The sequence below is a fragment of the Lipophrys pholis genome (genome assembly GCF_963383615.2).
Source record: "Lipophrys pholis genome assembly, chromosome: 3".
NCBI classification, from domain to species: domain Eukaryota; kingdom Metazoa; phylum Chordata; class Actinopteri; order Blenniiformes; family Blenniidae; genus Lipophrys; species Lipophrys pholis.
Genome location: NC_137627.1, coordinates 35,209,907 through 35,280,111, shown reverse-complemented (window position 1 = coordinate 35,280,111; position 70,205 = coordinate 35,209,907). Strand labels below are relative to the sequence as shown.

At 43.0% G+C, this 70,205-nt stretch overlaps 4 protein-coding genes across 4 annotated transcripts in view; 2 read left to right on the top strand and 2 right to left on the bottom strand.

Annotated features, from left to right (window-relative positions):
• Positions 1–13,236: 13,236 nt before the first annotated feature.
• Positions 13,237–15,515, bottom strand: LOC308107873 (uncharacterized protein). The gene is made up of 3 exons (XM_080460445.1): positions 15,428–15,515; positions 14,810–14,969; positions 13,237–14,684 (listed from the first exon to the last, which is right to left on the bottom strand). The coding sequence occupies exons 1-3, from the start codon at positions 15,467–15,469 to the stop codon at positions 13,471–13,473; spliced, it is 1,416 nt and encodes a 471-aa protein (XP_080316571.1). The 5' UTR covers positions 15,470–15,515; the 3' UTR covers positions 13,237–13,470.
• A 223-nt stretch (positions 15,516–15,738) lies between these two features.
• c2cd3 (C2 domain containing 3 centriole elongation regulator) lies at positions 15,739–34,138 on the top strand. The gene is made up of 33 exons (XM_080460235.1): positions 15,739–15,904; positions 16,576–16,845; positions 16,958–17,115; positions 17,558–17,730; positions 17,851–17,996; positions 18,091–18,223; positions 18,298–18,450; positions 18,554–18,701; positions 18,785–18,885; positions 18,982–19,176; positions 19,265–19,368; positions 19,479–19,597; positions 20,225–20,341; positions 20,416–20,871; positions 21,241–21,392; positions 22,215–22,458; positions 22,695–22,878; positions 22,967–23,150; positions 23,345–23,517; positions 23,586–23,721; positions 24,147–24,415; positions 24,708–24,788; positions 24,868–25,491; positions 26,601–26,945; positions 27,026–27,161; positions 27,247–27,311; positions 27,397–27,602; positions 27,857–27,975; positions 28,247–28,369; positions 28,456–28,649; positions 29,882–30,539; positions 30,923–31,031; positions 33,649–34,138. Exons 1-33 carry the CDS (start codon positions 15,853–15,855, stop codon positions 33,790–33,792), a joined length of 6,471 nt encoding a protein of 2,156 aa, XP_080316361.1. The 5' UTR covers positions 15,739–15,852; the 3' UTR covers positions 33,793–34,138.
• A 918-nt stretch (positions 34,139–35,056) lies between these two features.
• LOC308106953 (dicarboxylate carrier UCP2-like) lies at positions 35,057–44,839 on the top strand. The gene is made up of 6 exons (XM_080458997.1): positions 35,057–35,523; positions 38,830–39,037; positions 41,687–41,887; positions 43,019–43,120; positions 43,180–43,360; positions 44,203–44,839. The coding sequence occupies exons 1-6, from the start codon at positions 35,398–35,400 to the stop codon at positions 44,324–44,326; spliced, it is 942 nt and encodes a 313-aa protein (XP_080315123.1). The 5' UTR covers positions 35,057–35,397; the 3' UTR covers positions 44,327–44,839.
• A 15,715-nt stretch (positions 44,840–60,554) lies between these two features.
• Positions 60,555–70,205, bottom strand: part of LOC308107502 (uncharacterized protein) — a 12,288-nt gene continuing 2,637 nt past the window's right edge. Inside the window, exons 2-11 of the mRNA XM_080459854.1 lie at positions 69,917–70,205; positions 68,754–68,847; positions 68,532–68,636; positions 68,006–68,106; positions 67,774–67,875; positions 67,065–67,170; positions 66,867–66,971; positions 66,644–66,796; positions 63,817–63,950; positions 60,555–63,107 (exon numbers count right to left, since the gene is read on the bottom strand). The exon at positions 69,917–70,205 is cut by the window's right edge and continues 153 nt beyond it. Of these exons, the coding sequence (XP_080315980.1) occupies positions 62,963–63,107; positions 63,817–63,950; positions 66,644–66,796; positions 66,867–66,971; positions 67,065–67,170; positions 67,774–67,875; positions 68,006–68,106; positions 68,532–68,636; positions 68,754–68,847; positions 69,917–70,205 (1,334 nt within the window). The 3' untranslated portion in view covers positions 60,555–62,962. The remainder of the gene's footprint in view (positions 63,108–63,816; positions 63,951–66,643; positions 66,797–66,866; positions 66,972–67,064; positions 67,171–67,773; positions 67,876–68,005; positions 68,107–68,531; positions 68,637–68,753; positions 68,848–69,916) is intronic.

Below are 70,205 nucleotides of genomic sequence, written 5' to 3'. Positions count from 1 at the left end.
AAAGAAGTGACATCAGTCCTTCTTAAAGAATTGACAGTCCTTCTTAAAGAAGTGACATTAGTCCTCTCTAAAGAAGTGACATCAATCCTACAAAAGTGACATCACTCCTCTCTAAAGAAGTGACATCAGTCTTTCTTAAAGAACTTACATCAGTCCTAAAGAAGTGACATCAGTCCTCTCTAAAGAAGTGACATTAGTCCTCTCTAAAGAAGTGACATTAGTCCTCTCTAAAGAAGTGACATCAGTCCTAAAGAAGTGACATCAGTCCTCTCTAAAGAAATGACATCAGTCCTAAAGAAGTGACATTAGTCCTCTCTAAAGAATTGACATCAGTCCTTCTTAAAGAAGTGACATTAGTCTTATCTAAACAAGTGACATCAGTCCTTCTTAAAGAATTGACATTAGTCCTCTCTAAAGAATTGACATCAGTCCTTCTTAAAGAAGTGACATTAGTCTTATCTAAAGAAGTGACATCAGTCCTTCTTAAAGAATTGACATTAGTCCTCTCTAAAGAATTGACATCAGTCCTTCCTAAAGAAGTGACATTAGTCTTCTCTAAAGAAGTGACATCAGTTCTCCTTAAAGAAGCGACATTAGTCCTCTCTAAAGAAGTGACATCAGTCCTCTCTATAGAAGTGACATCAGTCCTAAAGAAGTGACATCAATCCTACAGAAGTGACATCAGTCCTCTCTAAAGCAGTATCATCAGTTCTCCTTAAAAAATTGACATTAGTCTTCTCTAAAGAAGCGACATTAGTCCTTCTTAAAGAAGTGATATTAGTCCTCTCTAAAGAATTGACATTAGTCCTCTCTCAAGAAGTGACATCAGTTGGCCTTAAAGAAGTGACGTTAGTCTTTCTTAAAGAAGTAACATTGGTCTTCTCTAAAGAAGTGACATCAGTTCTTCTTAAAGAAGCGACATTAGTCCTCTCTAAAGAAGTGACATCAGTCCTCTCTATAGAAGTGACATCAGTCCTAAAGAAGTGACATCAGTCCTTCTTAAAGAAGTGATATTAGTCCTCTCTAAAGAATTGACATCAGTCCTTCTTAAAGAATTGACATTAGTCCTCTCTAAAGAATTGACATCAGTCCTTCTTAAAGAAGTGACATTAGTCTTATCTAAAGAAGTGACATCAGTCCTTCTTAAAGAATTGACATTAGTCCTCTCTAAAGAATTGACATCAGTCCTTCCTAAAGAAGTGACATTAGTCTTCTCTAAAGAAGTGACATTGCTCTTCTCTAAAGAAGTGACATCAGTCCTCTCTATAGAAGTGAAATCAGTCCTAAAGAAGTGACATCAATCCTACAGAAGTGACATCAGTCCTCTCTAAAGCAGTATCATCAGTTCTCCTTAAAAAATTGACATTAGTCTTCTCTAAAGAAGCGACATTAGTCCTTCTTAAAGAAGTGATATTAGTCCTCTCTAAAGAATTGACATTAGTCCTCTCTCAAGAAGTGACATCAGTTGGCCTTAAAGAAGTGACGTTAGTCTTTCTTAAAGAAGTAACATTGGTCTTCTCTAAAGAAGTGACATCAGTTCTTCTTAAAGAAGTGACATCAGTCCTCTCTATAGAAGTGGCATCAGTCCTAAAGAAGTGACATCAGTCCTTCTTAAAGAAGTGATATTAGTCCTAAAGAAGTGACATCGGTCCTTCTTAAAGAAGTTACATCAGTCCTCTCTAAAGAAGTGACATCAGTCCTAAAGAAGTGACATCAGTCCTTCTTAAAGAAGTGACATCAGTCCTAAAGAAGTGACATCGGTCCTTCTTAAAGAAGTGAAATTAGTCTTATCTAAAGAAGTGACATCAGTCCTTCTTAAAGAAGTTACATCAGTCCTCTCTAAAGAAGTGACATCAGTCCTAAAGAAGTGACATCAGTCCTTTCCTAAATAATTGACATTAGTCCTTCTTAAAGAAGTGACATTAGTCTTATCTAAAGAAGTGACATCAGTCCTTCTCAAAGAAGTGACATTAGTCCTCTCTAAAGAAGTGACATTAGTCCTCTCTAAAGAAGTGACATCAATCCTACAAAAGTGACATCACTCCTCTCTAAAGAAGTAACATCAGTTCTCCTTAAAAAATTGATATTAGTCTTTCTTAAAGAAGTGACATCAGTCCTCTCTAAAGAATTGACATCAGTTCTCCTTAAAAAAATGTACATTAGTCCTCTCTAAAGAAGTGACATCAGTCTTTCTTAAAGAAGTGACATTAGTCCTCTCTAAAGAAGTGACATCAGTCCTAAAGAAGTGACATCAGTCCTCTCTAAAGAAGTGACATTAGTCCTCTCTAAAGAAGTGACATCAGTCCTAAAGAAGTGACATCAGTCCTCTCTAAAGAAGTGACATTAGTCCTCTCTAAAGAAGTGACATTAGTCCTCTCTAAAGAATTGACATCAGTCCTAAAGAAGTGACATCAGTCCTCTCTAAAGAAGTGACATTAGTCCTAAAGAAGTGACATCAGTCCTCTCTAAAGAAGTGACATTAGTCCTCTCTAAAGAAGCGACATTAGTCCTCTCTAAAGAAGTGACATTAGTCCTCTCTAAAGAAGTGACATCAGTCCTAAAGAAGTGACATCAGTCCTCTCTAAAGAAGTGAAATTAGTCCTCTCTAAAGAAGCGACATTAGTCCTCTCTAAAGAAGTGACATCAGTTCTCCTTCAAGAAGTGACATCGGGCCTCTCTAAAGAAGTGACATCAGTCCTAAAGAAGTGACATCAGTCCTCTCTAAAGAAGTGACATCAGTCCTAAAGAAGTGACATCAGTCCTCTCTAAAGAAGTGACATTAGTCCTCTCTAAAGAAGTGACATCAGTCCTCTCTAAAGAAGTGACATTAGTCCTAAAGAAGTGACATCAGTCCTCTCTAAAGAAGTGACATCATTCCTTCTTAAAGAAGTGACATCAGTCCTCTCAAAAGAAGTGACATCAGTCTTTCTTAAAGAAGTGACATTAGTCCTCTCTAAAGAAGTGACATCAGTCCTAAAGAAGTGACATCAGTCCTCTCTAAAGAAGTGACATTAGTCCTCTCTAAAGAAGTGACATCAGTCCTAAAGAAGTGACATCAGTCCTCTCTAAAGAAGTGACATTAGTCCTAAAGAAGTGACATCAGTCCTCTCTAAAGAAGTGACATTAGTCCTCTCTAAAGAAGCGACATTAGTCCTCTCTAAAGAAGTGACATTAGTCCTCTCTAAAGAAGTGACATTAGTCCTCTCTAAAGAAGTGACATCAGTTCTCCTTGAAGAAGTGACATCGGGCCTCTCTAAAGAAGTGACATCAGTCCTAAAGAAGTGACATCAGTCCTCTCTAAAGAAGTGACATTAGTCCTCTCTAAAGAAGTGACATCAGTCCTCTCTAAAGAAGTGACATTAGTCCTAAAGAAGTGACATCAGTCCTCTCTAAAGAATTGACATCAGTTCTCCTTAAAAAAATGTACATTAGTCCTCTCTAAAGAAGTGACATCATTCCTTCTTAAAGAAGTGACATCAGTCCTCTCAAAAGAAGTGACATCAGTCTTTCTTAAAGAAGTGACATTAGTCCTCTCTAAAGAAGTGACATCAGTCCTAAAGAAGTGACATCAGTCCTCTCTAAAGAAGTGACATTAGTCCTCTCTAAAGAAGTGACATCAGTCCTAAAGAAGTGACATCAGTCCTCTCTAAAGAAGTGACATTAGTCCTAAAGAAGTGACATCAGTCCTCTCTAAAGAAGTGACATTAGTCCTCTCTAAAGAAGCGACATTAGTCCTCTCTAAAGAAGTGACATTAGTCCTCTCTAAAGAAGTGACATCAGTCCTCTCTAAAGAAGTGACATTAGTCCTCTCTAAAGAAGTGACATCAGTCTAAAGAAGTGACATCAGTCCTCTCTAAAGAAGTGACATCAGTCCTCTCTAAAGAAGTGACATTAGTCCTCTCTAAAGAAGTGACATCAGTCTAAAGAAGTGACATCAGTCCTCTCTAAAGAAGTGACATCAGTCCTCTCTAAAGAAGTGACATTAGTCCTCTCTAAAGAAGTGACATCAGTCCTAAAGAAGTGACATCAGTCCTCTCTAAAGAAGTGACATTAGTCCTCTCTAAAGAAGTGACATTAGTCCTCTCTAAAGAATTGACATCAGTCCTAAAGAAGTGACATCAGTCCTCTCTAAAGAAGTGACATTAGTCCTAAAGAAGTGACATCAGTCCTCTCTAAAGAAGTGACATTAGTCCTCTCTAAAGAAGCGACATTAGTCCTCTCTAAAGAAGTGACATTAGTCCTCTCTAAAGAAGTGACATCAGTCCTAAAGAAGTGACATCAGTCCTCTCTAAAGAAGTGAAATTAGTCCTCTCTAAAGAAGCGACATTAGTCCTCTCTAAAGAAGTGACATCAGTTCTCCTTGAAGAAGTGACATCGGGCCTCTCTAAAGAAGTGACATCAGTCCTAAAGAAGTGACATCAGTCCTCTCTAAAGAAGTGACATCAGTCCTAAAGAAGTGACATCAGTCCTCTCTAAAGAAGTGACATTAGTCCTCTCTAAAGAAGTGACATCAGTCCTCTCTAAAGAAGTGACATTAGTCCTAAAGAAGTGACATCGGTCCTTCTTAAAGAAGTGAAATTAGTCTTATCTAAAGAAGTGACATCAGTCCTTCTTAAAGAAGTTACATCAGTCCTCTCTAAAGAAGTGACATCAGTCCTAAAGAAGTGACATCAGTCCTTTCCTAAATAATTGACATTAGTCCTTCTTAAAGAAGTGACATTAGTCTTATCTAAAGAAGTGACATCAGTCCTTCTCAAAGAAGTGACATTAGTCCTCTCTAAAGAAGTGACATTAGTCCTCTCTAAAGAAGTGACATCAATCCTACAAAAGTGACATCACTCCTCTCTAAAGAAGTAACATCAGTTCTCCTTAAAAAATTGATATTAGTCTTTCTTAAAGAAGTGACATCAGTCCTCTCTAAAGAATTGACATCAGTTCTCCTTAAAAAAATGTACATTAGTCCTCTCTAAAGAAGTGACATCAGTCTTTCTTAAAGAAGTGACATTAGTCCTCTCTAAAGAAGTGACATCAGTCCTAAAGAAGTGACATCAGTCCTCTCTAAAGAAGTGACATTAGTCCTCTCTAAAGAAGTGACATCAGTCCTAAAGAAGTGACATCAGTCCTCTCTAAAGAAGTGACATTAGTCCTCTCTAAAGAAGTGACATTAGTCCTCTCTAAAGAATTGACATCAGTCCTAAAGAAGTGACATCAGTCCTCTCTAAAGAAGTGACATTAGTCCTCTCTAAAGAAGCGACATTAGTCCTCTCTAAAGAAGTGACATTAGTCCTCTCTAAAGAAGTGACATCAGTCCTAAAGAAGTGACATCAGTCCTCTCTAAAGAAGTGAAATTAGTCCTCTCTAAAGAAGCGACATTAGTCCTCTCTAAAGAAGTGACATCAGTTCTCCTTGAAGAAGTGACATCGGGCCTCTCTAAAGAAGTGACATCAGTCCTAAAGAAGTGACATCAGTCCTCTCTAAAGAAGTGACATCAGTCCTAAAGAAGTGACATCAGTCCTCTCTAAAGAAGTGACATTAGTCCTCTCTAAAGAAGTGACATCAGTCCTCTCTAAAGAAGTGACATTAGTCCTAAAGAAGTGACATCAGTCCTCTCTAAAGAAGTGACATCATTCCTTCTTAAAGAAGTGACATCAGTCCTCTCAAAAGAAGTGACATCAGTCTTTCTTAAAGAAGTGACATTAGTCCTCTCTAAAGAAGTGACATCAGTCCTGAAGAAGTGACATCAGTCCTCTCTAAAGAAGTGACATTAGTCCTCTCTAAAGAAGTGACATCAGTCCTAAATAAGTGACATCAGTCCTCTCTAAAGAAGTGACATTAGTCCTAAAGAAGTGACATCAGTCCTCTCTAAAGAAGTGACATTAGTCCTCTCTAAAGAAGCGACATTAGTCCTCTCTAAAGAAGTGACATTAGTCCTCTCTAAAGAAGTGACATTAGTCCTCTCTAAAGAAGTGACATCAGTTCTCCTTGAAGAAGTGACATCGGGCCTCTCTAAAGAAGTGACATCAGTCCTAAAGAAGTGACATCAGTCCTCTCTAAAGAAGTGACATCAGTCCTCTCTAAAGAAGTGACATTAGTCCTCTCTAAAGAAGTGACATCAGTCCTCTCTAAAGAAGTGACATTAGTCCTAAAGAAGTGACATCAGTCCTCTCTAAAGAATTGACATCAGTTCTCCTTAAAAAAATGTACATTAGTCCTCTCTAAAGAAGTGACATCATTCCTTCTTAAAGAAGTGACATCAGTCCTCTCTAAAGAAGTGACATCAGTCCTCTCTAAAGAAGTGACATTAGTCCTCTCTAAAGAAGTGACATCAGTCCTAAAGAAGTGACATCAGTCCTCTCTAAAGAAGTGACATTAGTCCTCTCTAAAGAAGTGACATCAGTCCTCTCTAAAGAAGTGACATTAGTCCTAAAGAAGTGACATCAGTCCTCTCTAAAGAATTGACATCAGTTCTCCTTAAAAAAATGTACATTAGTCCTCTCTAAAGAAGTGACATCATTCCTTCTTAAAGAAGTGACATCAGTCCTCTCAAAAGAAGTGACATCAGTCTTTCTTAAAGAAGTGACATTAGTCCTCTCTAAAGAAGTGACATCAGTCCTAAAGAAGTGACATCAGTCCTCTCTAAAGAAGTGACATCAGTCCTAAAGAAGTGACATCAGTCCTCTCTAAAGAAGTGACATTAGTCCTAAAGAAGTGACATCAGTCCTCTCTAAAGAAGTGACATTAGTCCTCTCTAAAGAAGCGACATTAGTCCTCTCTAAAGAAGTGACATTAGTCCTCTCTAAAGAAGTGACATCAGTCCTAAAGAAGTGACATCAGTCCTCTCTAAAGAAGTGACATCAGTCCTCTCTAAAGAAGTGACATCAGTCCTCTCTAAAGAAGTGACATTAGTCCTCTCTAAAGAAGTGACATCAGTCTAAAGAAGTGACATCAGTCCTCTCTAAAGAAGTGACATCAGTCCTCTCTAAAGAAGTGACATTAGTCCTCTCTAAAGAAGTGACATCAGTCCTAAAGAAGTGACATCAGTCCTCTCTAAAGAAGTGACATCAGTCCTCTCTAAAGAAGTGACATTAGTCCCCTCTAAAGAAGTGACATCAGTCCTAAAGAAGTGACATCAGTCCTTCCTAAAGAAGTGACATCAGTCCTCTCTAAAGAAGTGACATTAGTCCCCTCTAAAGAAGTGACATCAGTCCTAAAGAAGTGACATCAGTCCTTCCTAAAGAAGTGACATCAGTCCTCTCTAAAGAAGTGACATCAGTCCTCTCTAAAGAAGTGACATTAGTCCCCTCTAAAGAAGTGACATCAGTCCTAAAGAAGTGACATCAGTCCTTCCTAAAGAAGTGACATCAGTCCTCTCTAAAGAAGTGACATCAGTCCTTCCTAAAGAAGTGACATCAGTCCTCTCTAAAGAAGTGACATCAGTCCTCTCTAAAGAAGTGACATTAGTCCCCTCTAAAGAAGTGACATCAGTCCTAAAGAAGTGACATCAGTCCTCTCTAAAGAAGTGACATCAGTCCTCTCTAAAGAAGTGACATTAGTCCTCTCTAAAGAAGTGACATCAGTCCTAAAGAAGTGACATCAGTCCTCTCTAAAGAAGCGACATCAGTTCGCCTTTAAGAAGTTACATTAGTCTTCTCTAAAGAAGTGACATCAGTCCTTCTTAAAGAAGTGACATCAGTCCTCTCTAAAGAAGTGACATCAGTCCTCTCTAAAGAAGTGACATCAGTCCTTCTTAAAGAAGTGACATCAGTCCTTCTTAAAGAAGTGACATCAGTCCTTTTTAAAGAAGTGACATCAGTCCTTCTTAAAGAAGTGACATCAGTCCTCTCTAAAGCAGTATCATCAGTTCTCCTTAAAAAATTGACATTAGTCTTCTCTAAAGAAGCGACATTAGTCCTTCTTAAAGAAGTGACATCAGTTGGCCTTAAAGAAGTGACGTTAGTCTTTCTTAAAGAAGTAACATTGGTCTTCTCTAAAGAAGTGACATCAGTTCTTCTTAAAGAAGTGACATCAGTCCTCTCTATAGAAGTGGCATCAGTCCTAAAGAAGTGACATCAGTCCTCTCTAAAGAAGTGACATTAGTCCTCTCTAAAGAAGTGACATCAGTCCTAAAGAAGTGACATCAGTCCTCTCTAAAGAAGTGACATCAGTCCTCTCTAAAGAAGTGACATTAGTCCTCTCTAAAGAAGTGACATCAGTCCTAAAGAAGTGACATCAGTCTTCTCTAAAGAAGCGACATTAGTCCTCTCTAAAGAAGTGACATTAGTCCTCTCTAAAGAAGTGACATCAGTCCTAAAGAAGTGACATCAGTCCTTCCTAAAGAAGTGACATCAGTCCTAAAGAAGTGACATCAGTCCTTCTTAAAGAAGTGACATCAGGCCTCTCTAAAGAAGTGACATCAGTCCTAAAGAAGTGACATCAGTCCTTCTTAAAGAAGTGACATTAGTCTTATCTAAAGAAGTGACATCAGTCCTTCTTAAAGAAGTGACATTAGTCCTCTCTAAAGAAGTGACATCAATCCTACAAAAGAGACATCACTCCTCTCTAAAGAAGTGACATCAGTTCTCCTTAAAAAATTGACATTAGTCTTTCTTAAAGAAGTGACATCAGTCTTCTCTAAAGAAGTGACATCAGTCCTTCTTAAAGAAGTGACATCAGTCCTCTCTAAAGAAGTGACATCAGTCCTCTCTAAAGAAGTGACATCAGTCCTTCTTAAAGAAGTGACAGCAGTCCTTCTTAAAGAAGTGACATCAGTCCTTTTTAAAGAAGTGACATCAGTCCTTCTTAAAGAAGTGACATCAGTCCTTTTTAAAGAAGTGACATCAGTCCTTCTTAAAGAAGTGACATCAGTCCTCTCTAAAGAAGTAACATCAGTTCTCCTAAAAAAATTGACATCAGTCCTAAAGAAGTGACATCAGTCCATTCACCACTCAGTCATACACCTTCGCTCCGCAAACACAAAAACACACAACGCTCCCTACACCCACACACACACGCACACACACACACACACACACACACACTGAAAACCCGCTCACACTTCAATGTTAAGATAAAAGTTGGACAAACACTCGCCAGATTCTTCTTCTAGTCGACTGTCAGTCAGAGTCTGAACTCAGTCAGTGACTCGACACTTCATGGTTTCCTGGTTGGACTGGAACCTGGATCACCTGGACACAGCTGCTCCTCGTCCTTGGAGTTTACTGGAATCAAACCCTCACATTCCATCAAGATGTGATGCAGATCAGCTCCTTCAGTACCAGACTCATCCCACCAAAGTTCTCTAGAGTCACAGGAGCTCCTTCCCTCCTGTGGACATCAGACTCTGACTTTTCTTTTTTAATTAGTGTTGTTCATCCTGTCAAGCCCTTCTCTATATTTACTCTGTCTCACCTCGTGTTTTGCATTTGAACCCAAATAATGCAGAGAACAGTTGATAGTTGTTTTTGGTGGTTTATTGTCTAAAGAAACAAAAGTCATGTGGCGACTGCAGAGCAGTGACAGGAAGTTCAGCCCTTTTCAGGGAGTCGCTTCTTCTAGTTCAGCTCAAGAAGAAGAGGAAGCTCTTTCAGCTCCCATACGGCTCCGAGTTTAGTTTTATTTGTCGCCTCCTATTTCAGCTTAACCTGTCAAATATGAACGATTTGTGTTCTGATAAACTTTTACATTCTGTGTTTTTATGAGAAACGTCATTGTGTGACAACAGCAAAAGAAACAAATGAACAAAACGCTGCAAACAAACCCACAGAACAGAATCAGTTGAGTTCTAATGTGTCAGTGCAGAGTTCTGGTGGAACCTGTTCTGACTGTTGTTTATTTTTAATTCACAGTGAAGGAACCAGCTCTGCTATTCCCAGTGTTTCCAAACTGGAGCCAGATGAACTTCCTTTGTGGGCATCACTCATGTTTACATGTTGTTGTGAAGCGACTTCCTCTCCTCCTCACCTCTGTCAGCTCTCACTCACTGAGTGGGTGGAGCCAAGACGCCATACCTGACTGAGGGTCCCTCTCTGCTGTCTCATAATGGTATGATCTCATATCAGGGCTCTGAAACCTATACCAGAACTGATGTTTTTATCACTTTCCAACAAATCAAATTTAAGTGGAGCTGCAAAACATGTTTACCTTCAAAATGAGGCTAAAGAGCCACATGTGTGCACAGAAAACAGAGGAAGAGGAGCAGAAGAAAACATAAACATCCCCATGAAACAGTTTAGATAATGACCAACAACTCAGTGTCTCTCGGTCCTAATTTGAACTCTTTAATACTGATATTAGATTGTGAAATCTGCCTCATATTGTTTGTGCATCATTTTGAAATGTCGTCCTGAGTTAGCAGTTTTTAGTAAAGCCACGTTTTACTGAAAATCATACAAGATAAAAAATATTCCCCCTGTCATTCTGGATGAAAATAAAAGGTTGGCATTATTTTAACATCTTCCTGAAGCAGTGAAAACATTCTGAGCTGACTGAACGGTTGACAACATCACAACAAGACCAAACCTGTTGTACCTGTGCTGCTCGACCACGAGGCAAGAGTTTGAGTAGAAGACAAAACAAACATTCTGGTCTCTAGTGATATGTTTCAGAGTTTCTCACCTTGCGAGGACAAAGATTGCCAAATGTTTAACGATGAGGCTAAAAAATATAATTTGTCAATTTGCTAATTAAAGAAATCTATTAATAACCATCTGCCATCAACTGGTTTAAGCTCCAATTGCAATAGTCTGAACTGATCACGCATGCACGATAAAAATGAATCCATATGAATAAATAAATATATTGTTTGTCATGTGCATACACATAAAATTAAAAAAAATCTATACCCACCCACGCTTACATACATACATACATACATACATACATACATACATACATACATACATACATACATACATACATACATACATACATACATACATACTGTACATACATACAAATAGTGAGCACTCAACAGCAGGACGATTAATTTCCCAGCAAATTAATCCATAGACAAACTGCTCTTACCAATGTGTTTCTCAACAGCGTTTATCATTAGTTATACTATTAATATAATTGTTTGATCTTTTTAATGGATGCAGAGACGGGAGTTTAAAAATACACTGCTCAAAAAACGAAAGGGAACACCTAAACAACACAATGTAACTACAAATATATCACACTGGTGTGAAATGAACCTGTCCAGTTAGGAATTGTTATGGAAAAATGTTATATATTAAATTATATGCCACTGAAGAATTCAGCGGACATGTTTTCCTTTTGCTTCAGCTGAGCTGCGCCAGGACGGTGAGAACGAGAAAGGTTTCTCACCCACAAGTGTGGAAACCGAAGGATGGTTATCACCCCTGTGTTGTTGAACTCTCCATCCTGACACGCTCACCCCCTCCCCTCCCATCCCTTAAAAGGTTAGCTTGAAGATTGCACGTGGCACATGCCCTGAGCAGATTGACTGTGGTGTCTGCCTTGTGTATGTGTCTGTTGAAGCTTCAATAAATATTCCTGACGGAAGAACTCTGTTTCACGACTTTATTCCAAGAGCAGCAATAGAAGAAATCCACAACAGAAGCAACACTAATTGTGAATCAATTTCACCTGTTGTGCAAATGAAACAGACAACATGTGGAAAAGAGAGGCGAATATCAAGACAACTGCTATAAAGGAGTGGTTCTGCAGGTGGTGACCACAAACCATGACGCTGTTCTCCTGGTTTCTGGATGATGTTCTGGTCACTTTTGAATGTTGTTAGTGTTCTCAGTCCTCGAGGCAGCATGAAGCGAGTCTACAACCAACACAAGTTGCTCAGGTTGAGCAGCTCAAGATGGCACATCAATGCGAGCTGTGGCAAGAAGCTCTGCTGTGTCTCCCAGCACAGTGTCCAGAGCATGGCTGAGGCACCAGGAGTCAGGCCAGGACACCAGGAGACATGGAGGGGGGCATAGGAGGGCAACAAGCCAGCAGCAGGACCACTACCTCCTCCTTTGAGCAAGAAGGAACAGGAGGAGCCCTGCAAGAGCCCTGCAACATGACCTCCAGCAGGCCACTAATGTGATGTTTCTGCTCAAACTGTCAGAAACAGACTTCCCCAGGGTGCTATGAGGGCCCACGTCCACAAGGCGGTACTGTTCTTACAGCCCAACACCGTGCAGGGCCATTGCATTTAGCCAGAGAACAGCAATATTTATTTAAGAGAGCTGAGTGTCGTCTGGTAATTATGATAAGACATGTTGTAATGTTCCATGATCTGAGCCAATCTGAGCATGGAGATGTTCCATAAAAGGGCCCAAGGATGGAGCCCTGAGGAACCCCACAAGTGATTTGCTCACGTTCACAATCAGCTACAGAGACAGAATAGCGGCCATCTTGCCAGTAGGATTTAAAGCCAGAGTGCAGAGTCAGAAGTTCCAACCATTGTTCCAGTGGGTCCAGCAGGATGTTGTGGTCAACTATGTCCAAAGCAGCACTAAGATCCAGTCAGAGTCAAAGTGAGACAGTGGACGTGTCCCTGCTCATGGAGACGTCATTCAGCACTTTAATCAGAGTGTCTCAGTGCTCTGACCTCAATCCAGACCGGAAAACATTCAGCTCCTTGTTTTGAGCCAGAAAAGCATGAAGTTGTGTAAAAACTACCTTTTAAATAATCTGACTGAAGAAAGGTTTGATTTGGGCCTGTAATTACTAGTTACTGAAGCATCCAGATTACTCTTTTTTAAAAGAGCTTTGATAACGGCTGTCTTTAGAGTTTTAGGAAAAACAGCGTCTGAAGAGAGCTGTGTACTCTGTGTAGTACCTCTGGAGCTGGACAGTTCAAAACATGTGTAAAAACTTTGTGTGCAGAGGGTGGAGGCTGCATGTTGTGGGTTTGAGCTGGTGAACAATGTGGGTTAGTGCTGCTCAGTCTAACAGGAGAACATCTGCCAGATTAGACAGAACATCTTTGTGTGGAGGCTCAGGGGTTCTAGTTGTAACACACCTGCATAGACAATAATTTAATTGGAAGTCCAAAGTTTTGTTTGGCTGTTTTTTTAATTACAACTTGAATTTACGTTTTAATGAAACAGCTCAAACATTGTTCCGTAAATAAAATAAATATTATGTGCAAAAATAAAGTTAACGTGTCATTACTTTACTTAGTGAATAAATGTTTTATTAAGATTGATTAAAATATCTTTTGTTTTGAGATTATGAACTGTTTCAGATTAAATGAAAAAAAAAAAACACTGTAAAGGAAAGAGTGGTCGACTTTATTCTATACTCTTATCATCAATGATTTGTTTTCAATTGTAGCAATTTAACAAATCAACCCATTGTCATTGATATATCGATAACGTAAAAGACAAAAATGGAGAAAAGGCAAATAAATACTATCATTGGTGAATGTAAATTCACTTTAATAGATGATGCTGTGTGTGTGTGTGTGTGTGTGTCCAGGTCAGTGTACACAGCTTGCATGTAGTTTCAGCTGGAATACACTGGAGGTAAATGGTAGTAATCTGTCAGGGCTGTTGGAGCGGTGACGTCTTCAGGAAGAGTGGCTGCTGTTGTTCTCTCCGTCTCTGCAGTCAGGGGATGACTGACAGAGTGAGTGTCCACTGGAGACGTTGTTGTGGTCGGTGGTGCGCTCAGTAAAAGTTCTCTGTGAGTTTGGAAAAGGTGCCACATAGAGATGTACTTGTGAGGACAAGATATTTGTGTCTTGGCACAGTGGCAATGCAGCGCGTTGCTTTTTATGTTGTACGACACCATCACTCTGCCCAGAGAGATGAAGCGAGATAATTCGGGCTCGTTAATCGAGAGGCAAATATAAGTTTGAGAGCCAAGTTCCACCAACACAGACAACGGCACATGAGCTTCCTCTGCTTCTTGTTGCCTTTTCTTGCAAACGGCCACATCGGACTCGTCAAAAAACTTGTTTTCCAACATTTCCTCCAGGACGTTGTGTTGAAGCGGCTCCTCTGTAGCAGTGACTTCACAGTAATCAAGGGAGCGAATATGCTGACACAGACGGTGGGAGGGGCCAGTCTGGACAGCGAGCAAGTGATATTGCTGACATTTCTGCATTTCACACTTTGTTACATGTTGAGGGCCCCATGTTTTACGCTGCACATGTACCGGGACACTGAAACCACATGTGGACTTCTGGACAGCATACAGACCACGACTAGGGTGAACACACACACTTTTAAGGTGATATACTGCTGTGATATCTTTTGGGCCCCCATGTTTTCTTTGGATGTGTAAAACCAGATTCTTTTTGAAAATATCAATGAAGCAGTGAGGGCACTTCACACGTGGAGGTGGCAGTCTGGTAGCTCTTGTCGTCGGAGCTTCAGCAGTGACTGCCTGCTCAGGTGAAGAAGAAGAATGGGACTGGAGAGGCTCTGAGGTCGGAACTGGAAGTGTGTATGAATGTTCAACACTCACTAATCCTGCAAGAGAGTCTTCTGGGGCTGATGAGGTGGGAGGGCTCACTGACTGAGTCTGTTGTGGTGATGATGACTCAGGTTTGACCGGGGGTGGCACCAATGTGGGTTGCACCAAGTCACAACTCCTTGGACATCCAATCACGTGGAATATCATGCGGTTCTTATGCCTTACTGTTTTTGAACAGATGGGACAGTGAAAATGGCTTTTATCTCTGCATGAATGGTTGCATCTGCAGATTATTTTATCTGAAAAAGGCGGGGAAACATATTTAAAAACATGACATTATAACTGAGAAACAAAAATTTACTCTACATGCAATTGTTAGTTGTGAAAGCAAATGATTTTAAACAGACATTTCTCATCAACGTACCCTGGAACTGCACTGAATCTATACGGTGATGTCGCAGATGTCCCTGTATCACAATCTCGGTTGTTGTCCTGAATTTTGGACACAGAGGACATCCAAATTCTGAGGACGACAGGAATGTGCGCCTCAGACTGGCTCCTTGAAGAATAATAGAGGGATGCATCTGGAAAAAAAATAAACTGTCAAATATCAATGCGATTCGGGGCAGAATTTAATCAGGACAATGTATTTATTTGTCTATTACAAGTGACCATCGATCATATTGTTCTGAAATGAGGTTGCAGGGAGGAGGAGGACACTACAGCTCTCCATCATCCACAGTACTGATCAAAACACAGAGCACTTTATATACATTATCTATCAGAACTTTTACATTATTTTTCATATTTCTATCTCTCCTAAGCAAACTGGTAACTAACAAGCAAAACGTTAATTAAAACAACTACCGACAGTTACGTTACTCCTTCCTAAGTAGCCTCAAAAACTCTGGATAACTACCATCCACGTTCGAATACTTACGTTAAAAACATACAACTCTCTCACTGTTATTCAACATTAATGACCACTGCTATTCATAAATCATGCAGGGAAACTAAAGTTGGTAGAAAAGCGCTTTCTTACCTTTATACTACGAGAGGCGCCGGGCTGCAGACCTCCACTCATCACTCAGCTTCGCGAGCGGCCATCAGAAGTTGAGTTGAGTTCCTGTGAGCTGGGACTAAAATATGAGCAACTTCCGTCCACGTGACATCTGGTACAGCTGCTCCGCATGCGCATAGACACTCCTATCTCCGACATCGGACAGGAAAAACTACATTACCCAGCATGCCTCTGTGAAAGCCCGTTCGCGGAAGCGAGACAGAGGTGTTGCTGGGAAACCGTTTTCCGCGCTGCGGTTTGTATTTGTGTTCGCACTGTTATGTGTGTGCGTCCCTCTGTCACTTCTGTTAAACGGATTATTGCTCACCTACACGGCGATAATGAACACGCCTGGTTCCGCTCCAGACCCTGCAGCCTCAGCCGGGCTGTTATTCGCGGTCTGAGGGATGAAGGGCAGGAAACTGCGGCCCGTTCGAGCCGGAGGAAACAAAAAGAAAGGTAAACTTGGCTTAGCTTAGCAATGCTAACTAGTTAAGTGACTGTTAACGGCAGCTGTCACTTCCAGCCTTAGCCTTGTATGCGACACTATCAGTCATGTTTATGGTCAATTTAAAAACTTCTACCTCTTATTTAATGGTGCTGCTGTTCCGTCGGCAATTGTATGCCTCAGTAAACACTTGTTGATTCGTTTGTAACTCTGTAGTTAACGTTTTCGAGCCACAGTAAGTGGCTTTTCTGAAGATGCTAAAGCTAACAGTGGGGTGTTAGTTATGTGTGAAGCTGCTGCTGAATCATGTGTCGGTCAAAACAAAAAATAAAACTCTCTAAGGATCTACTTCACGTGTTGTAGGCGTCAAAACAGTGATTGGAGTCCAGTATCACGGCGATATAGATCTGTAAATAAAGCTCAATTAATCCACAACATATTATATATTGATAGTTGATTTTGCTCCTTTTTGAAACTGAAAATCCTCTAACAGATATTTTTTTTATGACTTGCTGCTGTTCTATAAACGTTCAACATGATAAATCTTTTTTGTGTTTGTCTAATGATATCCCTGAATTGAAAACCGTTATATTCACCGCCCTGTCTGTCTCAGTACATAATCACCTTTTGATAGTTTTGTGTTGATTGTGTCTCCATTTTGTCATCCAATCGCTTCTCGAAGTCCCAAGCGATGTCTCACCCTCCACTAGCCTCCCGCCTCTGGTTGAGGGCCAGCTGAGATGTTTCCTGAGGGTGACGATAAGCCGGGTGTTATGGACGGTTCACAAGCCGCCGTCTCCCACCTTCATCAGGCTGCGATGGTGGGGAGAGTCGACCAATGGAACACAGTTCTTTCCCAGAGACGGATCACAGCTGTCCCAGAAAACCATCAAGACCACTGCTTGCTTCCCAATCCGCTGTGGGCCAAAGCAGTTCATCTCATATCTTACTGGTAATACAAAGAACACAATGAAATGCTTGAATTCATTAAGCTGTTTTTATTTATTATTTTTTTAATCTAATGAAGAAGAAGAATCGTATTTTGACCCATCATTTATTTACAGATATGGGCTCTTTGGTGCTGGAAGTTCTCACGAAAGCGGATCATTTACCAATCGCTCGTGCTCAGGTTGCTGGAATCGCCCGTCTGTCCTTGTCACACCCGATTAGTGGGTTTTTCACTCTAGTATCTCCAACGTCTGACAAACTGGGAGAGTTGCAGGTGAGCAAATAGCAAAAAGTGACATTCACATTAACTAGGCAACTGCCTTTGTGGAATGTTAAAATTAATGATATTAGTTATTGTATATTGCAGTCAGATATAAAATAGATATTAAGGTGCATTTGAAATACTGTTTTGTTGCTGGCTGTGATCTCACTGAGCTAAAGAGCATCTTAAGTAGTGGAATGAATTGTTTTGTCTTTCATAGCTTCTCAAGTTGCTAAAATTTCTGGAAGGAAGGATTGAAGACGTGAGCAGTGTTTAAACACAGTGAAGTTCTCACCTTCGAAGATGTGGCCATAGAAAACAAACAACTAGAACTCTGACATATAGTTGGATCGAGATTAAAACTGTTCAATGTATGCTTTGAATATTCAAGATATTTATTATTTTTGAAAAAAACCTGCAAAAATCCAGAGAACAATTTTAACTTTTCTTTTAGGTTTCACTGAATTTGGAGCCCCTGACCGAGGCCTACGACAGCAGCGGCTCAGGTCCACCTACGGACGTCAGCCTCGAAGGACTCCAGCTCCACACGCTGGCCACGCCCTCGCCGCACATACCAGCTGGCAGCGCGAAAGAATCAGGCGGTAGCAGTGGTGGAAACACACCAAGGTCTGACGCTGTTGCTGTTATGGTTTTACACTTAATTATCAGATACCTCAATGGTCTTAAAACATCCTAAATGAAGTCTAAAAATGAACATATTCATGTTGGTGTGTGCAATATTTCCAGGGGGAAGGACCACTTGTTCTTCCAAAATGCCCAGAAAGACAAAGAAGAGACTCTGGAGAATCAGATGCCCACAAACATTCAAACAGTCGTGGATCCTTTGAGTCAGGACACTTCTCATGGACAATACACCGCTGATATTCTTTCAGGTTAGTTACTGACGTTCTGTCCCATTGCGAGAGATACAAAACCATTATATGTGTGTTTCCTCTTTCAACGAGCCATGTTATTTCCTCGTTTTAGTTCTTCTCGAACGTGGAAACAAGCTTAGAAACGCGATGGTGGTATCGGCTTTAAAATCTGACATGAGTTCCGACCCTGCGCTTAAAGACGCCCCTCTGCCACTCCCAAAGGACAACATCCAGCCTCCTCTCAGGTCAGTGAAAACGGTCTATTCTATCACATGAAAAGTGCAGTCTGGAATATGTAATGCCTTTCTTTTGTCTGCAGGGTCTTTCCTCCTCCCTCTGGGGCATTTCTAGAAAATATCCTTCTGGCTGATTCCCCTCTGAAACTAGTGTCCGATGTTGCTTTGGTCTCTGACCGCGACCTCGACCGCCATGTTGATATCGATAATAGAGCTGTGGCTCTCCTCTTGGGCAGGTAGACGTTTGTGCATTTACATTCATAACCAAGCTTACAACACAAATAGTTTGAACTTGACTTCAGATGTTGAGCTTTTTTCTGTTAATATTTTTAATTTTAGTTCAGTCTCCTCTCCTCCGCCTCTCTGGGATGGACGACACTCTCCCTCCGAGTCTCTGTCTGACCACAACAGCGTGTGTGTCGATAGTGAGCTCAGTGACCCACAGTATGATGAGAGCTTATTGGAAAATTTATTCTATAAAACGCCCGTAAGTACTTGACTTTTTCATTTTTATTCCTAATATAATGTTTTTATTTCACAGCGGTGAATTCACTGAGGTTATTCTTTCAGATCTTGGACTTCAGATCAGAGATCACTAGGGAGGATTGCCAAGGGTCGTCAGCGTCTGAAACTCAACAGCTGCAACTGTCTGGATCCAAGATGATCAAAAAGTCAGTTTTTTTATGCGTTGCACTAAGTAAACAGATGTGCAGGACTGTATACCACCAGTCTGACCTTCATGAAACATTTTGTTCCACTGTTTCCAGTCCACGTTTGGAGCAGCCGCACTCTGCAGATGCTGGTGGTCTTCATCGCCTGCTGGATGAGGAGCAGGTGGATTTGCTGAGCTCGGTCAGACGGCTGAGAGTGACCATTGACTCACTGACTGTACCTGCAGGCAGCTCCATCCCCACACCCAGGAGCACAGGGAGACCTCCTCGACCACCAATCACCAAGAAGTGGTAGGAAGCATCACTGTTGGAATGTCGTTTGAAAATCAAATTGCGTGTTTGTGGAAAAGTTGTGCTTTTTGCTTTCTATCTTTCACAGCACATATTTTGTTGAATATCAGTTACCTGAGACTTTGACTTCAAGTCGACATGATGGCAATGGAGAGGTGACCCGAGTGGCTTCCTGCAAAGTCTCTAAAGGAGGTTTGTCTTGGTTCCATCAGATATTGAAATCCCACCAAAGAGGTACATAGTTTTGAATAATTTTTATTTCAACTTTGTTACTGACAAATACTGTTGTCTGTTTTTTTTAGTGGCGAAGTTCGAGCAGACGTCTGTGTTTCCTGTCCACCTCAGCACAGCAGCAGTTCAACAGTGGTGGGAAACGTCTCTCAAGTTCAAGATTTACTCACGAAAGGTCGACCAAAAGAAAGTAAGCAGCGTTAGCCAAATATTACTAAAATGATAAATTAGTATGAGAGTTGGCATGCGTATTTATCTTTGACGAATATCAAGGAAATTATCCTACACTATTCAGAATTCGTTATGTTATCCACATTTTAAGATGTTGATGTTTTAAAGGTGACGTTTGCCCTTAACTCGCTGCGATGGCGGTTAAATAACGTTTACTTCTGCAATGCAGTTCATGTTGGACTTGCTTGATTACCGTTGGCTTATAATGCTGCCAAAAAGAGCCAATACACTCTATTTGAGTGCAACTTTATTGGCTCCTGTTTTGATTTTGAGTTGATTTCGAAGTACTTTTACAGATTTTTAAATGCCCTCATGGTCCCACAGTATGTGTCTGACCTGCTGCTATAGGCTGCTTTGTGTACTTTCGGGTCAGCAGATCAGTTACTGTTAATGATATTATTTGTTTGTAGCTGAATGTGATGTTTTTCTTATTACCTTGACTGCTGTACCATCATATGTTTGTTTTACATTTTGTCATGCGTCTCTTTTTTATAAGTTTTTATTGATTGCATTAAAGTTCCAACCTTCTTCTTAACTCGAGTGTATCAAATAATAATAGTGAGATGTTTGTGCTCTTCTGTGACAGGTTGCTTCCATTGGTAAAGCGGCTCATCCTCTGCGCTGTTTGCTGCAGAACAATCAACTCCGTCAGTCCCTTGTCCTGCCTGTGCTCAGTGAAAGTCAGGAGATTGGACCTCTCAAGGTACAATACTTCACGTTTGATCAAGAAAATACAGTTTGCAAGTGTCAGAGCGGTAACGTCGGTATCTCCTGCAGGTGACAGTAGAACTCGAAGCAGACAGCAAAAGCTTCTTCTCTGAAAAAGGTAAAAGCCAGGTGACACAGAGAGACTCATCGCCACGTCAAGCTGCACTCAGTCCACAAAGAGAGACAAGCTCCGGACGTCAACATGCTGACACTGGCAGAGAGCAGTCGCAGAGTCACTCTATGACGTCCCGGCTGAATGTTAGGACGCCACAAAAACCTTCAAAAGACTCCTTTCCTCACCCTGGCCTCCTCACACCGCCTAAACTGTGGCGGCAGCAGGAGGAGGAAGAGGAGCCCCGTGTTCTGCTCCACACTCTACTGATGGTACCAGATGGGAAGAACTTCAGCAGTGGGCCTCTGCAGGCCCCAAACATTTACCTCAACTGTAAACTCTTCTGGTGTGATGAGACGGCCAGATCCCTCATCAGCTGGGGTCAAACAAACCCAACATTTAACTTTGTTCAGGTCAGTGGCACAGATGGTGTGTACATCACTTCTGTCGGTGCAATCTAACTTTATTTATGTCACCATTCTGTACAAACCTACTGTATCTTTACAAACTGACTTCACAGATTATTTAGCAGGTATGAGCTTCACCTGTCATTTTTCTAAAGCCACTTGTATGAGATTAAGTTGTGTGTTTAATTGTAAAGGATTTGATTTTACCTTGCTCTGCAGAGTTGTACTTGACATGTCTGGTGTTGTGAACTTGTTGTTAAAGAGGTTTAACATCACACTGTGCGTTTCAAAGTAAACGATAAAATACATTGAAAGAAGTCGATCTCGATGCATATGGGCCTTGTGGATTTCACTCTGCCTTTTTGTGTGTTCTAGGTGACCCCAGTGGCCTTAACTTCTAAGCTCCTGGAGCGAATGAAGAATAATATGATGGTGATCGAAGTGTGGCAGAAGACGGGGCTCTCGGGGAACGACCAGCTTCTAGGCCTCGTTAAATTACCTCTTCACCAGTTCTACATGTCGTTCAGGCAAGTCCTTGATAGGCCCAATCTATAAAAATATTACGTTTATTTCCATCTTCTTTCCTGCTTAATGTACATGGACTAGTAGTGTTTTTATATTTTAATATTTTCATGACCAGAATAATAAAAAAAACACAATATATTAACTATTACAAACATTTTGTTATAAGTTAATGTATTATTTATTTGACATAAAAACCGACGAGAAACATCTATGGCAATGACTAATCATCAAAATACCTTTTTATGTTTAGAAACTCCATAAATGTACTAATATCAAATCTCATTTGAATATATTTTTAATACTGCATATCTATCTACTGTGTATATATAATTGGAAAACTTTTAAGATCCTCTATTAGTGGAGCTACAGAGGAGTGTAGTTCATGAGTGCTCTGGCCTCATAAAGATCATGTTCTCAGTTCCTGTCTTTTCTGGGTTCTGTATGATTTTGCATGTTCTCTCTGTGCCATTGTTGGTTTCCTCTCAGTTTTTCCATCTCTCTCTGTTCACACACCGTGATGAACTGGCAGCCTGTTCCACCCTCTTCACTGGGATCTGACTCTGCCAATCCTAAGTCGGACAAAGCCGTATAAAAGATAAATGAATTATTTGGACCTGTGCAATTTTGTGGAAAATAGATTTATGAATCAGAACTGGGAATAAGTTTTGTTACATGTGTTTGCATACATTTGAATTCCAAAGTCCTCTCAGAGACACCATGGTACTGAGAGAATATGCTTGAAGAAGCTTTTCCCCCCTGTCTATTAATGTCTTACAATTTAAAATCACACAGTGCTCATGTAGTCGTGTACACGTCTTGTCCAGGGACCCCAAGATCACCCGCCTGCTTCTCCAGGCACAATACCCCGTTCTGGCGGTGGACTACTACATGCCAGTCATCGATGTGTTCTCAGGCAGCTGCAGAGGAAACCTCAGGGTTGTTTTGGCTCTGGGCCAATCGGAGCAAATAGTTTCCCTCCAGCGCTCCAGAGATGAGGAGTGTGATGGTTTTCCTCATCTGGTGAGACCAGTTCATCTGCTTGATCACCAGAGACAATCACAACAAAAGGTAGAAAACACAGAATTTCTAAGAATGTGTTTGAAGATTTTCGAGAAAATATGTGCCGATTCTGTGTTTTACTGCACCTGCATGCGTTTATTGTTCTTAAGAACTTGTTTCATTCATGGAAATGTCAGTGCTGCTCCCTGACACGCTCTGCTTGTCTCACACTTGGAGAGTTGTCACTCAAACCTCGTAAACAAGTACCTTTCACCTGGTTTCTTGTCATTTATTTACTTATTCAGGTAAATGCAGGACGAGTGGAAGCCATGAGAGAGCATCTCTTTGTGATCAAAGTGGAGAAGGTCAGTGGGCTGACGCCTCTGCAGTCCACAGTGTGGGGTGAGGCCGACTGCTTCGTTCAGTACAGCTTCCCCTGTCAGGACGACGACGCTGCTGCAGAGGTCGACCAAAACCTCATCGAGACTAGTGAGGCCACTTGAACAGAGGAAATCTGTTAGATTAAGAGGCTTCCGTTCCATCAATGTCACCCTTAACCACATTTCATCATCGACAGGCGTGAACCTGAGGCCGTTTCGTACCACCACCACGCTCTGTATTCCAGACCCGCTGTTTGGTCACACGGAGACTCATGTGCTTCTGACTCCTGAAGAAGTTCCGGTCCAGAGGCTTCTGCTCGGCTCGCTCTCAAGTCGAGGCCTCAGCGGTGGAGGAGGCATCCAGTTTGAAGTGTGGTGCAGGTTTGTGTCAGTGTTACATGTAGTTTCTGAAAGTTTCAAAAGTAACGATTGTATGTCTAAGGTGTACCCAGGAGCTGCAAGGAGACCACAGCTTTGTCTTTTTGTTTCTTTTCGACCTATTTTGTGGGATGAAGAAAAGATAGTCTTTATATTTTGGTTACAACAGTCATGGGTAATATCCTGTCCCTTTGCAGATACTATTATCCAAATGTCAGAGATCAGCTTGTAGCCAGGGGAATGCTGCCATTGTCCAAACTGTGTGCCATGGTCACCATGCAGAGGCAACAACCTAGCGAAGGTCAAAGGTTCTCTTTGCCCCTGATTCCCAGGACCGATGATCCCACATCACTCCATCATCACCCCTCAGGTATGAAGACAGTGACACTGCAGGACGTAAAGACTTCAGATAACTGACAGATCTGTCTGGGTTCTCAGGCCTGCTTGACGTCTGCGTCCGATACAAGCACAGAACTCTGAGACATGAAGTACAGCCTGGGAGAGGAACTGCCTCTCGTATTGTGACACTTGTGCTTCAAGTGCACCGAGCTTCTGGTCTTCAGGCAGCAGCGAGGTATGCCACCACCGCCAACCTTTAGACTGATCCATGTGCTTTTGTTTTACCACTGATATCACACAGAGTTTTTTTTTTCAGTTTTCCTCACAATATTTGACATTCATTTGAGTATTTACACCTGGTTTTAGGTTAAAGTCAGAGCCAGTGTTATTTAGGTTGTCTGGGTTAAGGGTAGAATAAAGTTGACACAATTTTTCTGATTATAGGGAAGTTTTAGATTTAGATTTTGTACAGAGAGGTAGATTAAGCTCAAATACAAACATGAAATCCTGTAACTTCAACCATCTATATGTCTATGGAAGTGTGAGCTCTATTTATCTACACCAGAAGAATTCACTCTCTCCTGATTTCTCTTTACCACTGTTACGTTTGTAGATATCGTGCCAACATTTTTATTTTTCCATTGGACTTTTCTGCTTCAGGTTAATATCAGAAAAAGATGAACGGTTCAGCTACTTTGCTGGCGTTGGGCTGAATCCTTACGTCACAGTCCAGCTCTCCTTCATGCCTGAAACTGAGAAGAGGTGCACCCGCACGGCGGCCAGGACCTTCAGCCCCGAGTTCGACCACCACGCCGAGGTGGCCTGTGATCTGCTGGTGCAGAGGAGCAGTGGAGAATCCTGCAGCCTTGCTGAACAGCTGGACCAAGCTTCTGCTGTTTTCACTGTCTGGAACAGAGATAATCGCAAAGGTTTACAGGAGTTTATCATCCACGTTAACATTGCACCTACATTAAGCTTACATGCATTTGGTATGCGTGTTCACTGACTAGAAGATTTAATGAGTGTTTTATTCTCAAGGTCTCAAACTGAACATTTGATGAAGTGAAAACTCATCAGTCTGCAGGCAGCTCAAGTAGACATTTGGGCATTATAATATCCAAAATGTGAAATGTTTGTTTGAACAGATTTTCTTTCCTAATATCACTGATGTTTTTTTTTTTGTTTTTTTTTGTTTTTTTTCTTCTTCCCTGTTTCTTGTAGGTTTGAATGTTTCCAAACCTAAAGAAGTGATGTTGGGCACAGTGAAAATCCCACTGGCTGATCTCATCCATAAAAGAACAGGTATGTTGTACTTCATGTAACCTTTGACCAAACCTTTTTTAAAGAGAAAACTAATTCCGTTTTGTTATTTTTTTCAAAGGTATTTCTGGCTGGTTTGGAATATATTTACCTCAGGAAACAAGTTCTTCTCAGCACAAGTTGGTGGGAGGTCTAGAGATCTCTGTCCACTTCGCTCACCACTCGGACAGAGAAAGGGTCATAAAAGCCGCTCAGGGTTTGGCCTGGGAAATGGACCGCAGAGAGAGCGCACCTCAGGATGGCGATGATGATGATGATGATGAACCCTGGGAAGAAAGCATGAAAAAAGTCTCCCTGATTTTCTCAATACCTCGAGCGTGGATACCCGTCCACTGTTTGCTTCTCCCAGGCCACACTGAGCTGCAGCGCTCCACCTACTGCTACTTCAGGTACAAGTTTTACGACCAGGAGGCTTTCTGCTCTGAGATGAAGCACCCTTGTGTCGGGGAGGGAGCAGAGGAGGACCAGGCCTCGGTGAGCTTCGAAGGGAGTCGGACTGTGGAGCTGACGAGCACTCAGCCTTTAAGGTGGTATCTGCGGGAGGAGAGGCTGGAGGTGCAGGTGTGGGTCGCCTTCAAGAAAGACAAAGCCAGAAGGCCCAGTGACACCGATCGACTGGTGGGCTCAGCGTTCGTTGATCTGTCTTCTCTTGCAAAGACAGACAAGCAGAAGCGGAGTCTCAGTGGTGTGTATCAAATGATAGTGAAACTTTGAATGTGAAACGATTTGGATGTAGTATGTTGTTGTTCATTGTAATACATTATTTCACCTGAATTTAATTATCCTGCACAGCGTGTTTGAATAGGATTCATGAGGGCATGGAAAGAAAAGATATATGCAGCCCCTCTGAATTCATACAAGAAACGGCTGTTTCTTTTAAAAACCTTGATAACGTTTAATAGGTTTGTAGTTTCTAAATTATGGAGGGCACTTTACTTAAATAGGATTTAGTATTTCAGCAATGTCTTGACAAAGTCCTGAGGTGCCTATGCAAAGTATCCATCACCTACAGTATTGGTATGATACAAGTATTGATGCACAGAAGCAATAATAGTGTTTTTTAAATTTTTAATTTGAAAGAAAACTAATGTAACGCAGTGGTTAGCGCTCTCGCCTCACAGCGTGAAAGTCGTGGGTTCCACCGAGAGCCTTTCTGTGTGGAGTTTTCATGTTCTGTGGGTTTCCTCGGTCCTCCAGTTTCCTCCCACAGTCCAGAAACATGCATGGGAGGTTAATTGTTGATGCTAAAGTGCCCCAAGGTGTGAATGTGTGTATCTGTGGTCGTCTGTCTAAATGTGTTTGCCCTGTGACTGACTGGCCACTTGTCCAGGTGAACCTGCTCTCACCCACAGTAGGCTGGGATTGGCTCCAGCAACCCTGAACTGGATAAGCGAGATAGAAAATGGATGGATGGATGGAAAAAAACTAATATTTTGATAGTTCCTGGTTAGATGAAATTTGAAGTGAGTGCTTGTTTGTGTGGGGACGGTTCACTCCACTGAACACTGGAAATACACGTGATGGTTCAGTTGAAGTCTGCAAGAAAGCCTGGAAATTTTAACATGCGATTAATGTTAAAGTTAATGTTAAGTTTTACAAAGTAATTTGACTTTCAGCAGTCACAGTGGAGCCATTGTCGGAGTGTTGACAACACCTAGTATTAATGTGTTTAAGTGTTTGACCTTATTTGGTAGATGTAGTTAAAAAAAAGAAGCTTTTTTTCTGCTGATTTATTTTCAATCATTGTTCGCCTCCATGTTAGTGAGATCCGTAATGAGGTTTCTGATCTTCCAGGCGTGTACCCACTGTTCAGGCGTTCAGCAGCCGATCTACAAGGAGCAGCTCTCCGGGTCCACATCACTGTGATGGCAGGTGGCGAACACAGAGAGGAATCTTCTGGAGTCGGCGTCCGGTTGTCCTCCGACAGTCAAGAAGAAGTCTCATTGGAGGAGGTGGAGGAAGCGGAGGAAGCCCCTTCTCCCTCTACACCCAGAAAATCACACACACAAAGCAGACAACTGAATAAATCCTCCAGAGAAACTCCAGACGTCACATCCGTGCAACAGTCAGAAACAAGCGTGGATGAGTCGTTCCCTGTGACGGTCACCGTGGACCGCGCCATGCACTTGAACCTCAAAGGTCAATGTGTAATCGTGTATTTATTTATTTAATTTATTCACATGTAGTACTTGTATGTTGAGTGTGTTTCACTCTGGCAGGTTGTCCTCTGGCCGAGCGAAATCAGGGCTCGCCGTGCTGCTGTGTTTCATACATCACCGCTGATTCTGAGCCGGTGTCCACAGCTGTCGTCGCCAACACGGCGTCCCCCGTCTGGGAGCACCAGCACGAGTGCAGGTCCAATCAGTCCTCGCATCCCAACATGAACTGTTGACTGGAGATGCTTTAATATGAGGCTCATTTGTACGTTTCAACCTTCCAGGCTGTCGAAGCAGCTGCTGGTAGATCCACAACAGTCCCTGGTGTTCAAAGTCTGGCATAAAGGAGGTACAGGATTCACCTCACGATTGGAGACGCGCTCCTGTTTGATGATTTGAACTCATTCCTGGGTTGTTGTCATTTTCTTGAACAGAAATGGAGAGGGTTATTGGATTTGCGCCTGTAGACCTGTCTCCTTTACTCTGTGGGTTCCCGTCCGTGTGCGGCTGGTACAACATCACCGACTTTAGCGGTCAGTGTCACGGGCAGCTCAAAGTGTCTGTTACTCCGCTGAGGGGAGTCCAAAACCTGCGGGAGGAAAGGAGGACAGTCAATGAAGACACAGCGAAAGATTCATCGGTGAGAGCTCGTCAAGCTGTAACTCACAATTCCAACGTTCTCGAACATTTAGCCTCCCGACTTTTACAACAAATTAAAAAAAAAAAAAAAGCATTTCACTTCAGTTCATTGATGTTTATTGACACCTAAAGTTATAAATAGACACTGTGAGGAAGCAGATTGCGCTGCATTAAATGTTATTGTGGAATCATATATGAATATGAAACTGATCTTAATGTGATTTATTGACTTTGACTTTATTGGCTTTTTCCCAGGCCGTTCCTCTCAGCTACCAAACCACAGCCACGTACAGCAGCTTTCCCTCTCACATCAGTAGATACCCAGAACAGAAGATCTCATCCCCCGACCACACAGACAGGCTCTTCTCTGAATGGTGAGTCCTGTAACACTTTACAACATGTTGTACTCTTTTTTTATTTTATAAAGTATATCTAACAGTCTCAAAGTGGGTTTTCGCTCGTGCAGTTATTCATTTAAAATGTGCTGTACTGCACAAAACACCTTCAAAGTACATAAAACAACAGCACATTGTCATGGCAAAGTTTAGGGAAAAAAAACTCCTGGGAGTTTTGTGATGAGCTCTGATCCAGCCTGAACCTACAGTCTCCCACTGCGTTCATGTGTTGCTGTGAAACCTGTTGCAGGTCCAGTGAGAGCGACCGTCACCTGGAACACATGGATAAAGTCCGACTTCACCATCAGAGTCTTCAGGATCGGGCGGGTTCTCACGTTAATCCCTCCAGCTCCATGCTGTTCTCAACACTGAGGTACCAGTGTTCACGTTCACCGTCCAGCAGCGCTGCTTTGTTCTCTGAAAGTCAATTACAGCTCCAGTGTGACTCGTGTTCGGCAGGAAAAAACTTGGCGAACTGGACAACATTCAGAAATACTTCAGCCGGAAGCTTTCGACCCCGACGTTTCCATCGATGGCTGCTGAGCAGGACTGTCGCGGCGCACACGAGGAGCCGACCGAGCCACAGAGTGACGCCAGTCAGCTTCTCCTCAAGTCAACGCAGTTAGTCGGTCAAGTCAACAATATCATTAGTGGTGAGCCCAAACTTTTTACAGGTGCTGTGGAAGTTACTGAAAAGTAATGCTTGATTACAGTGACTTCTTTAAAATGTATTGAAGTTGCTGAAGATGAAAGTGACACGTGTTTGACTTAAAATCACCTTTTGTTAATGACGAGAGGTAAATAATGTTATTGTGGTGTTGCTGTGACGTGTTATCTGAGTTGGCAGCGCCGTGTGGGTCAGTCTGATGACTGACTCACTCATTAAGTCCAGTTAACTGGAAGTCAGATACTGTGCACACAGGTTACTTCAGCCCGGCCATGCAGCTCTTAGAGACGTCAGGGAGAATTCGTTTTTCGGGCTCCAAATACATCAGAGGTTCAGTGGAGGAAAAACAGTGAGCAGGACTGTGAGAGACGGCAGCTCCACTGCTGCTACGACAAAATATGGCGGCGGCTTCGCTTCTCCAATTCTAACTGGTATTTCTTTTATACTAGTAACCAGGTACTGCCAGACCTGCCTTACATCATATTATATCACGATATTCACAACCCTGCTGATTACAAAGTCTAACGTTCACATTTCTCAGCTGACAGAAAGGTGTCAGATATTTATCATGATGGTGACAATTAAACTACACGACCAACCGGAACAACAATCGACCAAGTGGAGTTGATGGTTCATTTTAGAGAAATCAGACTGTTGCTCATTGTACCCTGTGTATTCCCACTAGTTGTCCCCTAGTTCAACCAACCTCAGGAGGCTGGCTCTGAGCTCACTGAGCTGCACTTTGACCATAATAGGAGGTGTCGCTGCAGCTTGTGGTGGTTGAGGATGACCAGCGGTGCTGAAAAACCCGCGGACAGAACCAAGCCTCGCTGCTGCTGCTATTTATATCAAATCATTGCCGAGTTGTTCCTCCATCTGCCTCTTTGGACTCCAACAGCTTTTGTATTGCTGATGTTTGAGGTGTGAGGACTGAAAAGCCACTGCCGTTAAAGTCAGGTTGTTGACACAAGGTGAAGCTCTTGTTACGTTCTTCAAACATGAAACAGTGTCATTGCTGAGAGAACAAGACAACATGAAATGTAATTTATTATGTTCAAGCTGACCGTTACTTGAAAGGTTTGTGTCTCATGTGTATCAACATTTTATACACTTTTTCTAAATGTTGACTTTTGTTCTTTCTTTGTTTAATTTTGGCTTTAAATCACAAATCAGAGTTAGCTTTTTAAATACTTTTTCTAATTCTGGTTTTTCGCTCAGCGATCCAGGGAAACCACCTGGAGACGATTCCCTCCAGCACCTGGAGCAGCTCTTCCTCCTCCGTGGGAGACGACCACCCTCAGACTGTCTCCAGTCCACGCAGAGTTTCAGATTATGTGCCAGAGGCCGCATCTCCGTTTTGCTCTCCCCCTCCAGAGACACCGGAGGACCTCCCAGACCCCGAGGTGGAGGAGGAGACACACAGACGGAGATGTGAGGTCAAAGTGTCTGATGAGGACAGTTCAGAGGCCGATGACGAGGAGAAGGATGAAGACTACGAGGAGGTTGTGGTGAAGCCGAGGCCTTTAAACGAGGTGACCTCGTTAACGGACAGAACCAGTCCGTGGACCAGCGTCTTGTCAGACCCTGACCTGGTTTCTCTGGAGAGCCTGGAGCCGCCTGAGGGTCTAAGCCTGAGTGAGGAAGACGAGGGTCAGACAGGAAACGTGGACACTGGAGACTCTGATGACTGTCAAGACAGGAGTGAAGGGGGAAGCAGTTTTAATGGTTTAGAGGCAGAAACAGACGATGAAAGGACGCTACAAACTTTAGATGGAAAAGTGGGCGAGGAGGCGTGTCCACCGCCGTGCACACAGCATGTCACAGACACCCACAATGCACCAGGCTCCGTGGACCATCAAGACACTGAACTCCAACAGTATCCTTTTCCTCCAGTTTGTCAATAACACACGCAAACAAGATTTGAGGAATATTCAGTTTGTGATGTTATACACTCACGTCCTCTGCTGCAGATTTCTTAGCCAAATCGAGGCTCCGTCTCTATTAATTTGTGATAAATATCACAAATTAATAAAAATACCAACTGCTACAGTTCCTTCTTTTGTGTTTGTTTTTGAAACCACTGCATGAATCTCCAGCAGTGCAGTTTACATAAAGTTCTATCAGGTCTTTTTATTTGGCTCCGTATTCAACATATTTGTGTTTTCCATCATTGTCTGATGACATTTAGTTGCTGTTCGAGCCGACGATTTGCAGGAAACCATCCGGCTCTTTTTCTGTTTCTTAACATCCTTCTTTAAGCTCCGTCCCGGACGAGGTCCCGAATTTCTTCCTGTCCTCTCACCAGCTGGAGGCGTCCATGAGAGCCATCCGTCTGGCTCCTTCTTTCTCTCAGGCCATCAGCGATCCGGTGAGTATTGATATCCCAGTACCTTCCTGTAGAGCTGCAGCCTGAACTGAAGGTTCAGCTTCGAAGACTTTGCTCAGAGCCAGACGTTGACCGAATGACCAACCAGACGCTGCGTGTTATTAATAGACTTGATGTGCAGGAGGAGCAGAAGTTCACTGTGATTCAAGCCTCAGGTTGCAGTTCCCTCTCCGATATAATCCGGCACAGTGTTAAAAACAGCAAAGTCACATCCTAAATCCATGTGACGTGACGCGGCGCCCTGGAAAGGTAGTGAACAGCACTCGAGGTCACTTTTTATAGGATTTTGCTCCTTGTATTATTTCGACCTGGAGTTCATACCACGCAGAGTTATTGAGGAACCACGTCTCACGTTCCTATTCTGCTCTGAAGCTCCAGATTGAAACAATCAAATAGAATAAAATATAGAATTGGGTGGAGTTTATGTAGGGGTCAAAGACAATAAATAGTTAAAAAAAGAAAAAACACAAGTGAATCAGTTTGAATGTAGGAATAAATTAATAATAATGAATAATTAGATACCAGGCTGACTATTTAAATACCACATACCATCAACAAGACGACTCAAAGTGTTTGATTCAACAACAACAAATCTTCTGGAAATGAGAAAACATGACCATATAATAAGACGATCTAATACCACAGATGAGGAGCAGCAGAAAGATGAAGGCCGAAGTAAACACAAAGTTCCTCAGCCTTGTTTTAAAGAAAGTTGAATGTTGGACCCGTCATGGAGGTTTTATTTAAAACTCTTTAATTCTACTATATTCTTCAGGTAATGGAAAATATCTTTATTTTCTTAATATGGTTCTTTATAAACTCAGAGTCCAGGGCCAGGCTTTCCTTTAACCTCACGGTGATGTTACTTTGAATTTTCCCTTTTTCTCTGAAAAACGACTTCTTCCATTTCATTTATTTTTTGTTGAACTGAATAAAAGTGGGACTTACTGAAAACGCTCACTGAGCGTTTTTGACCCAGACGTAGATCTGTGTCGTCTAGTTACATCACACATTTGGTTGTTGGCGCACTCTATTAGCACTCTTAACGTTACAGTGATGTTTTACGCATGAATGTCTGCTGCTGTCTGTTTTATCACAATAATGAGACACTGCCTCCGTGAGTGTTAACCCTTTCATCACAAACCTGATCAAAGCAGTGTGTTTAGCTGAAATGTCCAACACACCAAACAAACCCCAGAAGCACTCTTTCAAACTAGTAAATTAAACAATCATGTTCTTTAAAACCCGGTCATTACTCAGTGAAGTGCAGCAAAGTGTATCTCCCAGCATGCAGTGTGTGTCGGAAGCTTTGCTTCTGTAGTAATGTTTGCTTCCAGATATTAAATAGTGACATTAAAATTCTTCAGTCTGGTTTGATTACAGCAACGAGACTCAGCCTCTCACCTTTCAAAGAACCGGTTTCAACCCGTCCATGGAGGGTTGCTGTAGAACACACACACACACACACACACACACACACACACACACACACACACACACACACACTGGAATTCACGTCGCAGAATTCATCAGTATCTTATATCTTCATTCATGTAATCATAAACATCATGTCCACTTCATTACAGTGTGTTTCATAACAAGTCTCATCCTTTCATGATGCAACAGAAAAGAATCTGTCCGCAAAGGTCGTGACTGCTGCCGATCAACGCCCTCTCATTCCTGTGCAGCCTGTAACACACACACACACACACACACACACACACACACACACACACACACACACACACACACACACACACACACACACACACACACACACGCCCTGCCCTGTTCTTACCACCACCTATAATTACCTTCACCAACAAACACTGTACCTACCTAACTAGTGACCTACCTAACTAGTGATAAACTTATTTTATGACAGGGTTAGGATTAGTAAAAATATCCATATTAACTGCATAAGTATATGTATCGTAATAGAAAACAGCAGCATTACTATCACGAGTAGAAGTAACGTGTATAAACAACACTGACTATAGAGGCATCAACTGCCTTCGCCAACCAACCTCAGGAGAAGGTTACAGTTTCGTCTGCATGTATTTATTTATTTATTTAATTATTGGTATGTATGTATGACTTTTTTATTTGTCATCAAGAACCAATGGATTCAGATTTTGGGACGTTAATGTTTAACTGTTTTTAATAAATCCCCATAAACTGTGAAAAATGTCCAATACAAAGCAGATGAGAGAGGCTCCTCATGGCGATCAAAGAATCAGCGTCTGTTGCCATGGAGACGCTCCCTGCTCAGTGTTTCACTGTGATGTAGCGACCTGACAGGCTAGTTAGCGTGGATATGAGCTAACGGCTAAATGTGGCGTTGGCAAAGGTCTGCGCTCCGCCGCTTCTAGTTTGTGTTCTGGTTCTGTACGTCTGGAGGGAGCTTGGTTTAAAAGGATTTTCTTGTAAAGAAGCAGAAGGTAATCGGCCATCCCATAATATGTTTTTAGCTTATTGAAGATTTATTTTTTTACATGTAAAGGTTCAGTATTTGCTTTGTAGTAATGCTGTTTGTAGGTTATCAACATTTCCTCCTTGTCGTTCGCTGTAGTTAAAGTCTTTCCTCTCACCTGTTCAGGGCCGGGGCTCCTCCGGTCCCAGAGGTCGTCTTCGTCTTCGTCCTCTTCCTCGTCCTCGTCCCGACATGTCGCCCTCGTCCATGAAGAAAGAGACGGAGAGGATAGCAAACATATTTGCAGCTCACTTTGATCAGACGCATTAAGACGGGACACTTTTATTTCCTCGTTTTTACTTGTTGATGGTTTCAGACTCTGAGACAAATCATGTAAATTAAATGTAAGTATTTAGTATTTTTATAAATGAATCCTGTTTGGCCACATGGAGCCTTGTTGACTGTGAATGTGTGAAGCTGAGCTGTTTGGAAGCACAAAACCTCGATTAAACATGTAAATATTGTTTAAACCTTGTGTTTGCTCGCAGTGTTTGGAGAATGCATCGTTTCCAACTCAGTGTCGTATTGGTAAACACTTCTGTGTTCGTTGCGTTGCCATAAGTTTCAGGTCAAGTTTGTTTAAGAAGCAGCGTCACAATACAAGTGAAGTGTGAAGCTACTCTGTCGGTTCAGAGCTGCAACCTGATTGGTTCTTTACACACCAGCTCCTTCAATGTCGCAGCTCAAACCTGCAACTATTTATAAGATTTCTGTGCCGATGTTTTCTAATCCAGGGCAAAGGTGAGCAAATGTTAGGCTTTTTCAACGTCACAATTTAAAACCGTTTGCATCCATGAAGCTTTACTTAAAAATCTGCTTTTACATAAATACAAGTGATTGACAAACGCATACTCACTTATTTGTCAAATGTTCTCTTATAGCAATAAATGTTTTTAATCATTTTGTTTTAAAATGGGGTGGAAATTGTATATATTTGATATTTTTTTTAATATTTCAAACCTTTTCTTTATTTTATTCTTTTGCACTTTTAAATAAAACATTTGTGATCTCAAAATATGATAAATAAAATGAGATGTTTTTTTATTCATTTATCAAAAAGATAATTATCATAATTGGAGAAACTAAGTATGGGATTAACTATCTTAACTTCCAAATATGTTATTTAGTGAAATGTACATGTCAGTGGTTTAAAAAAACAAAACTGACTCATGCATAAAAACCAAAAGGAGAAAATATGATCAATATGTATCAAGGACATGAGTCAAAATAAAGCTAAATAATCAATTTAACATAGTTTGATAGATCATTGAAATGTAAATAACTATTGAAACAATAAATTCATTTATGAAATAAATAATTTGTCATTAGGCACATTCATAAATCAGTTAATATTCTTACATATTATACATTTAATCATTGAATATTAGTTTGTTGTCATAAGCCTGTGAGTGCAGGCTTTTTCAAAGCGGATCCTCCGTTGTGGTGCGTCGCGAATGTTGTGCGTCCGGTTTTCAGGCGGAGCTGTGTGTGTGTGTGTGTGTGTGTGTGTGTGTGTGTGTGTGTGTGTGTGTGTGTGTGTGTGTGTGTGTGTGTGTGTGTCTCACCGGCTACATACGTCGGAGCGCAATGGCGCAGCGGAGGACTTTGACAGAACAAAGTGTCCTCCTCTCTCCTCCTCCTGACGCGGCTGCTGCTGTTGAGTTTGTTCCGGACGTGAAGACATGAAAATCTGAAAATCCTCAATATTTAAGTTGCAGGAAGTGAAGCTGCTCTGTGGCGCATGGACTCTGCGCTCAGCTTTCTTTTTTATTTTTTTATTTTTTTTTTAAATATAGATTGATTTATTTTTGACTGTTGCGCGTGAGGGTTTTTGTTTTTCGTCTTCTTCTTTCGAGCCCAGCAGCTGATCTGATCATGGCCGGAGGGACACCGGCTGACCTGGCTCCATCCGTGGCCGTGAAGCTCTTCTCAGCTGGCACCGCTGGATGCGTGGCGGACCTGGTCACCTTTCCTCTGGACACGGCCAAAGTGCGCCTGCAGGTGAGACGCTGGGGTCACTCACCTGGAAACACAGTGAACTCATCCGCTCATCAGTACTCTGACATCAGACGCACACATTGTGCCAATGAAAATACACTTTATATCGATATGTGTGTTTAAATACTTGAGGGATCTTTGGCTTTTGGGTGAAACTTTTGAAAAAACTTAAAAAGTTCATGCTACAGTGATTTTAAATCATGATGTAGGGAATTTAAGTAGAAACATGAAGCGTTTAGTTCAAATTTTTTTGAACAAAACCCAACAACTCTGGAGGGTTCAAAACTAAACAAGTCGATGTCAGTTACAGCTTGAAGTCTGCTGCTGTTCACAAGTGGACTTCTGTGGTTTCTATGGAGAAAGTGCAGGTCTCCAGTCTCCAGCAGCCGTCCCCTCATGATGATGCCACTTCCATGCGCTGTGGAGCTTCATGTCCATGAAGATGAAATGAGACCTGTGCTGTCCATGACTGGATTAAAGGAGTCATATTCTCCAGCTCCTCACCTCCTCCTCCTGGTCTGGTCGGTCCAGAAACCTTGAATTCTAAGTTTACTTCTTTTCCTTGATTTTCCTCATTTGAATATTGGATCATAGGAGCTGCATTCAGAATCTGCTGTGTCTGTGTGAGTTGGACTGGCTCCGCCCACACATGCCCATCTTGGGAAGAGGAGGAGATACTTCCTCTCGTGGTGCCATGTGCCAGAGATGATCTGCCTAATTGTGGGAGGAGTCAAAGGGAGGGCCTACCTTGATTGGGATTGGCTGAACCCCCGATGACACTATATAGGGTTTGATTCTGATTGGCTGGTTGGAGCAACACACTTTTTAAACCTGAAACAAGCCAGGGAGAGAGAGGACAGACTGTCTTCACTTCTGGGGCGTCACACTCTGTGTCAGACCACCTGCTGAGACACTATTTCTGGGGTTTGGGCTTTTTGTCGGATTTGATGAAAGAGACTGAGAGATGATCACTTTTATCAGTAATAAGTAATCCTGCTGTTATTTCACTCCCCATTTCATTTGTGAGTATATTATCTATTAATGTCGCTGTATTAATAGGTAGGTTTGTCTTTGAGAACAATTTCAATACTAATGCACTCCATAGTCCCGTCAATAATAGTTACTGTCATCTAGATTACCCCTCAGATTTGCCTCCACACACAGTGTGACTCCTCCACCTGCCAGGTGTGGTATCGGCCTCCTGACCTCAACATAACAACATCTTGATGAGAAGGACAGTTTAAATACTATTTCTAATAGAAGCAGGACATTTATTGGTTGATTCATGGATCAATGCTGTGAATTTTTCCATTTGTCTCTTTGTTAGAAACAAGTTGAGAATAAATGCAACAAATGATTCAAGTGGTTTTGTCCTCGTCCTCGTCCTCCTTGCCGTATCTGTTTCTGGTCCTTATCTCTGTTAAATCTGCAAACAGATCTGATATCCTCTCTGCCACAAGGTTCCTTTACTGTTGGCTTGTTATTTTTGAGAAGGAATCATCATAAAGCATCAACAAGGAAGAGTTATATGTGATATTTATATTAAAACACACAGGTCTTGGACGCTTCTGTCGACAGTGTCAAAGAAATCTTTAATAACTGAGATTTGTGACAAAGCTTAAGTTCTTCAGAGAAAAGAAATCATGAAGAGTTCATCTCTTCACTTCACCATGTTGTTCACAGTGAAGATTTCCAGATTTTGAGAAATGAAGCGAGTGTTTTCAGAGCAGTTTATACTGCTCCACAGAGAAGCCTGGTGTCGTTGACACCGGAGTCTTATAAACGTAATGGAGCCTATTTTTAGGCCCTCATGTTATTAAGTATCCTTAAAGGCCCCCCTCCATTCACAACTGGGTTTGTTTCTCTGTGGACTTTGCTGTTTTTGTGCAGACTGACTGTTCAGAGTGTCACTCTGTCAAGCCGTGGTCGTTTCTCTGCTGGAAGGACGAGAGACCAGCGTTCCAAACCTGAGGATGTGGATTATATCTGCCCTCTTCCAGCCACTGGTTTGACTTTAGCATCGGTTAAAGAGACACATCGGCAGGAAAGGTCCCTCCGTTCAGCAGGAATCAGCTGCTTCCATTTGCTTCTCCTGCGTTCACACTTTAATTAACTTCAACCAAACGGCACCGGTTCATTTGCAGGGCAAACGTCTGATCTGGTGAAAGTTCAGACAGTCGCCTGCCCTTCATTTCATATTTAATCATAAAAACCTTCATACCTGGTGGCAGGTGTGTGTGTGTGTGTGTGTGTGTGTGTGTGTGTGTGTGTGTGTGTGTGTGTGTGTGTGTGTGTGTGTGTGTGTGTGTGTGTGTGTGTGTGTGTGTGTGTGTGTGTGTGTGTGTGTGTGTGTGTGTGTGTGTGTGTGTTTGTGTGTGTGTGTGTGTGTGTGTGTGTGTAGGGAAACAAATTGGCGTCTTACACATGTTATTATGTGAAAACTTGAAGCCTTCAGGGCAGAAACACTGAGAACAGATTTTCTGATGGAGACATTTCATGTCCTGCAGTGAAAAACTTTGAAATGCTAATGAGTGTTTGTTTGTTTGTTTGTTTCAGGGACCATGAACAGAAAACATTAATCTTAAAGAAAAGAGGCTTTGTAGCCGTGGCCAGTTTCCTCCTGCAGTCCCCCGGCAGGATCACAACATTATAATGCAGATTATAAATATAACCCACAGTAAAACTAGTAATATCAGTAATATCCATTAAAATTCATCACCTGGATTCATACATTATACTAAAATACATTATACAACAATGCAATGGACAATTTACATAGACTAATGCTGACACAGCTGGTTTTCCTTAATCTGTACATTCTAATAGAAAGATTATCTCCAGACAAATATTGATGTGTGTCTGGAGAAATAAGAGGAAAAGATACAAATTGAATGTTCTCACATCACAATGTCAAATATGTGTTGTTCTTCAGCGAACTACATTTTACCACGGCTAATTAAAGTCAATTAAATCAACATTACATGATTATTTTGACTATGTAATGTATTAAATACAAATGTTGAATGTGACCACAGTAGTTTGTACTCTACATTTTGAGATGTTTATGTAGTGTCCCTGCTCACGTTATTGGTTCCTATCACTGTGTTCCCAGGACCACAATGACTTTTATTTCAAATAGGACATAAAATACAATAAAAGAAGGTTTGAATGGAGGAAAAATATGTTTATGAACGGAGCAGATTGAGAGTAAACATGTTTCATCAGTTTCTTCTATGTCCTCCTGGTTTAACGAGGCTGTCCAGGGTTTGTCCCAGTCCACTGTCTGAGTCTGTCATGGTGTTGTGGCAGGTCCAGGGTGAGTCCGGCTTCGCCCCACAAGGCCAGGCGGCGAGGTACCGGGGCGTGTTCGGCACCATCTACACCATCGTGAAGAGCGAGGGGCCTCGGAGTCTGTACAGCGGCCTGGTGGCGGGACTCCACCGCCAGATGTGCTTCGCCTCGGTCCGGATCGGCCTGTATGACACCATGAAGGAGGTCTACAGCGGAGGAGCAGAACGTGTGTGTTCACCATCACTTTATCACTGTGCACAGCAAGTAGGCTCCGGCTCAGAGGAATACTCAGGATCTTTCTTTCTTTAATCAGTTTGAATAAAGGGACAGTTTTAATGACAAACACATGAACCTGGTTTTCTCAGGCAGACTCTCACCTCAAGACTGAAGTTTCCCAAACTGCAGCAGTTTCCAACAACATTTTCCTATTTCCATGTACACAAAACATTTGAATTTTATTTACTTATTTTTAGTGCTGTCAATCGATTAAAACTATTTACTAATTAATATTAATTAATTAATTTAAAATAATAAAAACATTAATAAATGTAATAATAAACATTTAATAAGTCTTGGTCTTGTTGGAGTGCAGGTCCACCACTCTGAGGATTGGAATATTTCTAGAAACAAAGTTGTGAATTTATTACATGAAAAAAGTGGCAATTATATATATATATATAAATATATATATATATATATATATATATATATATATAAATAAATTAAACAAAGAACTTGAATCATTATAGCTGGTCGTGTTGGACTGATTACAAGGCCTCAAATATTCGTTTCCACACCTGAAACAGTTTTTTTTATTGCTGTCCACTGACTTAAGAAAGAAAAAATAAGAAAAACTTAAGTAGTATTTCATTAATTTTATTCCATTTATCTATTCTTGGAGTATCCTTGTTTCTCCAGTTTATTGATAATAGTGTCTATGAGAGGATGTTTCACTGTGTGGAGCTTGAATCCACAGGAGGAAGATATGTATGAGAGATATGTCAGTCAGGCGTGTCTCTCCAGGAAACTGAACTGCTTGAGTTGGACCTGTTCTTGTTCTGCCAGCTGTAAATATCACCAGGAAGTAGAACAGAAGGATTAGCCAGAGCAAACGCTCCCACTTCAAAGGTTCCAGGTTGACAGTACCGCTCACAGAAGTGCAGCACCTGAACTTGTTCCTCAGAAGAAGTGAGTCAGAGTGACATTCCTGCTCCAGAGCGTTTCTGAGAGCAGCCGGTTTATCTTCATCATCTTCACGTGTCCGGACAACTCGCTGAAGTAGTTTGAATGCTGAGCCTTTAACAGCTGCGACTCGGGGAACTGGGTCAAACCATCAGCTTCAGGAGGGATTCTGTTCTTAATGTTCTTATTGTTTGTAGCCAGATCCACTAGTCGACTGCACCAGTGCTCTCGGCCCTCTGCAAACTCATAATCCACCCTTTAAAAAAACCTGGGGGTGATTCTTGGTGGTGTTTTTAACCTTGACAAACAAATTAATTCTGTTTTAGGAACTGGTTTCTTCCAGATGAGGCTGCTGGTCAAAGTACAGTTCTGTTTCTCTCACTGTTATTCATGCCTTCATCACATCCAGACTGGACGGCTGTAACTCCCTCTACCTCCACCAGACGTCCCTCCGTCCTTCCATCCCTCCATACTTCCGTCACTCTGTCCTTCCATCCATCTGTCCTTCCGTCCCTCTGTCTCTCCGTCCCTCTATCTCTCCGTCTCGCCGTCCCTCCTTCTCTCCGTCCCTCCATCCCTCTGTCTCTCTGTCCCTCCGTCTTGCCGTCCCTCCGTCTCTCTCCGTCCCTCCGTCTCTCCGTCCCTCCATCTCTCTCCGTCTCTCCGTCCCTCCATCCCTCTGTCTCTCTGTCCCTCCGTCTCGCCGTCCCTCTGTCTCTCTCCGTCCCTTCTTCTCTCCGTCCCTCTCCGTCTCTCCGTCCTTCCGTCCATCCGTCCCTCCAGCTCAGACTAAACGCTGCTGACCGACTTAACAGGGACAAAGAAACCAGAGCACATCCCCCCAGTTTCAGCCTCACTCCACTGGCTTCCTGTCTCTTTTAATTGTTTTTAAGAATTTATTGTTGGTCTTTATGGTACCAAATTGTTTGACACCTTCTTATTTATCCGATCTTATACACGTTCATACAAAGAAATAGATTTGATCGCCATGTCTTTTCAGTGGCTGCAGCCCGTCTGGAATTATTTGCCTCTTGAGTCCTTCAAGTGTCGACCCAAGACACATGCAGTATGAACTCGCTGGCTTTTAACACCAATTATGCACTGGAATATTGTGGCCTTGTTTTTAACCCTGTTTTTTACTCACTGATTGTTTAATTATTATTTTGAGCTGTGAGGCACTTTGGTCAACCTTGGCTGTCGTGTTAAATGTGCTATATAAATAAAGTTGGATTGGACTGGAACAGTATGTTAAGAGTCAAGTCATCTGAGCTTCCAGAGACGAGTTTCTCTGTCGTCTTCACCAAAATGAAGCTCCAGTTTTGTCTCCAAAGAAACGAACATCCACCTTTTCAAAGTGATAGCTCGTGCGAAGACAGAAGGACTACTCATGAACACCCTGAATAATTCCATTTGCACCATCCATGCTGAATAAATGTTCACGAGAAGAGGCTCAGACAGTTTTTTAGCACAGATTTACCACCTCAAGAACATTAGACAAGTAGCTTGGTTCACTTCTGTTCATTTCAACACATTTGTGATTATTTTGTAAATATCTTCTAGTTTTGAATGAATGAACACTCTTTTTTAATTGTGCTTGAAATCACCACTGAGCTCGTCACCCTGCTGGCCGCCAGGCACCTGTGGGCATTGAGCTCTAATACTTTTTGCCCCAACGTCCGTCTCTGTGCGACAGACGCAGGAATCCTCCCTCGGCTGCTGGCGGGCTGCACGACGGGCGCGATGGCGGTGGCTTTCGCTCAGCCCACCGACGTGGTGAAGGTCCGGTTCCAGGCTCAGACCCGGCTGCCAGAGAACTCGGTCAAGAGGTACAGCGGCACCCTGGAGGCCTACAGGACCATCGCCAGGGACGAGGGCGTCAGGGGCCTCTGGAAAGGTAGAGGAACACAAACGATCTGTGGATTTTACATGAAGGAGGAGACAGTGAAAGAAGGAATATGATGGAAGGAGGAGGAGGGAAGGAGATACTGGAAGGGGCAGAAGATGTTGAAGTGGGTTTCTAAAGGCGACGGGACTATTGGAGAACGTATAGAGCGGCGGGAATAATCTAGCTGGAACCAGCAGATGGCGGTGGTGCAGCTTTGCAAACCCAGGTGAAGAAGAAGAACGGAAACAGTCATCAGGGTTGAAAAAGCTCCTGATAAGAGAGTGAGCGAGGGAAACAGTCATCAGGGACGATGAGAACATGGAAAACAATGTAGATCAATAAAACCAGCAGATGGCGGTAGTGCAACTTTATGGAGGCAAACTGCCGTTAAACCCAGAAGAAGAAGAGACAGTGAAAGTTTGCATGAAAGAAATGTCTATTTTAGTGCATCATAAAGGCTGATAAATAATATAAAATGATGTCTCCTTATCAAATGTCTTTTAAGACTGAAAATAGGTGTAAAAAATGTGATATTGTTTCTCATATAAAGCAGAAAACAAAAATCAGCTTTTACTTCTCAGTCTTTTTCATGTTTGGTTAAATGGGAGAAAATTACACTTAAAAGTAAAATCAACCTTTTTTTTTTCAATTTTAATATAAATATAAATGAATCTCCCCAATCACAGATTAATTTTCTATAGCTCGTCTGTTCAATCATTTCATTCAGTGCTCTTATATGTGGACAAAGTGAGGAGGCTTTCAGCAGAGGCTCGGTGAATGTAAACAATTTTATGGCAGTAATTTGCAAAATGAAATCCCACAAAGCAGAAGTTTTTAATTTAATATTAATAGTATTAATGTATAAATCCATTAGCATCAAAGAGTTCAATGGAGAATTTTGGAAGCTTATTGTTTCAAACTGAAGTCTGAGAATAAATCCTCTGATCTGATTCATAGTTTTTCCTTCTTTCTTAAGTTTTCCACAAATCACTAATGAAGAACTATTTTAAAGGCATGTAATCGTAAAGTGGGAGATAAAAATCTCCTGTTCAAAGCTTCTGATTTACCAGACTCATTGAACAGACTTCAGTCTCCTTTTCACTCCCTGTGAACTTTATAACGTAAAACTCGCTGTTTCAGGTTGTTTGCCAAATATCGCCCGTAACGCCATCGTGAACTGCTCCGAGCTGGTGACCTATGACATCATCAAGGAGCTCATCCTGAAGTACCACCTCATGACAGGTTGGTTGTTTCTTCTATTCTCACTCTGTACAGACGTTTAACAGCAGTGTTTTCCTCAGACAACATGCCGTGTCACTTCACCGCCGGCTTCGCGGCGGGCTTCTGCACCACCATAGTGGCGTCTCCCGTGGACGTGGTGAAGACCCGCTACATGAACTCGGTGCCCGGGCAGTACCGCAGCGCCGTCCACTGTGCTTTAACCATGCAGCTCAAAGAGGGAGCCACGGCTTTCTACAAGGGGTGAGACACTCAATACTGAAAATCCCTGCTGACGTTCCTTCAGTTTGCTTCATTGCTTGTTCACCAAACATTTATGTGAGCACCACTGGATGTGCCAAAATGAAATGAATAAACAAATAAAGAATTCATTAAATGTGTCATTAATTTATTAAAATTGGAATTAAATATATAAATGTGTCATGAATTAATTAAAAAACCAATTCATTTTAAGTAAAAGACACATAACTATTTAACCATTTTAGTGCTATAATTAAATAAATAAATACACCATTAAATAGGTTAGCTCGGCTAGCTCAGTTGGTAGAGCATGAGACTCACAATCTCAGGGTAGAGGGTTCATGTCCCATGCCGGGCGCCACCTTCCCGTGGGCTCACCACCTGCAGGAAGGTTCTTAAATTGTGCGATGCGATCTGGGTGAAGGTGCTCACACTGTCACCCCCGCGACCTGGAAATGGATAAGCGGAAGAAAATGAATGAATGAACCATTAAATGTGTTAAATTAAATTTGGACTTAAATATTTCATTATCTCACAATTTATTTAATTCCTTTCATTGATTAGTTTATTTGGACGGTCAGTGCACATTAATGAACAACCAATCTCTTCACCAGGTTACTGTAAATATGCTGGATTAGCACAATGCTAATTTCCATCCGTTGTCCCACAAAAAAACCCGTCCAAGGTTACTGGTTTAATGATTTAATGACACATTTATATATTTAATTCCAATTTTATTAATTGTAATAAATTAATTCATTAATTGTAATTGATAGAGGAGTCTTTGTGCACAAGAGGAAGCATCTCTTTTAAAGTTTCCCTTTCTTTAAATGTCTTTTTTCCAGCTTTGTGCCGTCGTTTCTCCGTCTGGGATCCTGGAATATCGTGATGTTTGTGAGCTTCGAGCAGATTAAGAGATTTGTGGTGAGACTGCAGCGGTCCTGGGACACCTCGCCTGGTCCTGCCTGAGGCCCACTTCACTTTCACCTGCTGCTCTGGTCTGGACCTGCTCCTCCTCAGGGAAAACAAAGAGCCACCAATTTTATTACAAGTTGAATAGAAGCTATTGTTTGTAGCCTCTGGACACTTGTGACTCGCTGGGATGCTTGAATGTGTTTCTGTCTTCAAATCAAAAAGTCCATAATGACAGAAACTTGTTTAGAGAAATGAACGACTGACGTCTTCGGAACGACGACGTCAATCTTTTTTTTTTTTTGACAAAACTGTTCACGTGATGAAAGATACTACTTTGTTTCTGGGTCCACTGTCGATGGACGCACACACACGCACACACACACACACACACACACACACACACACACACACACACACACACACACACACACACACACACACACACACACACACACACACACACACACCCACACACACACACACGGTCGAAGTGTGTGTAGACGGTGAGACTGGGGGTGAATTATTTGAGGGTGCTGGAATAAACACGAAAGATCTTTTATTCATCTTCATCTTCATCATCATCATCATCATCATCATCATCATCATCATCATCATCATCATCAGAAAGTAATACCACAAGCTGGTCAAAACGTCACTTTTCATTCTTCCTTTATTTCAGCCGAAGCTGCATGAATCAGGCGATGACCTCATATATCAGCTGGATTTTGTTTTCATGTGTTGAATCCGTCTTTCATGTCAGATAATTAATTAATTAATTAATTTGATGTCAATTTGCCACTGAACTGACGACCAGAGGAACCAAACTGAACTACAAGGATACACAGGAAATCATGGTGAGTATTTTTATGGACATTTTAATCCAATCATGATTGTTGGTTTAGTGATTATAGTTCATATCTGGTTCAGTTGTGGTGAAAATGTTCTTCTCCTCAGCTCCTGTTGTCCATCATACTGTTTGTTTGTTTGTTTGTTTGTTTGTTTGTTTGTTTGTTTGTTTGTTTGTTTGTTTGTTTGTTTGTTCTAGTCGTGTTGCTGGTTCCACATCAGGAAGTGTTTTAAAGACTGTTGGTTGTGAGTCCAACCCCCGACCTGCAGGAGCTCACTGAGACACACAAACCCACCAACCTCAGCAAGGTGGCGATTCTTTTCTGAGTCACAAGGCCGTTTAGGAGATACAAACACAACTAACAGTCTTTACATGGTGGGTGGAGGCTGCAGTGCACAGAGGAAACTAAACACAGAGATGCTCTGGTTCAGAATCAAACCCGGGGTCTCTGGCAGTGAGGCAACATTATAAACCACTGCACCACTGAGGAAGACTGTTTCATTCATGCTTCACTCACTCAGGTCTGATTTCACTCCTCTGAATAACTTTTCTGAAATCACCAGTGTTTGGGATTTAGTGACACCTTGTGGTGAAAGCAGCAGATTGCAATCAGCTGAAAACCTCTTGGAGACAAACTCTTTATAATATGGATCAAAGCATCATTTATTCTCTCAGGTGAATCTTACACTCTGATCAGTTTGTCAAACTGAAACACGAAGTGGGCCTGAATTTAAAACTTGAACAAAGTCGTGGGCCAATTTTAATATTTATTGAAAAATATCTTCCTCCAGATAAAACAAAGAACCTTTTCATATGGACCCAAACAACATTGAATATGGAACAAGCAAAGCTTAATAACTATACAATCTATAACTTAACATAGCACATCCATCTATCCATTTTCTTCCTCTTATCCGGGGCGGGGGCAGCAGTCTAAGCAAGGATGCCCAGACTTCCCTCGCTCCAGACACTCCCACCAGAAGGGTGGGACCCCAAGGCGTTCCCAGGCCAGCCGAAAGACATAGTCTCTCCAGCGTGTCCTAAGTCTGCCCCGAGGCCTCCTACCGGAGGGACATGCCCGGAACACCTCCCGAGGGAGGCGTCCGGGGGGCATCCCAAACAGATGCCCGAGCCTCAGCTGGCTCCTCTCGATGCGGAGGAGCAGCGGCTCTACTCCGAGCTCCTCCCTGGTGACTGAGCTCCTCACCCTAATTCTAAGGGTGCGCCCTGCCACCATATGGAGGAAACTCATTTCAGCCGCTTGTATCCGGGATCTCGTTCTTTCGGTCATGACCCAAAGCTCATGACCATAGGTGAGGGTAGGAACGAAGATCGACTGGTAAATCGAGAGCCTCACCTTTTGGCTTAGCTCCTTCTTCACCTCGACGGACCGATACAGCGACCACATAACTGCAGACGCTGCACCGATCCGCCTGTTGATCTCACGCTCCATCTTCCCCCCCACTCGTGAACAAGACCCCCAGATACTTGAACTCCTCCACTTGGGACAAGGGCTCTCCACCGACCTGAAGGGGGCAAGCCACCTTTTTCCGCTCAAGAACCATGGCCTCGGATTTAGAGGTGCTGATCCTCATCCCAGTTGCGTCACACTCGGCTGCGAACCACGCCAGTGCACGCTGAAGGTCCAGGTTTGATGAAGGCACCAGGACCACATCGTCTGCAAAAAGCAGAGACGAGATCCTATGGTCCCCAAACCGGACCCCCTCCGGTCCCTGGCTGTGCCTAGAAATTCTGTCCATAAAAGTTATGAACAGAACCAGTGACAAAGGACAGCCCTGCCGGAGGCTAACGTGCACTGGGAACAGGTCCGACTTACTGCCGGCAATGGGAACCAAACTCCTGCTCCGGGCGTACAGGGACCGGACAGCCCTTAGCAAAGGGTCCTGGACTCCATACTCCCGGAGCACCCCCCACAGGACGTCCCGAGGGACACGGTCGAACGCCTTCTCCAGGTCCACAAAACACATGTGGACTGATTGGGTGAACTCCCATGAGCCCTCGAGCACCCGGTGGAGAGTATAGAGCTGGTCCAGTGTTCCGCGACCTGGACGAAAACCACATTGTTCCTCTTGGATCCGAGGTTTGAGTAACGGTCGAATCCTCCTCTCCAGTACCCTGGAATAGACTTTCCCGGGGAGGCTGAGGAGTGTGATCCCCCTGTAGTTGCAACACACCCTCCGATCCCCCTTCTTAAAAAGAGGGACCACCACCCCGGGCTGCCAGTCCAGAGGTACTGTCCCCGACCGCCATGCAATGTTGCAGAGACGTGTCAGCCATGGCAGTTCCTGCACATCCAGAGACTAAAGGAACTCAGGGCTAATCTCATCCACTCCCGGTGCCTTGCCACCGAGGAGCTTAGCAACTACCTTGGTGATTTCAGCTTGGGTAATGGACGAGTCTACCTCTGAGAACCCAGCCTCTGCTTCCTCAGCGGAATACCTGATGGTGGGATTGAGGGTGTCCTCGAAGTATTCCTTCCACCACCCGCCGACATCTCCAGTTGAGGTCAACAGCTCTCCACCTCCACTGTAAACGGTGTTGGTGAAAAACTGCTTCCGGCGCCGGACGGTTTGCCAGAATTCCTTCGGGGCTGACCAATAGTCCTCCTCCATGGCCTCCCCGAACTCCTCCCAGACCCGAGTTTTTGCCTCCACCACAGCTCGGGCTGCGGCCCGCCTGGCCTGCCGGTACCTGTCAGCTGCCTCGGGAGTCCTATGAGCTAACAGCGCCCGATAGGACTCCTTCTTCAGCTTGACGGCATCCCTTACTTCCGGTGTCCACCACCGTGTTCGGGGGTTGCCGCCACGACAGGCACCAGAGACCCTGCGACCACAGCTCCGAGTAGCAGCTTCAACAATGGAGGTGGAGAACATAGTCCACTTGGACTCAATGTCTCCAACCTCCCCCGGAATCCGTGAGAAGCTCTCCCGGAGGCGGGAGTTGTAGAATGCACGGACAGAGGGCTTGGCCAGGCGTTCCCAACAGACCCTCATGACACGTTTGGGCCTGCCGAGTCTGTCCGGCTTCCTCCCCGTCCAGCAAATCCAACTCACCACCAGGTGGTGATCAGTTAACAGCTCTGCCCCCCTCTTCACCCGAGTGTCCAAGACACGTGGCCGGAGATCAGATGACACGACCACGAAGTCTATCATCAACCTCCAGCCTAGGGTGTCCTGGTGCCAAGTGCACTTATGGATACCCCTGTGCTCGAACATGGTGTTCGTTATGGCCAAACTGTGACGAGCACAGAAGTCCAATAACAGAACACCGCTCGGGTTCAGATCAGGGAGGCCGTTCCTCCCAATCACCCCTTTCCAAGTCTCACTGTTGTTGCCCACGTGGGTGTTGAAGTCCCCCAGAAGAACAACCAGTCCCCAGTTGGAGCACTATCCAGCACCCATCCCAGGGACTCCAAGAAGGTCGGTACTCTGTACTGCTGTTCGGTCCGTAGGCCGAGACAACAGTCAGAGACCTGTCCCCTACCCGAAGGCGTAGGGACGCGACCCACTCGTTCACCGGGGTGAACTCCAACACATGGCGGCTGTGCTGTGGGGCAATAAGCAAGCCTACGCCAGCCCACCGCCTCTCACCGCGGGCAACTCCAAAAAAGTGGCGTGTCCAGCCCCTGTCAAGGAGCTGGGTTCCAGAGTCCAAGCTGTGGGTGGAGGTGAGCCGGACTATATCTAGACGGTATCTCTCTACCTCCTGCACAAGCTCAGGCTCCTTCCCCCCCAGCGAGGTTACATTCCATGTCCCAAAAGCCAGATTCCGTGTCCGGAGATCGGGTCGTCGAGGCCCCTGCCGTTGACTGCCACCCAATCCACATTGCACCCAACCCCTACGGTTGCCTCTGTGGGTGGTGGGCTCACAGGAGGAAGAGGAGGGACCCGCGTCATCCCTTCGGGCTGGGCCCGGCCGGGCCCCGCGGGCAAAGGACCAGCCACCAGGCGTTCGCATGCGGGCCCCAACCCCACTGACACACATTGTGCTCCAGGCGTCACTTCATAGCGGGTTCTACTACCGGATGCTGTCTCATCCACTTCACACGAGACCTTTCAGAGGAACGAGGAGGTGAAGTGAAGTGAATCTCTCCTCGCAGTAGATATGTGAAAGCACACATCTTTATAAACTGCTTGTGTTTCTTTCATCTTTACACACGAAGCCTCTGCAGTTTGACTTTGCAGGATTAATCCGCTGCTCCTCAGAAACAAAGCAGAGGAAATGAAGGAGGTGGAAAGCACAAAACGATGAGCTGACGGAGGAGACCATTGCCCAGTTTGAGTCTTGCAGGACAAAAGCAGCGGCTGACAAAGACGTAAGTGAAGCCTGCGGCTGGTGATCAGCTGCTGCGGCGCCGGCAGAGCTTCTCCATGGCTAAGCCGGCGTGGCGAGCGGCGGCACTCTGGATCACCCCGGAGCGCGTCATCGTCACAAACAATGGAGGCCAACGACACCAGGCAGCTGGACGACTTTCACTGTAACACCGCCGGCGTTCTGGACAAAGACTCGAGAGTGAAGGTGAAGACGTACAGGTGGAGAGCTTAGCTCTCCTCCAGTCACCTCAGCAGGAAACTCTGCACACAACTGACCCACAATGTCAGGTTCAGCTGAAACCTTCACTCTTTTAAAGTGAGTTAAAGTTAAAGTGAGCTCCCATCGAGTCGACGCAGCTGCAGGTCTTTTAGTGCATTTTACTCATTTAATTGTTAGGTTTTTTTGGTCTTTCTACTGACAACAGAGGCCAAATGTTTGTGTTTCACAACTACATTTTCCTCTTGATTCTAAAATACCCGTAAAAGCTAATTTTCTAGTCAAAAATATCACATAAAACATTACAGTTAAGGGAAAAAAAGAAAGAAAGAAAAGAAAAAATTAAGATAAAAAAGAAAGAAAGAAAACAATCTTCAAGTTCTCATATCATCCAGTTCACCTCCTTTTCTTGGTTTGATTGGTCCAGAAACTTTGTTTCTAAGTTTATTTCTTCTTGATTTTCCTCCATTTGACTATTAGATCATAGGAGCTGCATTCAGAATCTGCTGTGTCCGTGTGAGCTGGACTGGCTCCGCCCACACATGCCCATCTTGGGAAGAGGAGACACTTCCTCTCATGGTGCCATGTGCCAGAGCAGAGCTGCCTAATTGTGGGAGGAGTCAAAGGGAGGGCCTACCTTGATTGGGATTGGCTAAACCCCCGATGACACTATATAGGGTTTGATTTCTGATTGGCTGGTTGGAGCAACACACCTTTTAAAACCTGAAACAAGCCAGGGAGAGAGAGGACAGACTGTCTTCACTTCTGGGGCTCAGTCCAGGTATGGAGACGAGTAGTACTGCTGGAAAACCTTTAGGAAGTGAACTTTACATAATACGAACCCTATGCGATACAATCTTTTAAAAAGCGAGATGGTTAGTGAGGGGTGGCAGGGGGCAGCGAGTGGCGGCAGGGGGCAGCAAGGGGTGGCAGGGGGTGGCAGGAAGTGAGGGTGGCAGCAGGAGGGCAAGAGCATGGCGGGGGTCAGACTGCAGAGCGATCTTCTTGACATAATCAAATAAATCCTGGTCACTGAGGCTTTGAAGGATGTTTTTCTTCTTGACTTGTTTCAATGCTGCAAACTCCGCCCCTTTCATGTGAACGTGCACACATAGGTCTGGGTTGAACCAACGAGTTGATAACCTGCTTCACAGTGGTGATCAGGATCGCGCACATCTCGTTAAGTTAACCCAGGAAACACAGAGAGAAATCCTGGATATGTTGATCACGGTTCTTAGTACAGGCCACTGGTCTCTGATGTGTTTGAGTCACTACCTAATACACCCAGAGATTTCAATCTTACTCAAACCCGTTGATCTGTGGTACTATAACCAATAACTATATTCTTCTAATGGAAGAATATCTGCACTTTTAACATGAATTCAGCACCATTTAAGAGATGAAACAACTTGTATTTTAGAATGAAGTTTTCTGCACTGTTTACCTTTTCTGCATGACTGCAGCGCGACATCGATATGGATTGATGTTGTAGCTGCCCTTGGCATCAAGAAGAAAGCGTGGAGCTCGATGGGTGCAAACGTTTATTTTTCTTTTCTTTCATTGTTCTTCAGAACAGGCACCAGCACCGTACACCGTGAAACTGCAGGATATTATGAACAAAAAATACATCAGTTCACTTATTTCATTACATTTCAATCTAACAATAATACACAGTGCCCGACTAATAATAACAAACAAAAAAGACGCGCTGTCATTGTACACACCTCGCTTCGCCTACCAAGGGCTCAAAACACCGGTCCTCATTTCCTCAATGATCCCAACACTCCAACAGAGTTTGCCTTAAACAAAAACACAGGGCAACACATGTATGTCACAGTTTAATTTAACGCGTTTCTGTGACATCTTTTGGGATTACCTACCGATTATGTTTTATATAGCAGTCGCTCCTTGCGCGCTGCTGTCAAGGCCCGTCAGTTTCAGTGTGCGTCAACTGTCAAAACCCGCATGTGACATCACAATTTGTAGGCAAGTTACAACCCGGAAACATGAATTGTCGGCAGGGTGAACCCCAGAACATGTATGAGAACAAAACAAAAACAATACTGGAAGTGGCCACTTACACTCCCACCAAATCATGTTTGGAAAAGAAAACAACAAAAAAAAAACCTGACACAATTATTTGCCAAACATGATTTCTTTGATAAAAACTAGCCACAATTTAAACAATCTCCCAGCTAAACACTATTTCTCACCTGACCATTTATTCACACCATAACTTTAGTCACTTTCGAGCAAGAGTACTACTTTTTTGGAGAGGTCTTTCAATGATTGATTGTTTCAAAGGGAAGTTTCCCGTTGTCCCTGACCTGCGTTCTCCAACTTGAATTTTGACACGGCGTACCAAGCCATCAGATCCTTCTGTGGTTTCCACCACTCGTCCCAAGTGCCACTCGAGTTTGGAAGACTGGTTCCTTGGGGATTTTCTTGAAGGAATTTTGACTCGTTAGGGAAAGCTTGCTGCTGTACTGACTTGAAAACGTCTTTGGCAGCTCCTTTAAGTTCTGCCACAGTTACAGTATCGATGTACTTGAGCTTTGACCCAAGTTTTTTTATTCTTGCAATCACTCGAAGGAGTGTGGTCCAGGTAGAAAACCTCTCCAACCGACTCAAAATGTCTGTTTGGTTTCGGACTTGAGTTGCTGACACATGAGTGGTTTTGACCTCAGGGTCACCGACCAACAGCTCGGTAGATGGTTTGTGTGTTGGGAATACCTCTTGTTCCCAGAGAAACTTAGGACCTGATAACCAGCCAGATGAGGGAATATCTGCTGCAGGTAGCCCCCTGGAGGTGTGATCAGCAGGGTTTTGTGTCGTATCAACGTAGTGCCAGTTAGTAGGATCAGTTTTTTCTCTGATAAGCTGAACTCTATTTGCTACAAACACATGAAATCTTTGTGCTTCATTGTTTATGTATGCCAACACAACCTGAGAATCTGTCCAGAAGTATTCTTTGTCAATATCCATCTGAAGCTCTTCCTTTAACATTGCACTGATTCTGGCTGAAGTGACCGCAGCTGAGAGTTCCAGTCTTGGGATGCTGGTTAGCTTTGTAGGTGCGACCCTTGCCTTTGCCATAACCAAACTACAATGGCTCTCATTCTGGTTGTTTTTAAATCTCAGGTAAGAGCATGAGCCATATCCTGTTGTACTAGCATCTGAAAAATGGTGCAGCTCCACAGTTGAAATGTTTTCAAAGTTTCGGGGATTGTTTCGGGGAATGGTGATTTCTCTTAATGTTTGGAGACCCTTTTTCCACTCCTCCCACCTCAAACGCAAGTGCTCAGGAACTGGATCATCCCATCCGATGCCTTTGAAGCACAACTCTTGGAGGATTTGTTTTCCACTCAGAGTGAACGGAGCCAAAAAACCAAGTGGATCATACAGAGAAGCTACAATGGACAGAAGACCACGGCGGGTTGATGGATGGTCCTTTGCACTGATGTTGAAACTAAAGGAGTCACTCATCATTGACCACTGAATGCCGAGTATGTGCCCATCTGATGTTACCTCTGGACTCAGCTTAAGAGGATCGGTTGTTTCTGCTCTTTCAGAAGGAGCAACACAGGAAAGAACATCTTTGTGGTTGGAGTTGAACTTGTGTAGCCTTAGGCCTGCATGTTTACACAGTTCCTGTGTCTCAACGATTAATGTTTTGGCCTCTTCAACAGTTGGAACATTGGTTATCCCATCATCAACATAGAAATCCTTTTCCACAAAGGTAGATGCTGCGGGGTGGATGTCCTTGTATTGCTTTGCCAGATACTTCAACCCAAAATTTGCACATCCAGGTGACGAAGCAGCCCTAAACAAATGAACAGTCATTCTGTACTCTAGTGGTTCATTTTCCAGCTTACCACCCTCCCACCAAAGGAACCTCAGGAAATTGCGCGTTTCAGCAGAAACATTAAATTGATGAAACATTTTTTCAATGTCGCAGATCACAGCAACCTTCTCTCTTCTGTAGCGACACAGAACTCCCACCAATGAGTTGATTAAATCAGGGCCAGTCAGCAAGGTATCGTTTAATGAGATACCATGAAATTTTGCTGAACAATCAAAAACAACTCTCAACTTGTTTGGCTTCTTTGGGTGGTACACCCCATGGTGAGGAATGTACCAGACTGTTTCTCCCTCAGAAGCTTCCAAGACTGGCTCTGCATAACCTTTTCTGATTGTTTCTTCCATGAAAACTGTATACTGCTGGTGATATTGTGTGTTGGCCATTAACTTTCCTTTTAGGTGTTTAAGTCTGATGGTAGCCAACCTTTTATTGTTTGGCAATTTTGGTGGGCTTTCGGTTTTAAACGGGAGGGGCATCTGGTAATGTCCATCTTCTTCTTGCTTTATATTTTCGCTCAGAATTTGTATAAAGCAAAAATCATCCTGAGACACCAACTTCTCACCATGGCTCTTTTCATTAAAGTCTGACTCCAAAGCTCTCAAAACATCTGAAACACCAGGCACTGGTAACTCTTTCACAGCAACACGGTGTACTACACTATGGTTTCCTTGTCGATCCATATGAGGGTTGGCTGCCCCTATGATGCTCCAACCAAGCGCAGTCTGTTGGGCAAAAGGTTCATTGTCACCACCAACGATGACCTCTAGGGGAGCTAGTGCTGACGGGCAGTCGTACCCGATGAGAAGTCCAACCTCACAGTCTTGCAATGATGATAACTTATTAGCTAGGTGGGTGAGGTGAGGCCACTGAAGTGCTGTAGCCTCCGTTGGAATGTGAGACTTATCAACTGGGATAAAGTCACGTGTGTACGCCTGCTGAATTGGTATGTGCCTTCCAGCCTGAAGACCTCGAACTTGAAAACCAGTGGCAGTTCTACTGGTTATGATTGTATTAACAGATGTCATTGTGCTTAACTTAAGTTGTACCGGCTGGGTTTTCACATTTAACTCCGAAATAAGATCATCTAGAATAAAGGTGGAGTCACTTTGTGTGTCTAAAAGAGCATAAGTTAGTATTTCTCTCTGGGGTTCTGTTGTTGAAGAGACAAGGACTGGAACGATACTGGATGTGGCAGAACCATGACGAGTCAGAGCATGAGACATTACCTTGTGAACTTGATTCTTCTCAGGTTCTCCTGTGGCAGCAGACTTATTACTCAACTCCATAGTTTGTGTTTTTCCTTCATGCAGGCAGGTGGGATGACGTCGACCACAAGTGTTACAGGTGTGTCGTCTTTTACAATCTTTAGAAGCATGTCCTCTTCTTAAACATCCAAAGCACAGATGATGCTCATATATAAGAGCTCTTTTTTCATCCTTAGTTTTTTCTGCAAAGGCTGAACATTTAGCAACTCCGTGTGCTTCGTTTTTACAGATTAAGCAAGGTGGCTTTGGGCTTTCTTGTGTCACCGACTGCGAATCCTTTAACTGAGTACTTGTATTTAGTGTTTTAGCTTTCTTCGGTGACCACTCATCTTTTGTTTTTACATTAATCATTAAGGGAGAGGCAATGGGATTACAAGCTATTCTGGCTTCTCTTTGCATGAAATCTGTGAAATGAAGAAAGCCTGGATAATCACCGGATCGATCCAGCTCTTCCACAACAATCCTGCTCCATCTCCATACCATCCACTCAGGCAGCTTCTTCAGAAGTTTGTGGTTTTCTTCACAATCGCTGAGAATTGACAACCCTTTAACATGAGGCATTGCGGCAGCACAGCCTTGGAGAAAATCTGCAAACTCTCTCAGTGCCTTAGGATTATTAGCAGCTATTGGGGGCCATTTCATCAATCTCTCTCTGAAAGCTCGTTGAACAATAAATGGACTTCCATATCTGTCTTCTAAAAGAGCCCATGCACCTTTGTATGCATCCTCAGAGCTTCTGTAGAAAAAGCCTTCTACCGCTTTACGTGCTTCACCTGCTAGATAGTTCTTCAAATAAAACATCTTCTCACTCACTGGAAGCGGCTTCTGATCGATCAATGCCATAAAGGATACTTTCCAATCAATAAACCTTAAAGGATCCCCTGTGAAAGTGGTGGGCTCTGGGACAGGCAAACGACCTAATGTAAAGGAATTTGCTATAATTTGGGCTAAACTGGCATCTTCCTGTATTACATTTTGGGGAACTGTGTGTCGTGGCTGAAAAGGTGTAGCTTGTGGATCAAGAATTGGGTTATAGTCAGTATTTAAACTATCAAGAGAAGATTTATCAGTCTTATCCACACAACTACCTGCTAAATCAAAATCATTATATGCCCTTACACGGGCCTCTGCAACCTTCACTTCACCATCTGCTCGCAGTTGTTGTAACTTTGATTTTCCTTCTTCCAGTTTTAACTTCATTTCAGCTTCTTTTGGTTTGATTTCTGCAAACATTTGTGTTTCTTCGCGTTTCCATTCGGTCTCCATTTTGACCAGCTTTGCCTGTTGAGAGTGAAGAATTTGGACAGCTTTTGCTTGCTCCATTTTGGCTGCCAGTTCCGCTTCTGCATCTGCACGTTTACTGGAGGACGACGACCTGGAGCAAGCACTTTCTGGAGCATCAGATCCTCCACTCGACTGGGAGGCAGCAGTTTCTGTGTTAGTTCGTCCAATAATAGATCCATATTCCTGTTTATTGAGCTGTATCCTCACTCTCTCCTTTTCAAGGCGGTCATTAAAGGTTTGTCCAGTGTTCTCCATTCTCTTATTGACAAGGTAACAAATCTCAGATGATAACGTGCTGCAGGCATCCATCTTCTTTACAATATCTAGAGCGCTTGTGTGATCACGTCTTATTGCCTCATAACATTGGCATACTTTATCATGATTGGCCTTGATTTCTCTTTGGATTTCTTCAAGATCATCCGGTGAACAAAGGATCTTTAATTTAGCTCTTATTTCCTTTGCCGACAGTTTCCAAGTTTCATATGCTTTGTTGAATGCTTTCTGCTTCTTCTTTGCTTCTTGGGTTTGTAGCTCTCTGCCTTTTTCTGTTAAGGTTCGCTCCCGAGAGCTGGACCTCACCTCTGGAACATCTTGAGAGTTGTTTTTGGTTTCCTCAACAGGTTCTAACATGTTGCTATTTTTAGGGCTGTTTATAACTTAAAGACTCTGAAGTGTTTTTTGTCTAATTCAACGGAGTTGTGGCTCTAACTTAATTTACACATGCTTTGAACCACCACTGATAGACATGACTACCTTAAACACCCCAAAGTTGAAAAACAACACTAATACATGTAGAATCAGCAGAGAAATTCCAATACACAAAATACCTTTGATGCAAATTATTATTATTTTGGCCTTAGCTACTTCTATTTATATTCAATCGGCAATACATGTACAACTGTACACATGTAAACAGAAAGGCACCACATTCAAAACATTTGAGGACTGACGGAAAGCTATGACAGCTTGATCTCTCAGCAACGTTCTCGTCTTTAATCAATGTCTCTCAGAGGAGCTGTTGCGCGCTGCAGCCGGTAGTTGACGACGTCTCTATGCACCAGGGTGGCTCTAAAACAGCGACGAGTTTCACTGTAGCTGCCCTTGGCATCAAGAAGAAAGCGTGGAGCTCGACGGGTGCAAATGTTTATTTTTCTTTTCTTTCATTGTTCTTCAGAACAGGCACCAGCACCGTACACCGTGAAACTGCAGGATATTATGAACAAAAAATACATCAGTTCACTTATTTCATTACATTTCAATCTAACAATAATACACAGTGCCCGACTAATAATAACAAACAAAAAGACGCGCTGTCATTGTACACACCTCGCTTCGCCTACCAAGGGCTCAAAACACCGGTCCTCATTTCCTCAATGATCCCAATACTCCAACAGAGTTTGCCTTAAACAAAAACACAGGGCAACACATGTATGTCACAGTTTAATTTAACGCGTTTCTGTGACATCTTTTGGGATTACCTACCGATTATGTTTTATATAGCAGTCGCTCCTTGCGCGCTGCTGTCAAGGCCCGTCAGTCTCAGTGTGCTTCAACTGTCAAAACCCGCATGTGACGTCACAATTTGTAGGCAAGTTACAACCCGGAAACATGAATTGTCGGCAGGGTGAACCCCAGAACATGTATGACAACAAAACAAAAACAATACTGTAAGTGGCCACTTACAGATGTGTATAATAATAATAATAATAATAAAGCTGCAAGCAGCCTTGATCAGGACCTCGCTCTCTGGACTCTGGCCCGTTGGGGTCGGCCCAATCACAGCCTCTGGCCCCTTTAATTATTGATCAAATAACATTTTTTGAAAGTTTAAACAAAAAAGGACTTTTATTTTGAAACCCAACTAAACGCCAATCTAGCTCGTGGCATATTGGCCACCACCTAACCCCAACCCTAACCCTAATGTTTCTGGTTTCCAGAGATAAGGATCTACTATAGTGGGTGTGAATGGTGGGGCGTGGTGTTTAGGTAAAGCAAAGAAAGCCACTTTAATCTAGGGTTGGTCCTGTAACCTTAACCCTAGGGTGGGGTGAAAAGTGGGCGGGACCTGGCTAAGTGATCCGTAACCCTAACCCCCTCTTTAGGCCACCCCCCAAATATCAGCTCAATTGAACAAACTTGGTTAGCATGCTTACTAGCATGCTAGGCTAGTACCTGTTATCTACCTGAAAATCACACAGGTTACTCCCCAGGTGTCCCTGACCTAGAATATGATCTTATATCACATGCTTATCTGCTAAGCTAACTGGCCTTGCATTAGCATTAAACTAACCAACTAACCTCTAATCTAGCTAATCCCTAAATATCCATTTGTCAGGGTTGTGGTGTCATTATTAATAAACAAGGACTTTTATTTTGAAAATATTTGGGGCTTTTATTTCGAAAGCCAGCTCACCCCTAGCCTAGCTAAACACTTAATATCCACTTTGAAGGTTTACATTGTCATTATAAAAAAACAAGGACTTTTATTTGGAAGCAGTTTGAGCCTTTGACATGTTAGCATGTTAACAAGTCCACAAACCCCTTGTTAGCTCTTCCACTAACCGCATGTTAGCAAGGCCACAAATTGCACATTAGCATGTTAACCAGTCCAAAAAGTACACATTAGCATGTTAGCTAGTCCACAAATTCCACGTTAGCATGTTAGCTAGTTTATGTAGCACATGATAGCAGGTCAGCCCATAAACCAGGACTTTCGTGGTATGACGTAATCCTGGTGTGAATGATGCAACACTGATGACACAGCTGCAGGTAGTGATGTCATCACAGAGGGGCAGAGGACGGATTTTATTCGCATATTTTGGAAACAACTCCTCTGATCCACAGTTTTCTGGCAAATATTTTGATAAAATTATCATTACTTGAGAGGAAAATTTGTCGTCTTTCAGTCTGTGTGGGTGTCGAAGCAGTCAGACGTAACCTTTAGACACTAGGAGGCGCAGTTTGACGCAGACGCACAATTTTGCTCCATCTGACTCAATGATAAATGTGGCTTCAAATCGCGGGAAAACCCCCCCCCCCCCCGACAGCGTTGTTCTCTCTCATCAAAAAGCTCATGTTTTATGGAATGTTCCCCTCATGTGTTACATCATCTTGTTCAGCAGGTTCTTCTCGCGCTTCCGATCTGCTCGTTTTGTGGCTCAGAGTCACGGTTTAGCCACAGTCGCCACTTGTTCGGGGTGTTCTGTCACGGCTGTTTTTGAAGAGACATCTTGGTTTCCCATGTATTTGAATGGGAGGAGGGAGGCGGCGGGATTCAGCGTTAGGTACTTGACGTCTGATAAAAACGAAACCACTCAACGAATCAAAAATTTGAACTGAATTATTGAGCAGGAGAGTCTCCTCTATCATTTAATCATGTTTAGAAGCCGATATGATATTCGTCCTCAGAGGAGATAACGTTTGCAAATCGTATTTTGAAAGGCAAATGGTGGACTTTCTGTTGGATTTAGGTCAGGGGTATCAGCACGTGATTTTAGGTCTTGATGAGACGAACAATTGTGTTTTGGTTTGATCTCTCTATGGCATTCCTACGGGCTGTGGTGGCCATTTTAGTGTTTCTAGGTGGCGCTAGAGAGCACATATTGGCACTCTGGGGTTTCATTTTTACATTTCCTTAAATTTTTTGCCAGTCTTGATGAGCATGGCAAATTTTGTGAACATTTAAGCGTGTTTAGTGAATCAAATTTGGGCTCAATGAGGAGTCAGGAGTCAAAGAAAAATGAAGAAAAAACAATAAGAAACATTACAAATACAAAAGGGTTGTGGCCTTTCGTGCTCCGCCCCTAATTACCACATTATGATGCATTACTGGCCGTATCAAAAACTCCCAAAACACTCCACAGTAAAAAGAGAAAGAAAAAGATTCAAATCTGATGTAAACCATCCCAAATGAAACATAAACAGGAAGTAAACAGAGGAAGAAATTGGCAAACTGGCCACAACAATGCAAAACTTTTTCCAACAGAACATGAGCTGCAGTGAAATACGCAATAAACCAAGAAAAAAAAAGTCAACAGGAGGTCAGAGGTCATAGTTCAAGGATTGAAGTTTTGAGGCCAAGTGGACTGTGGGTTTAGTACAGAGTGATCTATGAAGAAGAGTCTTTACCGGTCACACAGAATGAAGGGATGAGGGAGCGTCCGTCATTAACTCATCGTCACGCAAAACCTTTCTTGTTGCCATCTGGATTAGAAATTGAAAGGACTGAAGGAGGAATCAGTATGTTCTTTAGTTGGGTGTGGTGGTGCTGTTCTGCCTGCATTTGTTTTTAAAAGTAGAGGGTTATTTTATTCTCTCAGCTATGATATTAGAACACACAACTGTAGAACTGCATTTCCTACAAGTGAAATAGAAATGACTTGAAAAGACAAAACAAGTTAGAACAGGTCCAGACTAGTAAAGACTTTCTGATGTTCATCTTGGGATAACAACAAAACACACAACCCAAAATGTGTATTTTAGTGTTTTATTGAATCGTGTTTAATTAATGTGTTACAGCGCAAACCTTCTAAGCCCTCATTACCCAAAAAAAGTTTATTAAAGAATTAGTAAACCTGTAGACAGCAAAAGTGCAAACTGTCCAGTGATGAGACACAATCTGTTCAGTGAAATGTCTTACAATTGTTCTCAGTTTGGCTTCTTAAGCAAAGTCATTCACGTAATGTTAAAGTAACTTAATAGTCAACATAAACTTTTCCCTTCAGTTTTAGTCAGCATCACTTTTTGTTTTGTGCACATTTGATTGTCAGGATGAGAGAATAAATCAGTGCAAACATCCAAACACTGAAGGAAAACACATAAAAAAATAAATAAATATGAAAAACGAAATAAAAACAAAGCTTAAGAGGTAAAGAGAAGCAGCTTTCTTCTTGAATGCTCCCTGTTGTAGTGACACCTGAAGAAAGCTCTTCTATTAAAACCTGAATCCTCGATTCACTGCAGCTGAACAGGTAAAAAGAGATAACATGCAGTGTGTTCATTTCTGTTGACATAACAATAAATAAAGGAAATACGTTTTACTAACTGAACGAACGGAATGAAGCGAAATCATTGAACAATAAAACCTGAAGACCTGCTGAGTGGCAACAGAGTTTAACGTCGTGATACGATTAAAATAAAAAAAACCTTTTACGGTCTGGTGAGAACAATGTTACTTTTGAAAACGTAGACGGATAAATATCAGTTTCTGTAAGTACCTGGTGGCGTGGAAACATTTCAGGCTTTTGGGCTTCCTCTCCTCATGTCTGAGTGATTGTCGTCACCTGGTGACTCGGGTATAAATTTTGCTTGTTGTGTTTGTCAGTTTGTCTGTGCCGGAGGCTAAGTTTACACGTACCTGGCTATTTGAATAAAACGGGTGATATTGCTCAGCGTTTGGTCCGTGCGTTTACACATAAACCAGCTACGACGCTCCACAGTGATTCCTGAAAGTGGAGATCTGGAAAAACTCTGTGTCTCCGGTTGCATCTAAAGAGAGTCTGCAGATATTTACGTGACAATTCACATGCAGTCGCTCCTATCTCCTTTGCTATCTCCTTTTCCTTAATGCCGGAAGTGTTTAAAGGCTGTTTAATGCTTGACGCACGGCGTGACGTGCAGAACTTAGACGTGTGGAGTCAGCAGGAGAGGATGTGTGTACCATTTATACTACGCGTGGCTCCCGCTCCTAAACTGCAGGGGGCAGCGCATCGCAAACACACTTCCACCGCAGTATTAGATTAGAGCAGAAGCAGGAGACTTCTTCTCTGTGACACCAGCAGGTGATCCTGCAGTGGAGAGTGGATCATGCAACTATCATTTAGAATAGAATTTTCCCTCTGCTGACGTTTGACACTGAAGCGTCTATGAGTGAAATCTTGTGTTTCCAGAGTGGATGTGCAGCGTTATGCTATTTGTGTCTTTATAACCAAGTCTTCAGTCCTCCTCTTCTTCAGCTAAGCCTTTTTTTCCACACATCTACGTCCGTGTAGTCAGAAAAATTTGGAGGCGCACGGAGTGGAGATGTGAACAGGGTCACATGGAGACTCAAATGATGTCATTTGGCCACATGAAGCCGTACGGAGCTCGCCGACATGTCGAGCATAAAACAGCCTTTAGTGGCGGCCATGACAAGGAACATTCAAATCCTCACTAAGCTCAGGAAAGGAGGTTCCATGCTCCCTTTAGAACCTCCTTCAGCCAGGAACCCCTGATGCTTCCTTTACCAAAGGAGACCAGCTCATGTTCCCCCACAATTCCTTGCGGCGACAACATTTAAAGGGACCGGCTCATCGGAGCGTTCAGGGAAACTCAGGAAGACTGAAAAGGAGCAGATCATGTAAGTTACTAAAGCAATAATCTGCCTAGAACAACTTTAGAAAAGGGCCAGTTGGATCACAGATCCTCCTCCTGCCCGGAGAGGGGGCAGGGTCGGGGGGACCTCCAGGTGGGACACTTCAGACTCTCTCCATCCTCCCAGGTTCTAGCCCCACAGACCCAGGTCCACCAGTCCCATCAGTCCCGTCAGTCCCGTCAGTCCCATCAGTCCCATCAGTCTCTTCAGTCCCATCAGTCTCTTCGGTCTCTTCAGTCTCGTCAGTCCCGGTTTTGTCAGTCCCGGTCCCTGTCTGTGTCTGATTAGTGTTGATATGTCCCACCTGTCTGCCCCTCCCTTGTGTATTTAAGCCCTTCTTCCTCTTGTCTCAGTGCTTGATTGTCTTCGTGACCCCAGGCTTTTCCCAGTGTTTCCTCCTGTACTTTTTGACCTCTGCCTGGATTTTTGACTACTGAACTTTTGGATCTCCCTTCTTGTTTTGTACGCCTGTTTTCATGATAAACTCTTCAATAACCTGATCTGAGTCTATGTTTGGGTTCATGGACCTTCAGCAGCCACAGCAGGACATAAACAAACAGAATGTAGATTTAGGCATGGGTGTATGGACAGGAAGTGCCTCCATCACCACCATGACGTCTTTTCGAGGTAAGCCTCTCCACAGCAGGAGGTCGGGCAGCAGCAGCAGGTCTTCGCTGGAAGAAACAGCAGCAAGTTAGAAACGTGCAGCTTCATCAGCGCAGCAGCCTTAACCATAGAGGAATCACATCAATATAAAAGAAACAGGAAGAACTGGTGCTGAGAATGAAATCATAAAATCCAGAATAAAAAACATTGTGGTGAAAATATAAATCAAAGTGTTGATAACAGTTAACATTTCAAATGCAGGTGGGAAGAGGGAAAGACCCTGGAAAGACCTTTACAGGTTTAGACCAGTGAGTGTCGAGTGAGCTCAAAATGAAGACTATGGTGGACAATTTTTTTTGTCAGAATATGGAGAATACAATCAAACTATGGAGAACAAAAGTCAAAATGTTGAGACGAGATGTAGAATATTAAAAAATTATACATAAAAAGAAGATAATCAGAACCTAGTGAATGTTAATGAAAAAGGAGGAAAAGTCAAAAGGGTGGACGGAGTTTTTGGGCAATTTGTTAAAATGGTGGTTTCAATAGTCACAGTTCTTTACTTGGGATATCCTATACACTCAATAATTGTTTAATTTTTTTAACTAATTAATTGCCAAGTTTTTCCATCATTGGTTGAATTGCATTTAAAATTGTCAAAATGATCCTTGTTCATCATTACAGTTAGTGGAGTGAGCTCAGTGGGAGTATTTTCTTTAAGTCAGGAGGGAACTCTTCACTAATCTGTAGTGGATACGAGGGGGATGGAGAGCTCACCTCTGTCTGTTACACTCCTTCTGTATGATCGCCATCATCACCTTCAGTGTATCCATGCTGTCGGGGTTGTTGGGTAACGCCAACACCTCTTCGATGCTCAGCAGCAGTTTGTTATACTCGTGGACATCTGAAGCCTGAAATGACCCAAACAGAGGAACATCTTGATTGAGGAGCTGCAGAGCCGCTGCCTCTTTCCTTCTTGGCCACAGAGTCGGAGCGTTCTCCCGAAGGTCCGCCTTGGGAGCAGTTCTCGAAGCGTTGCGTTGTCAGTGGCTCTGAGCACCGTTGTCGTGTAAACCGAAACCCAAAGTTTAGCATTTTCACTTGAAATCGTAGAAATGGGCCCCGTAGGAGCCAAATATGGTATTAATGGATTTGTACATTTGTTTTGAAATGTGTGTAAACAATGTGTGTCGTTGACATCATTTGCATATATTCTGGGGCAATGAGGGAGCAAACGGGTGTTGACCCCAGAGGGACGCACAGGTTTTTGACTGCTCTGGCGGAGTTTGTGAGGCTATGCTCGTGTTTTGTTTTCTGGTGATTTGGACTTTGATCTAATATGATTTTGCACTAAAATAGAGAGACTGTTGTCGGGGGCTGTAGATCCATGAACTCCTCCAGAGCTTCAGTGAGCTGTTTCTCCAACTTGGTCCCCCGAAGGAAAACACCACAACAATGGATAGGCCATAAAACAGCAGGGGAGCGAGCCAGACCCCGGAAGTGGCCAATGAGGACGCTTGAATCCGACCCGAACACAGCACAGGGGTCCAAACCCAAGTTGGGGAGAGTCACTTTCTCCCAACACTAACCGCTGTTCAATCCGACCATGGAGGGAGAAACATCTCTCCCTCCTCAGGGTGGTAAAGAGGGCAAAAGAACAGAAGAACCACCAACGCCAGCCCGCTGGATGAGCAGGACCCAGTTTGGACTACATCTTCTGTTTTCCGCTATTTTTCCTGTTTTTGGGAGATTCTGGAGACCAGAGCCAGTGTCGTCTCCTCCCAAGATCATCCTCTCAGTTGCACTCCTGCAGCTGGAGCCAGGCCTCTGAATTTCAGGATGCTGAAATTTAGACCCGGTAACAACCAGTTACCACCGCCTCCCAGAACCAACAGCACCATGGACGGTGCTGTCCAGAACCAAAGAACTATCAGGGTGAGAGCGTTTGTCTGGGCAGAGAATAGTTAGAATGATGTTCTGTTGAAAATGCAATGTGTTTCCATGTGCCGCTCAGAAGGCAGCAGCCTTTCACGTTGTTTGTGTATGCGCATTCACGCGCACTAAGTCCAGAACGCTGGTTTTCCACCTCAGAACCAGAGGTCCAAGTGAGCTCCAGGCCCACTGGGAGCTCTGTGTGGAGGAACCAGGGTTCAGAACCGAGCCTCACAGAATTCTCTGTCTTTCTCTTGTCTTCATCCTCTCTCATCTCTCCCTCCTCTTTCACTAACCCGCAGCACCCCACTTATCTGATCAAGATAAGCTCACACTACTGCATGTCAGCTGCTGCAGAGCAGATCTGTTTTGATCACAGGAGTTCTAACTGAAGGACCCGACCTCCCCTTAGGACTCTGGTGATCAGAACCTCGGTAGACTAACTCGCTCCGAGACCGCCCTCGCGCACGCGCGCTCGACGGACGTCTTGTTTATCTGGCGCTAAGCAACCGCCGCGTCCCCAGAAAGAGCGAGTCAAACGCCCCTAGTGGTCGCGGGGGTCATCGTAATCCCTCCTGACATCCACCAGGTGGACACATCAGGTTATTGCGCTCTCCCTCTGCGCGCCGCCGCACGCCCCTAGTGGTCGTCACAGTCACCGCATTGACCCGCCGACGTCTGCCTCCACCTGGTGGACGTTCGAGGTCATCACACCCCCTCGTCACGCACGCACACACACACACACACACACACACACACACACACACACACACACACACACACACATTGTACATAGTGTGTGCTGTTTAATAGATTAGATCTCCGTGTTAGATGTCGTTTGCTATTTGAATGTGTTGATTTATGAGATGATTTACAAATTATTTATGAATTAATACATTTTTATTAATAAACGCCTGTTAGCTGAATTGTACGCTTCTTGGTGATTATCGTGTATTTATTGTTGACAATTCACTGGTTTGTAACAGTCTGTGCTCGGATCTCACACCTTCCAATCTATTTAAGATTGTTATATTTTATGCAGAAATATTAACTAACTTAAATAAACTTTTTACAAACGAGACTGATATTTTGGTATTAGCTATTTCCAGTTTATCTGGTGGTGCCCCGATTTATTATTACTACACAAATAACAAATTTATGCAAATTAATAATTTTTTTATTAAAAATTATTTTTGATAATTTTTCATTTTTTTGTTTTTAAAGTAATTATTCAATTACTTTAAGAGTTGTTAATGAGTAAATGACCGTTTACTTCCATTAATAATTTCAATTTTTCATAAATTACTTCCAGTGATTTATTACTTTTAGTAATCTATTACTTACAGTAATTATATGCTAATAACCAACCATAAACCCCAACACTGTTGTATCGTAACGGATCTATGGACTCATGTGATGAACACCAAGCAAAAGGTAAACAATAGCCGCCTCGCACGTCAATCCCACCTGCCGAGGCGACATCTCACCAGCCCAGGAGGCTGCCTGGTGAAGGTCCTCGGTTTACAGTAAGGCTTTACTTTTGGCAGTAACATTTTAGTAACAGATTTTTGTGAAATAAACAAAGTTAGAATTGTGTCTTCTTTGTGACTGTACACAAAATGTGTGTTCTTCAGGTTCCTGTGTGTGATTATCAGCAGACTGCAGGTCTCACCCGGGCTGAGATGATGTTGTGAAGCTGCTCAGCGTCGTCACAGACTGTCGTCCCGACGTCAGTACTCCACTTCTTCAGTTTTCTCCTGCTGGTTCCAATCAGAAGCTTGAAGTAAAGGTGAGCAACGGCCTTGTAAATGTCGCCCATCACTGCCTGGGAGACAGAAAGTGAACATGAGGCTCTGATGAAGACTGGTCTGTTAACACATGAGGCAAATCCTCACCTTGTGCTCATCACCAACAAACGGCAGGCAGGGGAAATGCTCCTCGAGAGCGGCGAACGGGAAAGTCTGCGTGTTGTTCAATTTGAAGTATTGTTTGAGGTTTTTCTGCAGGACAGGATAATATGACCTTTGTTAACTCATACATGTTCTACGACACATGAATCACTGTGAATATTGATCGCAGAGAGGGTCAGACACCTCCACATCCCCGATCACGAGTTTAGCGAGGAGGTCTTTGGTGAAAGTTTCCGTCTGGTGCAGCGTGGCCACAGTCTCCTCCATGTTTCCCTTCTGGATGTGTGTCCTGAAATGTATTATCATCAGTCGTGTTAGTTTTGTTACGATTGTGTCCTTGAATATTCATTTATATGTTTGTATTTCTTGATCGTGGTCATTGTGGATGTATTTAGAATTCCAGGAAGCTTTGTGACCAGTCCAGGTCTTTTTGTGGTGAATTTGTCCCATTTTCACCTCATTTGGTTTCCTTTTGTATCTTTGTGTTTTGGCCAGCTGTGGTAAATGTGTGTTTTGATTGTCGGTTTTAGGTTTTCGTGCAGCCACTTTCATTCAGTCAAAAGAAGGAAGTCGTCTCCATATAGCCACTGTCTTTGTCTCATCATTTGACTTCCTCTGTCCTTTGTAGTTGCTTTAATGTTTTTTTCTTTAATATTTCACTTTCATCATAACACAGTGATTAGTTGAGATTGCACTTCTTTGAAGCCTTTTTACACATTCAGTTTTTTTGTGTTTCTTTCTGTTCTTGTTTTGTTCCTATTCTGAACCTTGGTCTGGAGTTCCCACATTACTGAGGCAACATTTACCATGGATTGTTTTGTGCGACGCGACGCAACGCTCTTTCATGACGCGATACAGAAGCTCGATAGAAGGGAAACATCCTGGAACTCACCTGATTTCTTTACAGGTTTTCAAAGTCTTGAGGAAGTGAATGGTTTGTGGTTGGTTCATGTTGGCTTGCTCCTCTAAAAACTCTCTCTGCCACACGTCGTACCTGCAAACAAAGACGATATGTTCACTCCACAACTCAAAGCTCTCAGTTTAACCAGCGGTTTGCACTGGAAGATAATAAAAGTGTCATTCAAGCAGTTTAATGGTTCTACGGAGTAAAGCTGAAGTCTTACCCTTTAACAAAAGTCAGCAGCTCCTGAGAAGAAACCTGAAGTACTGAATTACTCAGTTCTTCATCAATGGATTTGGATTGTTCAGGCATGGAAAAGGCGCACTGAAGGAGGATAAACATGGTCAGGACTGTCTCATTAAGCAGCAAATTAACAGACAAATGTTATTAACTTCAAGTCAATGTATGCATGTACATTGTAGTACAACAAGTTGACTTAACCTTTGTAAGAAAATGTCCATATTTTAAGTTTTAGTAAACTTAACAGGATAAGTGACGATGGCTTGACTATTTTAATTCAGAAGTGCTTAAGATGATTTAGTCCCTAATAAATAACAGTATGAGCTCACACATATTGAAAGTAATACTTTGTGGTAACTTAGTTGTTTTTTATACTCGTGTTTACTGCTCCTTTTGAAGGAAACCTTACTTGCATTAACTAAGTGAAGTAAGCTTCAGTGAGTATTCAATGTTTTTTTAATCACAGTGCCAACATTTACAGTGTAGGAGTTGTTTGGTATTATTTCTACCTGAATGACGTCCACATGAAGCCCAACATAAGCCTCCTCAGTGTCGCAGGTCTTCTGGCTTTTATGATTCTGCAGGATACACTCAAGTCGAATTTTGATTTCTTTCTATGTACAAGAAATACACACACAAAAACCCACTCAGTCAGGTGCACTGGATGGAAAGTTTAACCAAACCCCCCATGATGTCACCATGTTTGTGTCCAAAGCAGAAACAGTTCTCACCTGCACATTTTGAAGAAGTTTGTCTTTTGCTTTTGTCTCCCATTCGTCCCATTCGTTGCTCGGCTGGCAGTCGGGACGGGAAAACTCCTCGTAGCTGGTAAAACAAGGCAAATACCAACGTCCAACCTGGTTATCATCAGTTCTCACTATTAACTTTACTTTAAGGCACTTTTTTCAAGTCTTGGTGGTTCATAAGCATACATACAATATATGCACACACAATATAACTTACATACATTTTAATCTTTTTACGCATCTTGATTGGGTTAGGGTTAGTTACAATGGGCAGCCACAGTGAGGCGCTCCGGGGAGCTGATGGGGTTCAAGGGTCTTGGTCAAGGAGGCACAGTGGTGAGCTGTCAGCTTTAAACTCCCAATACCAATTCAATGTGTGATCAGTGGGAGAGGGGGAATCGAACCTACAACCTTCCGATTAAAAGGCCGAGTGAGCCACAACCACCCCGAATTATTGTTATTGCAATAATCTACATGTGAGGGAGGAGGCAGCAGCTACACCATCAACACTGACACAGATCAGGATAAACATCGTTTTAATTGATGAAGTAAAAGATGATAACCTTGCTGGACTTTATATAAAATACAATAAAAAACCTTCATATTGGTGGGACCTTGATTTATGGAATGGAAAGTCTTGGTAATCAACCAATATTGGTGTAATCTGATTACTTTTGCAGCTTTGGTATGCAAAGCTCAGCTGCTTTTATCCTTTCAGTGTCACTGTGACTTGGTGGTCTTTCCCCGAGAATGTCTGTGTGCTCTCTTTGTTAATGTTGAGAGCAGCTTGTTCTCTGCAGCATGTGTGTGTGTGTGTGTGTGTGTGTGTGTGTGTGTGTGTGTGTGTGTGTGTGTGTGTGTGTGTGTGTGTGTGTGTGTGTGTGTGTGTGTGTGTGTGTGTGTGTGTGTGTGTGTGTGTGTGTGTGTGTGTGTGTGTGTGTGTGTGCGCGCGCTTTCATTACTCAAACAAACAACAGCACCAACTAGTGGCCCAACATGAAAACAACATTGTTTTCAACATTTCTGCTGTTGCCATGCTAAACTTTTCTGAAAGGAAAACACAAAGATGTTTTCACTTTAAACGTCGTGATGTAAACTGTCCAAAGAAAGGCTGAGCGGTCCAGAGTTAACAGGAAGAAGATGAATACCTGAGATACTCGTGACGAGCCCAGTGCATCAGGTGGAAGCAGCTCCTGCTGGAGCCGACGCTCTGGAGGAGGCTCAGCAGGTGAGTGGCCACGCGGCAGTGGCAGCAGGCCACCAGGTGTCTCATCAGCCCGTAAGGCTGCAGCAGTGGTTGAAGCTTCTCCAGCTGGTAAACCACGTCCTCCTGCAGCTTCCTCAGGTGCTCCTGAAGGTTCTGCTCCGTCACCTCCGGAGGCTGTGCAATGGTCTGCCTCCAGAATGTATGCATGAGGACGCTGCACTGTTCTTTGG

What these genes read in the sequence shown, in the direction of transcription:
- c2cd3 (XM_080460235.1), top strand. Translation starts at nt 15,853, where the DNA reads ATGAAGGGCAGGAAACTGCGGCCCGTTCGAGCCGGAGGAAACAAAAAG. An exon ending in GTTCATCTCATATCTTACTG is followed by an intron (nt 16,846 to 16,957) that starts GTAATACAAAGA and finishes ATTTATTTACAG; the next exon opens with ATATGGGCTCTTTGGTGCTG. An exon ending in CCACCAATCACCAAGAAGTG is followed by an intron (nt 19,177 to 19,264) that starts GTAGGAAGCATC and finishes TATCTTTCACAG; the next exon opens with CACATATTTTGTTGAATATC.
- LOC308106953 (XM_080458997.1), top strand. Translation starts at nt 35,398, where the DNA reads ATGGCCGGAGGGACACCGGCTGACCTGGCTCCATCCGTGGCCGTGAAG. An exon ending in CGTCAGGGGCCTCTGGAAAG is followed by an intron (nt 41,888 to 43,018) that starts GTAGAGGAACAC and finishes TCGCTGTTTCAG; the next exon opens with GTTGTTTGCCAAATATCGCC. An exon ending in GCCACGGCTTTCTACAAGGG is followed by an intron (nt 43,361 to 44,202) that starts GTGAGACACTCA and finishes TCTTTTTTCCAG; the next exon opens with CTTTGTGCCGTCGTTTCTCC.
- LOC308107873 (XM_080460445.1), bottom strand. Translation starts at nt 15,469, where the DNA reads ATGAGTGGAGGTCTGCAGCCCGGCGCCTCTCGTAGTATAAAG. An exon ending in GCGCCTCTCGTAGTATAAAG is followed by an intron (nt 14,970 to 15,427) that starts GTAAGAAAGCGC and finishes TTTTTTTTCCAG; the next exon opens with ATGCATCCCTCTATTATTCT. An exon ending in AGATTCAGTGCAGTTCCAGG is followed by an intron (nt 14,685 to 14,809) that starts GTACGTTGATGA and finishes CGCCTTTTTCAG; the next exon opens with ATAAAATAATCTGCAGATGC.